This window comes from Gavia stellata, chromosome 30 (assembly GCF_030936135.1).
Source record: "Gavia stellata isolate bGavSte3 chromosome 30, bGavSte3.hap2, whole genome shotgun sequence".
NCBI classification, from domain to species: Eukaryota; Metazoa; Chordata; class Aves; order Gaviiformes; family Gaviidae; genus Gavia; species Gavia stellata.
Window position 1 is genome coordinate 5,181,079 of NC_082623.1, and position 67,496 is coordinate 5,248,574.

General features: G+C 53.0%; 6 protein-coding genes across 7 annotated transcripts in view; 1 reads left to right on the forward strand and 5 right to left on the reverse strand.

The window, feature by feature from the left end:
- Positions 1 to 7,421, reverse strand: part of PM20D1 (peptidase M20 domain containing 1) — an 11,912-nt gene extending 4,491 nt beyond the window's left edge. The window contains exons 1-9 of the mRNA XM_059831202.1: positions 7,217 to 7,421; positions 5,722 to 5,808; positions 4,865 to 5,097; positions 3,963 to 4,049; positions 3,014 to 3,147; positions 2,443 to 2,562; positions 1,588 to 1,663; positions 1,293 to 1,354; positions 965 to 1,043 (exon numbers count right to left, since the gene is read on the reverse strand). Of these exons, the coding sequence (XP_059687185.1) occupies positions 965 to 1,043; positions 1,293 to 1,354; positions 1,588 to 1,663; positions 2,443 to 2,562; positions 3,014 to 3,147; positions 3,963 to 4,049; positions 4,865 to 5,097; positions 5,722 to 5,808; positions 7,217 to 7,421 (1,083 nt within the window). The remainder of the gene's footprint in view (positions 1 to 964; positions 1,044 to 1,292; positions 1,355 to 1,587; positions 1,664 to 2,442; positions 2,563 to 3,013; positions 3,148 to 3,962; positions 4,050 to 4,864; positions 5,098 to 5,721; positions 5,809 to 7,216) is intronic.
- Positions 7,422 to 11,304: 3,883 nt separating this feature from the next.
- On the reverse strand, positions 11,305 to 24,817 carry SLC26A9 (solute carrier family 26 member 9). The gene is made up of 20 exons (XM_009818120.2): positions 24,693 to 24,817; positions 23,524 to 23,663; positions 23,087 to 23,197; positions 22,615 to 22,790; positions 22,000 to 22,164; positions 21,252 to 21,404; positions 20,773 to 20,855; positions 20,344 to 20,491; positions 19,495 to 19,608; positions 18,966 to 19,043; positions 18,529 to 18,624; positions 16,097 to 16,203; positions 15,452 to 15,521; positions 15,117 to 15,209; positions 14,545 to 14,661; positions 13,657 to 13,974; positions 13,372 to 13,426; positions 12,850 to 12,995; positions 11,982 to 12,059; positions 11,305 to 11,352 (listed from the first exon to the last, which is right to left on the reverse strand). The coding sequence occupies exons 1-20, from the start codon at positions 24,815 to 24,817 to the stop codon at positions 11,305 to 11,307; spliced, it is 2,421 nt and encodes an 806-aa protein (XP_009816422.1).
- An 18,677-nt stretch (positions 24,818 to 43,494) lies between these two features.
- RAB7B (RAB7B, member RAS oncogene family) lies at positions 43,495 to 45,446 on the reverse strand. 2 transcript variants are annotated; one of them, XM_059831292.1, is made up of 5 exons: positions 45,379 to 45,446; positions 45,101 to 45,227; positions 44,594 to 44,809; positions 44,070 to 44,195; positions 43,495 to 43,575 (listed from the first exon to the last, which is right to left on the reverse strand). In XM_059831292.1, exons 1-5 carry the CDS (start codon positions 45,429 to 45,431, stop codon positions 43,495 to 43,497), a joined length of 603 nt encoding a protein of 200 aa, XP_059687275.1. In that variant the 5' UTR covers positions 45,432 to 45,446. The 2 variants fall into 2 exon arrangements, with proteins under 2 accessions (XP_059687275.1, XP_059687274.1); XM_059831291.1 differs by lacking the exon at positions 44,070 to 44,195 and having other exon boundaries at positions 45,379 to 45,431.
- A 5,136-nt stretch (positions 45,447 to 50,582) lies between these two features.
- CTSE (cathepsin E) lies at positions 50,583 to 54,923 on the reverse strand. Its single transcript, XM_059831171.1, has 9 exons — positions 54,865 to 54,923; positions 54,023 to 54,179; positions 53,139 to 53,256; positions 52,084 to 52,202; positions 51,792 to 51,991; positions 51,412 to 51,534; positions 51,177 to 51,318; positions 50,971 to 51,069; positions 50,583 to 50,747 (listed from the first exon to the last, which is right to left on the reverse strand). The coding sequence occupies exons 1-9, from the start codon at positions 54,921 to 54,923 to the stop codon at positions 50,583 to 50,585; spliced, it is 1,182 nt and encodes a 393-aa protein (XP_059687154.1).
- Positions 54,924 to 60,313: 5,390 nt separating this feature from the next.
- RHEX (regulator of hemoglobinization and erythroid cell expansion) lies at positions 60,314 to 63,106 on the forward strand. The gene is made up of 5 exons (XM_059831038.1): positions 60,314 to 60,466; positions 61,066 to 61,174; positions 62,003 to 62,110; positions 62,488 to 62,568; positions 62,913 to 63,106. Exons 1-5 carry the CDS (start codon positions 60,314 to 60,316, stop codon positions 63,104 to 63,106), a joined length of 645 nt encoding a protein of 214 aa, XP_059687021.1.
- Positions 63,107 to 66,257: 3,151 nt separating this feature from the next.
- AVPR1B (arginine vasopressin receptor 1B) overlaps positions 66,258 to 67,496 on the reverse strand; it is a 2,228-nt gene continuing 989 nt past the window's right edge. Inside the window, exon 2 of the mRNA XM_059831293.1 lies at positions 66,258 to 66,565. Coding sequence (XP_059687276.1) covers positions 66,258 to 66,565 — 308 coding nt within the window. The remainder of the gene's footprint in view (positions 66,566 to 67,496) is intronic.

Sequence of the window (67,496 nt, forward strand, 5' to 3'; positions counted from 1 at the left end):
TTTTGTGTTAAAATACTGTAAATCTCATCTATAATGCAGATAACTACACAGAGATAATCATCAATTCAACAAAAATGAAGTTGGAACTTCTATATAGAAGTTTCCTCTTGAGATAAGCCCTCTCCCTTCAGAAACTTTATATTGAGAAGTTCGGAAAGTTTATGTTGGTTTCTTTTAAGCAGTATTTTTAGCTTATTGTCATATTACTTTTCCCCAAGTATGAAACATGTAAATCGCTTCACAAATGATGTTACTGAAGACACATAACTCTTCTTTTCTACAAAATGAATATTTATAATTTTGTTAAACAAAAAAGGTATAATCTTTAGAAAAGAAACAAGAAAACAGGGTGTCACTTCTCTCCTGGCCACTCAGTGTCACTGTTCAGCCACTGTATCTTGTTTTCTTGTCCAGTGACGCTTTTCAGTAACTGATTTTTTCAGGGACACACCGAACAGCCTGTTTATTTTCCAGAGCTACAGTATTTTTGGATAGCTACATCTCCTTATCAGGGCATGATCTGGCTGTATCAGCCAGAAGCCATTATCTCTCAGTCCAAGGTGCACACTAACCCTACTTGAATGAAGGTAAATGTGCTCACAAACACAAGATCCCATCTCGGCTAGGGAAGTGTTTATGACTGTGACAGTATTTGAAACTGTCATCAACATTTTGTATGATTACATAGTAAACACTCTTTCTTGTCCATCCTAAAATGTAAACAATCTTAACACTAGTATACAGAGATCTTTTTGTGACAGAGATCAGACACTTCTGAAAGAAGTGATTTTCAACTGTAGCTAAATCCAAGCCACATCTAAAGTAACAATGAGACTGGTGGTGACACCACACAGGGCCTAAGACCAGGGCCGGTACTGATCTTACAACTGGATAGAAATAGGTAGAAACCAAATGTCCTAATTGTCTCATCGTATTACATGGAGAAAAAACAAAATGAAGCTACCTTGATTCCTGCGTTAAACATCGTGACTGCTGTTGTAGTTCGAATCAGGGCATTGGTGGAAGGTTTCCAGGCAAGAACTCTTACAAAAAAGAAAAAAAAATATGTTTCAAAAAAGTTTATTATTGACAAAACATAAGCACCACAATTACATAGGCAATAAGCTGAATGACGGCCTATTCAATTAACAAAGTTGTTATTAACAGTAAAGCACTGACATTGTCTAAACTATGAAATGGTGTAACTGATTTCCTGGGAAGACTAAAAATGGCTCGTGGTCTTCATCTTTTAAGGGTGAGAGGCTGGGAATGTATAGGATGTATTTTCTTACCTGCTGACAATAGGTGAAAACAGCCATAGATTGCTCATGATGAGATTGAGAGGAAACCTGAACTAAGTGGAAGAAACAAAACCACAAATCAGAAAGCTTCTAGTTTTCAAGATGACTGCGTAGTCACTTGGCTATGGTTGAAACAATTCCAGCAGAAACAATTATCTGGGAGAAAGGCCAGCTTAAGTCTTCTCCTTTCCAGGAACTACGTAACTGTGCTATAAATTCATATGTGGGGTTACTCTTCACTTATTAATATGAAAATCTGAGAATGAAATCAGAGTTCTTTCCTCACCTCTGATGCAAGGTGCTCCATAGTCATGAGTTCTGGCCCATGGCCAAACAGATTGCGCAAGGGATTCTGCTCCAGTCTACGGCAAAGCAAATCAACATTTGAAATTTAAAAAAATCTCTGACTATTATTGCTCCAGAAGGTTGATAGGAATTTGATTTCTGAAATGTGTCCATGTATTTGAGATGCAATCACACTTTCCTCTCCTCGTAAGTAAATCTGCGAGCACAGCTCCACAACAGATTTCTGAGCGTTCCAGTCACAGGCAAAGACTTTCTTTCAAGAACAGCTGAAAAAATCCAGAAGCCTGACTCTTACAAAGAATGCATGGAAATCTAGAAAAATATAACACCAGATTCCATCATATCTGGACATTAAGTTTCTCTGAAATATGTATTTATTAGACAATTTGATATCTACACAGACACGTAATGAGATGATTACCCAGTCACGTTCTGACTTCACACCATGTTTATTGGCTTGGATAATTACCAGCTAGATGTAGCAGGTATGTGCAAGAATAAATTCCAGAGAAATTCTGCAACCCAAACAAAGCAATGTCTATCGCTACAGAGTAAATTATGGCAGCCATCACGATGCAGCAGTTGTCTTGGTTTTAAAGAATCAACTGACACTAGGAACAGCTGAAGCGAAAAGACACTCCACACACTTGGCAGCTGTCCCTTTGCTGGGGATTGCATTTCTGCCCTTCAAAGTGAGCTACAAATTTCAATTTCAAATATATAAAGGGAATTTGCAAAATACTCTAAATGCAAATATTAAAAAATAAATTCACATATCAGTGACTTAGGAGTCCGCTTGACTGTCTTTGACATTAGATGACAGGGAAGCTCTTACCTGGACATCGCTGCTGCAAGAATGCCAATACTTGTCTCCTTAGGAGGAATGGATGAATGTCCTGGCTCTTTTTCCACAGTGAAGTTCAGTGTTATCGAACCCTTTTCTGTGATAGCAATTCTGGTCAATGATAAACAAATAAAAGATTAATGCAACTCCAAACACACATGCACAGACTATAGGTAAAAAGAACTACTCCGCCTATTTTTAGTATCATAAAAAACACCAAAGAAGCAGCAACAACAACAAATCCTTAACACAATCTCTAAATGTTTGGAAGACTGATGTCTTGGCTGCTTCTCCAGTAAGCAGGCTCTACAGCATACAATTAACATGCTTGCACTAGCTAAGTGGAACTTTCTGCTTTTGTCAGCACAGCTGTGATGGACAGCAAGCAAACGCTGAAGGTCCTTTGCTTGCACTTTGTGCCACTGCTGTAGCTTTAGCAACACCAACACTGTTACATGCCTTGAAAATGTATTTTATTGACATTAGCAAGGTCATTCCTCACAAATTAATTATTGAAAAAGGATCACTTTTGTCATGGTCAATCGTATTCTCTCTTACTTACACAGCTACTGGCTTCTTCACGCCTGTGATGATGCCATCTAGTATTGCACTTCCCTCATCTAGTAAGAAGGAGAGTTTCACTCCTCTAGCTTCCAGAAGAGCTGCAATCTCCATTGCTCCTTTCCGACCAAACACCTGTGAGAATCCAGTCAGAGGAACTGGTCAGATTAAGCCACACTGTTGGGAAGAATACTGGAAAACATCTTGCTGTTGACAATGAGCAGTTCTACAATCCAAAGAATGCAAGAAATCCCCTGGTGAACAGCTCTAGAGCAACCTGCCGATAAAAGATTCTTCCTAGCAAACTTCATTGGAGATCGTTAACGGCCTAGTAGCAGATTAATTTATATCCACGCTGAGGAATGCTCTCATTCACGAGTCACTGAACATTGCTTTGAATCCTACTAGTTCTTGGACACAATGATATCTCAGAGCTATAAGCTCCACAGATTAATTAGCCATTTTAAAGAGGTATTCATTTTAACTATTAACAATTCTTTGCCTTTATATTTTAAAAGTGAATAAACAAAACCACCTCATCTGTCTCTTTGTACCATTTACTAGTGGGTATACTCACAACAAAAGTGGAACATTTTTGTTAGCTCTTCCTCATCATTTTGAACAGCCACGTAAATCTTAGGCCAGCTTTCTCATGTATTATACATACTCCAAAATGTGACTTATGCTGCACCTTCCATGCAGAAAAGAATTTGAAATAACACTCTACTGTGTTCCTGTCTCTTTGCTCATTACACCAAACCCTTTGTCAATGTCACTTAAAGCTGAACAATCACTATATAACCATGACCACGTGCCTGACACAATACCTACCCACATAACCAAGAAAAACAGGCAAGACTTTCTAGCTAAACAATGTTTTAAAATTAAACCTTGTTACATACATGAACAATGCAAACAACTAGTTGTTTTGATGAAATGAAAGAAAATACCTCTTCATCATGTCCAATGCCAACATAGAAAGATCTGCGGGGTCTGTAATTTCTTCTCAGTAAAAATTCTAGAGCTTGCAGAATACCCTGCAGAAAAAAAAGGCAGAATGTATTGTTCTATTCTCGTGTGTTGGTAAGGAAAATAAATGTAAAAGAATGCAACGTAACGTAAAAGAAATATGATGCATTCACAGCTCTTAAGGACACTTTGTCTTGTTCACAGTTGAGCTTTTATTTCTACAACTCCTACTGATGATATTCATATTTTTTGCAAAACACACTGCAATATTCTTGATCAATAATGCTTAAGACTTAGTGTGCAATACAGTGTCAGTGTACATACAGAAAATACAGTGTAGGCTTGTTCTTGGTACTGATGAAGTCAGTCACAAACCGCACAAGAAGCACGACAGAGTTATAATTACCCAAGGAATTCACTGTTCCTTTAAACTGCCTATCCTACAGTTTGGCTCTGACTTGAGCTACCAAATCCATTTATTTTAATGAGCAGTATATTTTGTACAAGTGCTAAGAAGACAGAAACAGAAGATCAAGAAACTTAATCTGAAGAATGAGAAATTAAAAATCTACCATTTGCTATATTATTCCATCTCACCTGTTTTTTTAATTTAAGCTAGTTATTTTTTTACATTTCAGAAGAAATTATATCGCCTCTATCTTGTCAGCACCCATTCTTGCCATGTTCACAGAAATTGTTGATTTTTATTGTTCATTTGTGGAGTTACTTGTGCAGCTCACAGTAGAAGGAAGCACCAAACCAAAGTTTTAAGTTGCAAGGCTTTGAAATTGATGATTAAACAACTTGAAGAAACTTTCTAGGAACATGGCCTATGCTGTAATAAGAAGCCACAGCATCTGTGATTATTACCAAGATGACGTACTATGGCAGAGTTTTTGTTGTCCAGCGTTCCTCGTCCATAGATGAAACCTTCATGCTCTGCAGCTGAGAAAGGAGGGAAATCCCAGCCCTCTGGGGGAGCAGGCACAACATCCATGTGTGCAAGCAGCATGTAGGGCATCATTTCAGGGTTAGAACCCTGAACAGTAAAGAGATGGCTGTATTTCCCAACAATTTCATGTTGAATGAACTTTGAAGAAAATACAGCCGGGAAGACTGTTAAGAAAAAAATTAAAACACACATGAAAAAGAAAAACTAACAATAATAATGTCCAATTTTACCATTATATACTCCATAGAGTAGTCATCTACTTAGCCTCAAGGGGAGCACTGTAAATAAGACTGACCACAAAAAATTTGCTTCAGGAAGCAGATGTGCAGCTTCGCTTTTGCACTTCTACCAGTCTATCTCACTTTGACTTTAAGACTCCCCTAAGCAAAACCAGGAACTGTTGTTCACCAGTGCTGCAGCTGTTTTGCAGGTAGCAATGATGGGACTGCCAAAAAAGTCGGCTGAAGCAGCGGTAGCCTTCCTCTTTTTCTTCCTTTTTGTTTGTTTGGGTTTCTTTTTAATGGCAAGGCCATTTAACCATCTCAAGGACCAAAACCCACCATTGCAAAAAGACATTTGAACCTTCTCTGTTCTAGCTTTGGCCATTGCTACACCAAAGTACACTGTTGCAGAGGTGACTTATGTATGCCATTTTTGCCAGTCCTTTCTAGAGGAAAAACAAAATAAAAATCTGTTCAATTATATTCAAGAACCATATATATGCTCTTCAATTGGTTTACGAAAATAAAATTGAGCAGCAGAGATTGCTAAGAATGAAAGTTTAGTACCTTTCTGAATGTAATTCCCAAATTCTGCCAAGGCAGTTGTATTCAAGTCCTCTGGAGATATGGAAACAGTTGGGATTTTAATAGCACCTTCAATGAAATACAAAATAGAAATCATTTGACTCTGAAATCAGTCAAACAATACTGGAATTGCATTTCAAAAGGGAAAGTAGTGTTTATGTTCCTGAATATTTTCCAGGCTTTACAGATTATTTCACAGGATAGTAAAAGCTGCCACTATCAAAAAAGACTGATGTACTTCAGCTGAGCTGTGCACATGCAGCACACTGGTATTTCCTTCCAGTTTCAGCCAAGGAATTTCTCTAGATACTTCAACTCCATTTTTCATCCTAAAGTGTTGAATGATATTGTTAGAAATGCTACTGTCCAGAAGCAGCTGCATTTTCCTAGGGTGAACTGATTCCTCACGGTCATAAACTATTCTGGCAGCTAAGCAGGCAGCTTAGTCGGCAGTTCAACGTTCTTTTTCAGTAGTGAGTCAGGATGTGATGGCAAGACTGTTATAGCACCTTCTTTCATACTGCTCCAACCCTTAAAGATACACAAACAGACTGGTCTTTTGTTGCTCCTTCTAGTCTGCTCTGTCATTTAAACAGGGTCAGACATGGCTGCTCTCCAACACTGAGTCACTGTCAAGCAAAATATGGGTATAATTTAGTCCCAATCACAGCTGCCCTTCCTAAGAGCATCTGTCAAGTGAGGTTACAGATTCTTTTAACAGCCACGTTATTCAAGAAGAAACACAGAAATACGTATCTCTTATATCCCTGCATTTTCCCATTAAGAAGTATGTAAACAGAATTTCCTAGGCAATAAATCTTCCAAACCAACAACACATGAGGTTTACAGAACCCAACCCCTACTTGACCAGTCAAGGACTATCGCTTCATGCCAGACTGTGGTTTCCTGCAAAGTGCCAACCCTCATGAGATCTAAACAGTCTCAAAGTCTTCTGCAGAAGACTGTGTCAGAGAGCAGAAACACACCCTGACTTATTACGGCCAGGCTGCCTGCAGCAAAGCAGCGTGCAAGGTTTCAGCCAGCAAGCAAGAAAAAAAACCCGACGATGATTTCTCCAGTGGACGGGGATGTCTAGCAAATGCAGTCACCGGGTGCCTGGAGCACTGTGCGTGTACGGGAGGGAAACACTGAAGAAAATCAACATGGGAGGAAAGCTGGCTTCAGGAGAATAAACAACCGGTTTCCTCCAAGGGGAAAGCACCTGAGGAAGTGTCCTTCACTGCTGCCCCGTTCCCACCCGTGCCCCACGGCCGGCCCTCGATGCCAGCCTGTCTCCCTGCGGAGAGGGCAGCCAGGGCGCCGGGGCGAGCCCGGGACGCCCCAGCCGCGACGCCGGGGAACCAGAGGGCCGGCAACACCCCCCGACCCGGGGGTGGAGGGGGGCACACAGGCTGCGGGCCCCCGGGGAGGCCCGGGAGGGTGGGGCCAGCCAGGGCGGCCCGCCGGGCCCCCTCACCTCGCAGCGCCTCCTTGAGCTCCAGCCTCTCGCCGGCAGTGAAGGCGGCGGTGCCGCCTCGCCGTGCCCACAGCCGCGGGATCGCCGGGGCGCGCAGGACGTAGGCGCGGAGCAGCACGGCGGCCACCAGCGCCACCAGCACCGCGCACAGCCCCAGACCCGCGGCCCACGCCGCCACCCGCCGCCGCCCGCTCCCGCCCGCCATCGCCGGTGGACTTCGCCCGCCGCTGCCGTCCGCCCCGCTGAGGAGCGGACAGGCGTGGCCGAACGCCAATCGTCACGCACCCGCCCGAGAGGGCAGCCAATGGGCGGTGTGGACCCGCCCCCTCCGCGAGTGCTCCTGGGAGTTGTAGTTCTGCGCCGCGACACATTTGAAATGGCGGCGGGCGGGGTGGGCAGGGCGCCTTGGTTCCCTCTCCCCTCCGTGAAATCGCATGTTTCTTATCTCGAGGGGACGTTTAGGAGACGTGGCGAACGGAGTCTGGTACCCACAGCAGCAAGCAGTAATGGGAATGTCCCTTCATCCTGGCGTGGGCCGAGCCCGCAGCCCTCTGGGAGGCCGAGAGCGCTGGGGCTCAGGATGCTGCTCCCAAGCTGACAGGGTGCTTGAGGGTAAACGGGTGCCCGTGGGGCAGTGGGCCCAGGTTCAGTGGGGCCACAGGTTAGGCAGGAGGACGATGGTCAGTCAGGACCAGGCCGAGGACGGGCCCGAGGCAGGCATGGTGGTGTGCCCTGGGGTGTGCCAGCCCCGCTCCCGGCAGGGTTTAAATCCGCCTGGTTTTCAAAACAGGTTACTTCTTGCCTGGTTTCACCAGGGAGCATGGCGGAAAAATTGTTCTTCTCTTCTTTACAGTTGTCTTGTACTGAATTTGGAGATTTATCCCACCTTCCCATGGCATAAACTGTCCTGAGGTGCTTAATACTGGATGGGAGCTGCTATGGAAAGCCTGTTCTCGAATCAGCAGAAGCAGATGATTGTTCACACATTCTTTATTATCAAAAAAGAACGAAAACAATATTAAATTAAATAAATTACAAACATTTCCGAGCTGGTTATACATCATGCATTTATCAAGTAAGGCTTCAGAGCCATTACACGTCAACATCACTGTTACTTTAAGAGCAATAAAGGGACACTGGAAATCAAAATTTTTCTACCCTAGCGTGTATTTGAGCTTCCCTAATACTCTTACCCAGGCACTTGGAATTAAGACTTTGAACCGGCCACATTGTGCCTCCAGCAATGCCGTTTGCCCACTGATGTTACATTTATTGCCAGAATTGGCCTATGGCTACAGGAATGAGGTATCCTTCTTCCTGGGTCATCAGAATCGCAGAGCTTATAGTCACTGCTGCTACTTTCAAGCCGTGTTTCTTGACATCCCATCCATTATGCTCGTAGGAACTTCAGGGAATACAATCTATTTTTTATACATGGTCTGTTGGTCTGAGGTTTCCTGCATTTGGCCTGTCAGGCCCCGAGACTGTGAAATCAGCCTCCTGTAATTAACCCTGCATGAAGAACTGGAAATTGGCATTTTCCTCATTTAATGTGATGCTACCTCAGAGATACAGAAATATTGATTAGCTACTGTGGGACAGTTTTTTGTTCCATTGCACCAATTTCTTTGTTGCTTTTTTCAAACAAGCAGGTAAAAGGAGCACTCAGGCAGTAACAAAAGACCATGAGTAATCACCCTCAAAGATAATTTAAGAGAATTAATCTCTTGATTTTACTTTATAGAACAAGCTATACATGGTTCTGGAAAAATCACTGCTGTCTAAGATTAAAATAAGTAATAACCATTAGTTAGCGGTGTTTTCCTTTTGGAAACTAATGTCCTTTGGTTTTTATTACTCTCTGCTGCACCACATAATCAGAAACTGAGGTAGAGAAATGGTGAGTTAGTTAATGAGGTGTTACATAAAACCGAACTGGCAGGGTCCTGATGTTGTTTCCTTTAATGGTTGTCTAGCTGTGATGGTTCACGAAGCTCTATTTTCCTTAAAAATGAGACATCTGGGAGCTGTAGGAAAGCCCCACTTTCTCTCCCCAGAAAGCCTTCTAGCAATCTGCTGGTGAATCAGCTCAATAATGTATATATACTTCAAAACTGTACATTAAAGCTTGCTAATATTTTTAATATCTTAGAGTAATAAAATAGAAATAACTTTTTAAAATATAATTTACTTTCATTATTAAGGCCCCTCTTTATTTTTTGCATTCATGGAAAGATAACAGACTGTCCAGTTTTACTTCTATTACTGTTCAGTTTTTCTTGTCGACTCTTGCATTTTATCCCAGTGCTGGACATATTGGTAGGAAGATTTGATATTCAAACAAAAGAAATTGTTTTCATTGTAATTGAAGACATAGCAGTATGTGTCTTTATCTTAAATTTTTTATAACCTTATTTTCATAAAAGCCATTTTTGAGTTGAAATGCACTGAAGAAAGAAGGGTCCCTTTAACCCTTCTTTTACGCTTAGATTTTTCAGGCTTTATATTGTAGTCTTGTCATTACTGTCACAACATCAGCACTGGGTAAGAAGGGAAGGCATCAGAAAAGGAAACTAAAATAGCAGTTGTTATTAGCATCACTCAAATATAAAAGAATGTCAGATTGTTAGAAACGATTGAGATCTCAGCTGTCTGTCTCTGGGTTAGTGAGGCAGGCTCGTATGCCTGAGAGGTAGATGGTCCTGGTAGCATCAGTCTGTGTGAATTTTAGTGAAAATCATCAAACATGTAGTAGAGAATAGTTATGGAAATATCACATACTGTACAAGAGTTGTCTCTTGCTGCACAAGTGACCATTTGAGAGCTTGTCACCAGAAGCCCTGCATAGCACAGGATGTCACTTGCGCTGTTCCCTCATTGCAGACACAAAATACACTCAAATTTCAGTTTTACTGCTCTGGATCGATGGTGTCATGAAAAGTGTGCGGAAGGGGCTTCCTTCCTTGTCCCTGGATCTGCTACTTGTGATCAAAACGATTTGGGAAAACCGTATCTCCCCAAAGCACTCATCCATGTTCTTGGACTAAATCTTTTAGTTGTTCCAGTCAACAGGAGGATGGGAAGAGAGTCAGAACACCCTTGGGATGAATGCTTTCATGCCATTCACAGTCTAAGAGCCTCATCTGAAGCGCCGTTCAGTCAGTAGAAAGATCCCTAAAAAACTTCAGAGGGGATTTGAACTGGACCCTGGGTCTTTTGAACTCATACTCAACCTACTGGGCAGGCAGGACAATATGTGCATATAACACACAGTAACAAGGAATTCTTATTTCTGATTACAAGCTAGTCCTACTAGTAAGAAAAAAAAAAAGTCATCCAGAAGTAGCCCTACTGAGACAGAGTACCAAGGTCTTCAGGGTATCAGAAGTACAGCACTGGACTGAGGCAGTGGTTTCTGGGACGCTGGGTCACAGAGCGAGCGGTGCAGGGGGTCGTAGAAGGGGGCCACAGGAAAGGCGGAGGTGGTGCTACACAGAGATGCGGGGAAATTCAGGGGCTTGCACTTACCCTGCAGACACTCCGAAGGTCAGTGCACGTTTTAGAACGACATTGCCTTACAAAGCTGCCTTGCCCCACCTTGCACGAGTTGCTTTTGCTTGTGAATCAAACCTGTGAAAGGCTCTTAATATTTGCTTGTATTTCATTTCATCAGGAAAAGAGGGAGGAGGGAAAAGAACGAAGGGGGATGCCCAAATTATGTAATGCCTATGCGGGCAGAAGAGTTCGATTGTGTGAGACAAAGGAGAGCACTTGGCAATAATGATTAATCGTCCGGTGTGTTAAGGCACCTGCCTTCAAATGAACTCCCTTCTCTTTGGTAATTAATGAGGTGGCATTTCCTGAGTTCCTGCTTCCGTAGATTTTTCTTGCCTGCTCCAGAGTCCATTGCTCTGAATACCAGAAGCAGAGCAGGAAGGAGGGAGGAATTTATCAGTTCAAGAGGTGTGATGGCCTCTTGCTTTGCAAAGTTATTGTATCCCCAGGTGGAAGTGCAGCTCTTCACGAAGGGATGGGAGAGAGGAGTCTGTTCGGGAGGGTTTGCCCGCACGCTGACGCTCCCTGTGCGCTCACAGAGCTGTCTGGGTCTCTGAGTGGAACATGCTTCCAAACATCTCCTAAAGGGCACACAAGGCACGCTGGGTTAGGGCTGATGCCATGGCACAAGCCCAGCAACGCAGCTCAGCAGTCATTCAGTCACACAGAGAAACGCCACCAGAAACTCCAACCCTTCCCAGCCCTCCTCCACAAGGCAAAGCTGGCGGTGGGGAGGTTGCTCTGCTTCCAGCTGTGCACGGATAGCATGGGCAGGTCAGCATTGGAACGTATCTCCTCCCAGGGACCTGGGTTCAGTGGGCACAGATCACTTCAGCATTAACAAAGTCTGTGCTGAAAACTTGGCCGCTGACCCTTCTTTTGGGCTTGAGCTAAATCTGGTTCTCCCAAGTTCACCCCAGTGCATGGAGGCCATGGGTCTGACTGTGAACCTGGGCTATGTGGCCCAGAATGGGTTAAAGGATTCCCCTGTGGGGTAGCCTAGCTGCTCCTTCATCCAGGTCCCTGCTAAAGCTCCTCACGGAAGGGATTTTAAATTATTTTTGCAGCTAACTTTTCAAAGCGTTACTGTTGCTAGCAGTTTGCCCGGCAATGGCGCAGGGGACTTCCCATCTAATCAATCCCAACCATGACTTCTGATTTCCGCCTTACGTCCACAGCTGAAGAAGTGACCCCTGGCACTAGGACTAACCTCCTCCAGGTTCTTGAACTCTGCACTGCTTTCATCCACAGACTCGTCACAGATGGAGAGCTCTGTCTGATTCGGCCTCTGTGCAGGAAAGAATCAAATCCACAAATTAGCAGACTGCAGGGTGGAAAGGAATGAAAAAAAATAACTCACCCAGGCTTAAAACTTCGTATGTGCTCAAAGGGAGATGCCCAGGAAGAAGGGGCACAGAAGGAATCCTGTTTCAGTTGTTGATCTCCTCTGACTGAGGAGGCATTTTCATCTCTCTCTGCCGGGACACAAGATAACTTAACTTATTCTCATGAGATAACTGGCTAACACTGCCCTGGTTCCAGCTCCAGTTGTCATGCAATAAACCAACTAATCTTTTGGGAAATAGCATGTCTCACCCTGTGTTGTCAGCATGTGCCACGTATTTGCCTCGGCCTTCTCTCCTCCCACCAAGGGAAGCATTCATGGTTGCTAGGGCTATTCAAGGACAGGAGCATGTGCTTTGCCTTCATTTCTGAGGGCCACATTCTGCCTTTGTGTGCAGCTGCACGTTCCAGCCAACACCAAACTGAGGGCATAGTGCTGGAAGCTCTTTTGCCTTCTCCAGGCTGGGACAACATTCATCTCCCAGCTAGAGGCTTGCAGAAGATGTTTACACTTCTGAATTCCCTTTGAAATCAATTGAATCAGTAGGTACTTGGCCCATACATGAGAATTAGGAGATAAATATTTTGTTGGGTTTAGACTTTTACCACTTGAGATAAATAAGAAACTTTATTAGGTGCAGTATTGAGTTGTTATTTTTCCTTCGTGCTGGTGCAGCGTGTAAACCTAATAGTACAGTACTGTGAGCTGGAGGAAGACTGGGGAGCAAATTTACCTCTTCTAAAATGGGCGGGTGGACAACTTCTTTGATATTTGCCAGTGCAAACAAAACAGCATCATGGATCGTCAAGAAGATGTGACTTCGGTCCAGACCTCCTTCCTCAAAGACTCCACCTGTGCTAATGTCATTGTACACCTGGGCTGAAGAAAGGAAAAGCACATGAGCAAGAAGGAAACCAAGGAAAGAAGCCTTTGAAAGTGCGCATGGCTGACAGGGGCCCTCTGGGCTAAAGCAAGGCTAGGATGCATAGGGAAGAAGCAGGTTTTTCTGCAGAAATGAGAGTGTAGGGATCTATTTTTCTACATGCTAAATGTGGAGATGCGCCAGTCATATCACTTCCCAAATGAAAGGACCTATTTCACCCACAGAGAACAGCGTTTCTCTTTCCTTTCTTCTGTTCTCTTCTTTCATCTCTTCTGGTTTGGTCCAACAAAAAGCTGACAGCTCGCACAGTTTGCATAAAGAACACAAAAAGATCTCCTGTCTGTCAGGAGCACATAAATGGGGGGTTCTTACCATGCACGTTTGCCAAAAACACTTTAATCCCAATCTTCTGATAACTGGAACACAGCTAGAAGGGATGAGAGGGGAGAGAGAGGATTAATAACACTGCTGCTCCATTTTTGTGTTTAGACGTAAAGTCTTTTATCCAGGGCTTTACACGTGTCCTGGGGATGCTGAAGGAGACAGCAACACAAACATTCTATTGAGGAGGGTAAATATCTTTACCCGAGCTGCCCAAGAGAGCAGAAGGTACCTGGGTGATAGGTTGTTTGGCTACGTTTTTAGTACAGAACTAACCTTGCCCAGTGCTTTTGTGCCCATGAGGTCAACAAAACACACTCCACTCATGTCCAGGATGATGGTGTGAAAGCTGATATAGGGCGGTGCTGTCATCATAGGGTCAACATCTGCTGTAGGCATGACACTGAAAGTACTTCCTTGCAGAGTAGTGGTGCTGCCCAGCTCACTGGAGGTGTGCACTTGCCCAGCACCATTGGCAGGTGGACGGAACGTGACGTAGGAGATGCTGGCACCATTAGCAGTCGTCTGGTTGTTATTGGTATCTGTTGGAGAGGTGCTTTCAAAGTCTTTCTGGAGCTCTTGCAAAGACAAGGTCTACAGCAAAGCAGAAATGCGTGGTTAGGGCAGGGCACAACTATCAGCACAAGCTGAGATCCTGACATCTGAATGCACCTAAAGTATTCAGTGGCATGAAGTGTTTTAATCTGGACTAACTCCAGCCTGGTGCTAGACTGAATGTCCCTTTGGGCTGGAGTATGTTAGGTTAATTTTAAATGATTCCTGTTCACATGCTTCAGGACTGCTCAGCAAGGCAAACCGAATAAAGCTGGGATGACTGGGAAATGTGCTTCAAAAGGGCACTTTTGAACCAAAATGCTGACACAGATGCATCTTTAGAGAAAGAGCGCAAGCCCAGTTTCTAGCACATTGTTCACCATGTTTCCATTCTAGCCATCTCTATGGCTTTCTTGCTCCCAGCCATTTCCAGTTCTCCTGCATCTTAAGGTTTTAGCTATTGGGAGGAATGGAGTTGTGGGTGGGAAGGAAAGGAGGCAAGAGGTAAATGTGGCTAGGAAGACAGTGCAGAAAAACCTATGTCAAGAGGAGCTGTTTGATGGGTACTTGGGGTCTTATTCATCAACACAGGAACCCAAACTGAGTTACCTTGTTCTGCCTCAATAAGAATTTCGGTAGCTTTGTTGGTGGTTGTGCTGTCCCCTTCTCCTGCCGTTTCATATATTTCTTCCTGGCTAAGTACACTTTACCAGGATCCACCCCAGTCTGTGGAAAAGAGAGAAAAAAGGCTTGAAAAGGTCTTTTCAACCTCATAGTCAGGGGCTGCTATTTCTTCCCTGCTATTTCCCAGCCTGTGGCACGTGGCGCAAGAGGACGGTGCCAGCTGTACAGTGGAATGAGGTGAACCGGATGGCAACCAAAAAATATCTTCAGTAACTCAGGGTACCTGCACATGCAGGGAGGAGAGACTTGCAGTAGCAGGATGACTCTGCTTTGGCAGAGCTTGGAGGAGGATACCTGCCAGGATTCAGGCATAACCTCTAAAATGAGGTCTACAAACAGTCCTGAAGATCAGGGAGAAAAGGATGGAAGAGTAGAGGATGGATGAGACCATCTTTCCTGATCATCGTAGGCTTAATTATCTCCACGTAGCAATACAGGAGAGAGCAAGGTCCATTTGGGATTGGCTGCAAGCAGAAATTTGTTAGGGCGTTGCTCACCTTGGCTATAATCTTCTCATGGAATATCTGTGAGTTGGCAAAATACAGCGGCGAGCAGTAGGTCACAATTTTAATCCCATTAAGTTCATGTACCTGCAACAGAGACAAGAGCTCAAACCAGACCTGACGGGGTGCGTGGGGGGGCGCAGGGTGGCTGGGAATTTGGGCAGCAGGTATCTGGGAAGGTCAAACTGAACAGTGGCTCTCTGCTACCCCTGAAAGAAGCAGCAAACAACCTTGCTGAGACAGAAACATGGACTTGAGTTTCCTGATCACATTGGGTACCAGTGTCAAAGAACAGCATTTTCTCTGAGGATGCTTTAGCTTCTGCTTACCTTGTTGTAGGCTTTAGGGTTCTTGTAGATGTCAGTGGAAGTTACTTGGCCCAGGGAAGAGCCGTTACGGCTAGGAGAAAAGAGGCAACCAGAATTAGAGTAAATGTTGCAGGGGAAGAAAACTGCTTCGCTTCACATTCCATACCAGGATTTGAAAATTTGCTTTATGAAAATACTTAGATTTCATCCCTGCAGAGTCCACAGGGCAAAAGAAGAGTCAGCAGTTTGAGATCCCAGACTGGGAAATATTAATTAAGGGCTTTGATGGATTAAAAATGGTGTGTAAACTTCACGCCAGTCTCTGCACATATACGGGGCTCTTTCTTTTTATAAGCAGGATTTTCTGCTGGGAACTATGCGGGTAGCTTTTCGTGCCGAAGTAAATACCTTCAGACTTCCCCCTGCCTTGGGATGTGCACATGGCTAACTGTGCGCAGGAGTGGGAATGCAGGCAGTAAATTAGCGCCTGCCATTCCTGTTTGCACATTCCAGGGGCTGGGGAGGACACCTGCACTCCCCCAGGCTCCTGCCACACGTTCCTTCGAAACATGGGCCAGAGGTCGGTTATAAAAATAGTCTGGCGTTTCTTCTGCAACTGGGAGACTTTCCTTCTCTTTTGGTTTTTGTAGCTATGCTGGTACTTACAACTGGGTATGGAAAACCACGACCAGCGCGGAAAATCCCACGCCCACAGCGACTCCGTAGGGAAGGCTTAGGAAGAAAGCGGACAGGAAGCTCACCAGCCAGACCAGCTGCAGAAAGAGAAGAGCATGGCACGTCATCTTACTCTACCACGGGCTGGAGCACAGGGATGGATGGAAAACGGCTCTGTGCTGATATTCTGGACCCAAAGAACTACACAGCTGAGGATCAAAAGACCAAGGCCTGAATTCTGCAGCTATTCTAATGATACAGCTTATTGCATGCTTTCGTGTGAAACGTCATTGCTGGCAAGCTTGCCAGAAGCCCCTGTTTTTCAGCGTAAAAGCAGCCAGTGCGTTTCTTCACAGCTGCATGAACACCGGCACCACTCATTCAGTTCAAAAAGTATCAGCCTAACTAGTCAAGGAAAGGCTCCTACAGATCAGACCATCTGCTGCTCAGTAACTGCTCCCAGCCCCAAGAAAGCTCCTGCTGTCAGTTGGAGCATTTCCGAAGGAATGAGCATCTATCTGAAAACCGTCTGAGCACCTACTATAAATGACCTGAACACAAAGCAGATTTGATGACAAAGTATGACAGAGCATACCAAAACCTGCTCCACCTCTCAGCTCAGAGCTCTGTCATTTGTCATTTTTATATATCGGCACTCGAGCATCTCCCTCCATATGAAATCAGTCCTGCCTCAGCACATGAACATGCCCTCTGAGAATTGTTATCAGGTTATTGAAATCCCATCCTCAAAACTGATAAAACCTAACTTTGACCTTGGACAAATCAGGGTAACTTTGATGACTTCAGCATCTTATTTTATATGCATGGTGCATATAAATAGCAAATAAGGGCTTCCCTCCATCCAGACTTCACACGGGGCTGTATCTGTGAAGCGATCCCTGCAGTTAGCGCTGAAACACAACCAGATTTGAGGTAATGAACACCGATGGTCTGACACCACCCAGGAACGGTGTTCCCCAGTTTGGGACAGGACACTGAATCTAGTTCAGATTCCAGGGAGATTAAGGTCAGGGGAATGCAGTTCACTCCGTTGGCATCTGCCTGGTCCCCACGCTCCCTGCACCCGTAGGCTGTCCGTGGTTGCTGGTAGCAAGAGCTTTGTTCCAGCAGCTCAGTGGAAACACAGCACAGTCAGGGCAATGGGTCTGGCTGTGCCATGGAGGGCAGATGATTCACACAGGGAAAACCAAAGAGGTTTCTGACAGCCGTTCACCTCTGTTGTGGGGACCACATCTGGCAGAGACACGCTGGCAGGGTGTTCCCCAGCCAGTGCCATGCATCTCTGCTTCGTCCACTGTCTGCTCAGGTGTCTGCCCGGACTTTGGGCTGGGGGCTGTGGAGGCTGTGGGGGCCAGTCTGTGCTCCCTCCGTGAGCTCTGATAAAGGGCAATAATTCCACCTGCCCTCACATGAACTGCCAGAGCCGACCCAGACCTTCCATCCTACCCACCAGGCATCAGCAGAACCCATTCAGAGATGTGCTTAAATTGGCATAAACGATTCCCAACAGAGAATCGCATCTTCCCGTCAGCGACTTTCCCGCTCTGCCGGTTCTCGCCTGCATAACCGTGTCAGCTCAGACCTCGCGTGTCCCTGCTCTGGACAGTCTGCCGGGCTCACTCATGAGCATGAACCATTTTTTTATAGCTCATGCCCTGTGCTGGAGTGTGCATCCACGTCATGATCACACCCCTGTGAAATCTCTGCCTGGACTGCTAACCCATCTCTTCTCCAGCACCTGTTTGAACAGTATTTTGGGAAAGCTCTTGATGACTCAGGTCAGCCCCTTTGGACTCCTGATTTCTCTGATAAGGCGGTTTGTCGGGACCTGACAGGATATTGGCTCAGTGTCCACACACACCACTCAGCCGTGGGAGTCCTGTTCAAACACTGTCTTTTTATGTCAGACATTTCCAAATTCCGTTCTCACTCCCCCGCACCCCCTGCCTGGGTTTATACATCAACCAGTGCCTGGAGTCCTTATCGCTGTGAAGGGCTCTCCTCACCCTGGAGGGCTATTGTGTGAGTTTTTAAGTCATGACTCCTAGATATTGAGCAGGGCCGGTTTGGCTAGTTCTGGGCAAACAGGCTCCCGCAGTTGATTGGCATTTAGACAGAGCAGGTAATAGTTCAGTCCTCTCTGATATGTGCGCTAAGCATGAGAGTGCTCAGCTGGGCAGGACAGGCTCCGCCGCTGCTCGGGACCTCATTGGCGAGGGGTTGGAAGCACAACCACACCGAGAGAGCGAAATCCGCCTTCTGCAGGGGACTCATACCACCCTCCTGCCCCCAAAAGCCTGCCGCGGGGCTAGCCTGCTCGCCCTGCCTCTGCCTTGCACAGCCGTGGGCTGAGCTGCCCGCCTGGGCAGGCGAATGCCTCCCACCCATCCCCAGGCACTCACGCAGTCCAGCTTGCTCTTCTTCCACAGGTAGAAGGGATCAGCCAGCTGCTTGAGGGAGTTTTTCAGGTTCACCGCGATGAGGGCTCCCAGGACAGACTGCGGAAGAGAAGGGATCGTATCAGCTAGGATGTGCATGTGCAGCGTGGATGTGCAACGTTTTGCAGCAGATGCTTTCTGCAGTGTCTGCCTTCCTTGGTCCAGTTACCACAAGGGAATGGGAAAGGGTGATGCTCACAAAGATCTCCCTTGGATCTCAGCACGATAATTTAGACCATTCTTGCTTCCAGAGGCTCAATGCAGACAGGACCCCAGGCCAGGAACAAACCGTGCTGTGCAGCAGTTTGCATCAGGGTTTTTTGAGCAAGGCTGTGCCTTCGCTTGGGTGTGTAGAGTGTGTGATGCAATGGCCGTGCTGTTTGCACAGATGTTTGTGTTACCTTTGGAAGAGGTTCCAGGTAGATCCCCAGAGCCAGCATGGTCACCATAACCACCAAGGCCACAAAGAGACTTGCCACCTGCAAAAAAGAAAGAAATTCCTTCAGCAAACTTCAGGGTCTTCCTAAACCCCCCCTGGGTCTTTCCTCTTCTGCTGCTTCAGCCAACGGCACAACTGGTCACTGAAGTATTTTATGTGAGCAGTTGCCTCTGAGGAATAGGCTAGGATTTTGCAGATCTCACAGATAACCCCAAACTTCCCTCACGTGGTAGCTCTGCTCAATCAGGGGAGCCAGACTGGGAATGCAGATGTACAGCCCTACATCTGTGACCGATCTAAAGCACCATCCAGGGAACAAAATGGGGTTGGGGAGGGAGAAAATTCTGCTTTAACGACAGCAACATGAAGCACTAGTGATTGGAGCTTCTCCAGACCTGCAGCAGTGATGTCAGGCTGGCAACATGCAGCAGCTACAGGGGTTTGTGGTCAAGTAGGGTCACGTAGGGAAGAGAGGAGGAGGAGGTACTAACTTGTGATTTTCCTCCTGCCCCATCGACGGCGAGAGTGACGGAGAGAGCACAGCAGATCACGTGGATTTTGAAGAAGGATCCAAAGAAGTTGCTGCAGCCCAGGGCCAGCATTTCCTGTGGAGATGGGGGAACGTGGTCGTCAGAAAGGAGAGCTGCCCGTCCTGCCCTGCCAACGCGTGTGAGCTGCCAGGCAGGAGAGCAGGTGCCCGAGTCTGGGGTTTGCGTGGCCAGGGAAGGGACCTGGGTTCCCTGCAGTGTGTCCCAGACCCTTTCCTTCCAGTAAGAGCTGGGATGGACTCTGGTATAGCAGGGAAACCTGGAAGCACAATTCCACATAAACACGTTGTCATCTGTTGACACACTAAGGGCAGGGCTTCATGTGGTATGCGTGGCTGTTATTGAAAGCTGCCACTGTGCCAGTGATGATGAAAGAGGATTATTTAATGTCCTGCCTCTCACAGTATCTAGGTGACACACCAGGAATCCAGGTCTTTCTCTGCTCAATGAGAAATGCATGTGCCTCGTTGTGCTCCAGCAACCTGCAAAAATGCCGTCTATGCCAGCACTCAGGGCTGAAGCCTCAGCTCTGGAGGGAGAGCAAAGCAGAGAGCTCAACCTACAGCTTTCTTCCCTTTTGCAGACTCTCTCCAGTCCATGGGAGATGGATCTGCTATGTCCTTTCAACCCACCCATGGCAAGCTGCCACGTGAGCCTGCATGCATGGGAGCAGCACGTCTGTTTTAAGCAGAGCACATCTGAAAGCTTCCCATTCATGCAGCAAGGTTTTCCTTTCACGCCTGAGAGCAAGGGGAACGGTCCTTGACTCCGTCCGTCCAGACCAAGCATTACCTGGTTGGGGTCCACGTCATAGCCATGCTTGGCTGCCAGCGTTCTCCCCATGGCTAAGTTGATCACGTAGCCCACGATGGCGAGTGAGAAAGCTGTGCCGATCATGTCTTTCCACTTGTTCACCAGGGGCAGGGTTGGCGCTGGGAACCTGCACTCAGAGCGGGGGCAAGAAGCAGTTGTGACACTAGTGTCCGGAGGCCGGTGAAGTGGGTGAGGAGCTTGTGTGTTCAGGAATGACATAATCCGTGTCCACACCGTGGAGAGCGTGAGTGGATGGTGGCAGTTGTGTAACCGGGCGCAGCAGTGCTGCCTGACAGTCCTGGAAGGGGACTGTCATACAGCAAGGAAGAGTGAGGTGTTTTCCAGGCTGCAGGAGGAGGAGGAAGGAAAATTATCTGGAAGTTGAGTCAGACCTGCACATGCACTTACCCCATGTTGATCTTCCCAACTACTGGCATGCCGTACTTCTCGGGCATGTTAAAGCTGCCAGAGACTGCAGTTGCAACGATCACCTGAAAGTACAGAGAATAAAAGAGCGGTAAGCAGAAAGAGCGTGAGCTCGCTCAGGAGCATGAAACTTGCTGTGCTCTTGGGGCTGACAGTAGAGAATTAGCACCAAATTTGGGCTAGGAAAGGAGAGAACCTCCCCAGAATGAGTTATAGTCCTTATCCTCAGCATCACCAGGATGCGGGTACAGTCTAACAGGGACCAGCTGGGCGTCAGAGGATTCCTCCATGAGGGTGGCCCCGTTTCTGACCCCAAGCTGTGTGGATGTCACGTCATATTCACTGTATAGATGCTCTACATGATGGGCCCTCTGTGAGCAGAAGTGGGTGTCCCAGGGCTGTAAGGTGAGGGGAGGGACTGTCTCCTGGAAGGTCCGAGGGACAGCTCGTGCATCACTTACGATGATGATCTCCATGGGGATGGGCATCCGGATCTTTTTCATGTACTTTAGGTTGAGCTCCTTGACAATGATCAGGAGCACAGCACTGACCAAGGCATAGACCAGGGAGGCCATGTTGGTCTTGGGCAGACCTTTACAAATATCAATGAACGTCTAAAGGAGAGAGAAGAGGAGAAGGTGTCATGGGGCACTAGAGACTCTGGGCAACATGGACAGCACAATGGAGAACACTTGTACCATAATTGACTGCAGACACCCTGAGCTGTGATGAGGGCTCTATGGGGTGAGAGGAGTGCTAGAAACCCTGCTGCTGAGAGATCAGCAACCAGCCCTGGGGCTGTACTGTTTGGTTAGATGCATCAGTGGAGGATGCAACCGTGGAAGATGCAGGAAAGCTCAGGAATGGGTAAACCTGCTCATAGGAAAAGTTTCTGTTGCTAACAATTGTGCAAGACTCCTGCTGTAAAGCAACACAGTTCATATTCTCCCCAAATCCTAGACCCTTTTCATTATTTCTAATTAGAAATTAGCAGATGAGGGCTCAGATAATACTGTATAGGAAATACAACGGCAGCAGCATAGGTGTGCTGGGCTGGGAGTGGTGCAGACAGCCGTATTCCCCCTCCCTCCACCCTTTCCTTCTCTCCGAGCCCCCCCTTTCCCTTGCATGGGTGGCAGTGATGCCTGTGGTGTGGTGGTCACTGGGGGAGGAGGTGCAGGAAGGCCCCTGCCCAGAGCACCCACTTACATAGACGATAGCTAAGGGCCCGGTGTAAGATGGGACTGTCAAGCCGAAGACGTACTTGAGCACGGAGATGAGGATCTGCAACCCTGCTGCTGTCATGAAGCCCCTGATGAAAGACTCTGAGAGGTAGATAGCAACAAAGCCAAACTGCACGAATCCCAGGCACAGCTAGGGTAGGACAGACAAGGTGTTATTAGAAGCATGCCAGCCTGAAAGGGCGAGGTGCAGAGCCTGAGCGTGCCCGTGTCGGGCAGGCTGCTCCGCCGGGAGAGAGGGCGCATCCCTCCTGCGCAGCCACGGCACAGGCTGGGCTGAGCAGACTGTCCCGGAGCAGGGATGGGGAGAGGAGAGCTGCAGGGTGCTGGGGTGTCATCACTGGCTGTGATCCTACCCCAGGGGCTGGCCTCACCCTTGGCGAGTTTGGAGAATTTCACAGCAAGACTGCAGCTGGGGTGGGATCCCCCCAAAAGCTCTATGCTGAGGCATCATCCACTTAGAAGTGGGGCCTCTTCTAGCATCTGCTACCACCATCTCTGCTCCAGGGAGAGAGCTCGGCTGACTCCGTGTGGGTCAGCTCTGGCCAGAGGACACAGCACAGGCCCTGCAGCGAGCCCTTACTTGTATGATGGCTGTCAGGCAGGCTAACGTGGCAGAGATCTCCAGCCTGGCCGCTTCCAGGGCTGTGGTATTCACTCTGGTCTCATTGGTAGTATGGTTGAAGTACTGGAAGTCCGACTCTGGAGCCAGCTCATTGCAGACGTTGCCAACAATAATGCTGATGACTGCAAAAGTACCTACAGCACAACACAGTGATGTCAGTAGTTTTCTCTAGAGAGCATCCTGTCCTGGAAGGCACTTGGACAGGTTTGGCTGTCCAGACCGTGACACCCAGCCCATCACCTCAGCCAGCCCCATGGCCCGATGCGGCAGCAGTTCATTGGGGTGAGATCCTGCTGTGCAGCCAGAATCAGGGAACCCGTAAACCCCTGACGAACCAAACACGCCCAAGCATCTCTATTTTGGGACACACCGTGTCTTCCCATCCAGTATTTAAGTGCCTTGTGCAGACAATTGCTTTGCAGACTCTTACCTGGGACCATCTGATGGATACCACCAAGGAAGAGGTATGTTAGCAAGGGGAAGAAGGAGGAGTAGAGCCCGTTGACGGGAGGCAGATTGGCCAGCAGTGCGAAGGCCATCCCTGGAAAACACAAGGGAAACGGGGAGGTCACCCAGGTCTGCGTGGCTGGCGTCAGCCCCCTGCCCTGATGACACTCACATCAGCTCCGAGAAGGTGCTGCGACCAGCACAGACTGCTGCTTTCTGGGCAAGAGCGGCCAAAGAGGGCAGGGAAGGGCACCGCAGAGAAACAGAGGGATAGTTGGAGGTAGAGCTTGGGTTTATACATGTCAGCAGTAAAGGTGGCTGACCCCCCCAGACTGGACACCAGCCATCATCTGCAGACCTTTACCTCAAGTGGCAAAGTGCTATACCCTCTCCGTGACCCAGAAAGTCATTGCGTCTCACCTTGTGGCACTTGAATCGTCCCCGCACTGAGCCCACCAAGAACATCAGACAAAATGTAGTCCTTAATTTTATACTTGGGAAGCCACATGAGTATTGGGAACAGGCTAAAGAGGATGAGTTTGAATCTGGAAGCTGAACATCTAGAAGAGACAAAAAAAAATGCCAATAAGTAAAGAAGAAAGGAAGCAAGCGAGCTGGGAAGTGAGCAAGCAAGGAAGCAAGGGAGGATCTCCCCAGGAGTGTCTCAACCTTTCTCCCACACCAAATCCTGAGCCCAGTTTTTGGTGCACAGCCCTTCCCTGTGAGTGCAAGTCTGTGCAGTTAACCAGCTGGACATGCTGTGGAGGATTATTATGGGGACGTTCCTGACTCGGTGTGAGGCCCCCAGTGCTGCCACAGCTGGAAGGAGAACTTGTACAGAGCGAAGGATTTAGCTCCCCGGTGTCTTGAGTCTTTGTTTCTAATACCCTTCAGATGGGGGGTAGGTGAGCTGTAGAGAGGAAACACAGCTCAGAGACTCATGGGGCAGTCACACAGAGCCAAAGATGAACTTTTTCAGGTGCTTGGTCAACAAAACCCCAAGTGTGTCTGAAAGAAGAAGATTGCTTCTGGGTTGACGCATGCAACATCTCACATCTCTGCCTGCTAACGTGTATGTTCTCTCTTCCCTCTATTACTGCCTTCGTTTTTCCAAGGAATGGAGCTAGATTTCCAAGACAGGGATCAACAGGTTTACTCATCTTTATTTGCACTATTATTAATCTTTCTTTAAGGAAAGCCAGTACTGTTTTTAATCAGTAAGCTGGTAAAAGGAAATCCCAGCTGGAAAGCTTAAAGAAATAATCCACACCCCCATACCTAAATCAGCAATTATACCTTTTTCATTATTAAAAAAATTTGGAAAACAGAGCCCCAAATCCCAAATGCGCTTAAACTTAAAACTTATTTGCCTTACAGCGTAACAGCTGAGGCAGTGAAAAGAGTAACCAGTTTCACATGCTTCAGTACAATTTGCATCTCTCCTGTGCCTTTCATCCATCAAAGCCCTGAAGATCATGGAGAAAGTTTCCCAGGATGAAGATGGGACCTATATCCCCAGGACCAAATTATATTCCAATTTCAGACCAAATCTGGTTTACATTTGCCCCAGCTATAGCATTCTATGTTACCTGAAAAGGTTTTTCAATTTTTCCCCAACAGGGTAACTTCTGCTTTTCTTCTCAAACTCTTCGTCGAAGAGGCTGACCGAATATGCAGGACGTTCGATGACATAGCGAGGCCTGGCGTGGTTCATCTCTGGATCATTTAAATTTTTCCCAGAAAAAAGAAAAAGCAAAGCCAAGAATGTGACTGGAGCTGGCCCCACCTGCAGTATAACAGACCGGACACCTCCAGCGTCTGGGAGCCCTCCCCGAACATCTCCACCCTAAATAGTTTCCCCGTGGCGCAGAGGCAGGTCCTGGGAGTGGCTTCTCCCAGCACTGGGGGCTGCTGCTCCCTGGCACAGGGAGTTTTTACCAGCTATTTTGAGGTGATGCTAATGAGCGATGCCGTGTGAAGGGGACCGGCGCGCGTCCTGGATTGTCTGGCAGATGAGCATGGGTGTTAATCTTAGCTCTGCCAGTGACTGCCTTTTTGCCTCGGGCAAGTCACTCGACCTTTCTCATGCCTCAGTTTCGCCATCTGCCAGTGGGGTTGGCAAGACTTTGCAACGCTGGGCAGCCCTGACGCAGTTTGCAATGGTAGATACTGGCACTGTGATTAAAGGCAGTTTCCATCCGAGGTGTTCCTGCTGCACTGCTGAGTGGTCTCATTTGCATGCAGCAGCCTTCCGATTTCTCACTTGCCATGAGAGGCTGTGGATGAGTCCTTGGTTTATTCTAGGAAGCGATGTGCAGAAAGATAACTGTTGCTAATTCATTTCAGTGATGAAGATGCCAAAACATCCGGATGGACTAGTCCTGCCCAGCATCTGGGTCTCACCAAAGAAAGGTGATGAACTTCAGAGAGCCCTTGTTTTACTGTGACCAACGATGCCTGGGAAGAGGGGAGAATTATTACGAACTGGAGGGGCTGGGGGTGGAGGGAGGAAGTGGTCAGATATAAAACAAGGATCTTGGTAATTATTTGTGGTATGGCGTGTATCTAAGTGGGTCATTGCCCAACACAGGAGTAGAAGAGGGGGTGGAAAAAGCTGGTGATTCAGGCAGGAGAACGTATCAAGAAACAACATCCAGGTTGCTTAGAGCTTGTGGAGCGATTTGAACGTACCAGATCCTTCCCTCTCCTCTTTCGGCACTGTGAGTGCTGCTGGTCAGTGCACACCTTGACACGGAGTTCAGTGGAACCAGGATGAGCAAAACGTCCGTCCGTAGGACTAATGTCAGTCCTCGCTGATAAGCAGTTACCTTCTGAGTGGGGGCTGGAAGACATGAGTAATGTGTAGCAGAGTGGCCCAGAAGTCCAGGGCAGGAAGGAAAGTATGATGCAGGCAGCTGAAACTTTTGGGAGAATTTAGGTCAACAGAATCATTACGCAAATAGGAGCTAATGGGTTTAGAAAGGGAGGTCATCAACCCCACTCTTGCAGTGGATGCTTTAGTGATCACAGGGGCAATCAAGTGCAGTTTGCTGTAAAACAGCTCCAGCAATGGTGTGTTTCTGATTCCAGGCTCTGATCTGCACCCACGCTGCCTCGGGAGGGACCCCAGCCCACGTCTTTGGCAGGCCAGCTAGGTGCCAGCTGGCTGGAAGAGGAGACGTGCCCCTCTTCCTGCAGTACCAGTGCTGAATCCAGTGCCCTCTGGAGGCACGCACAGACTGGCAGCCCTGCTGCTCCTTTTCACCTAGAGATACCCTTCCAAGAGCAATTACAAGCTTTACCTTTTGGAGGGTTGGTGCAGGCCGAGACTAAGCAGTGTTCTAGGCTCTTTCCCAGTCCCTACGCTCATGCCAGATGCCCATCTGTTAAACGGTCATTCCCTCGTTTTCCCACGTCAGTGTGCGCAAGTCTTGTCCCTGCCTTATAGCCTTGCTCCAGATCCTGTTGCTGAGCAGGTTCTCAGCGTGCCCAGCCTTTCTCTGGGTCCCAGCCCCAGACCTCTGCTCTAGATTTCCAGTTCTCCCTGACGAATATTTTGTAGCCCAGGTCCAGGCTTAGCAACAAGCTTCTAAGGGGTGATAAACCCAGCCGAGTTTCTGGTGCAAGAGGTCTCTCTCAGCTTTATTTCTCGGCTCCATCGCTTGCCGAGCAGCGTGCCTGCCGTCTGACAGACTGAATCAGCCAATTAGATCACAGCTCTTTAATGAATTTCCCCTGCTGAGCGAAAGTGTTGGCAATCAGGAAAAATAATAAACAAGGCAAGTATAGAGGGAAAAATATCCCCATGATTAAATTCCATCTTAAACAAACAGGCTAATGATGTCAGCGTCTCGGACAGAGTCAAGTTCTTGACTTGGCTTATCACTGGCCTTGCCCTTGATCAAACAGCAGGTTAAACCTTTGAGATTTCGGAATTAAAGAGAACGAGCTGTGTGACTGCTCCTCGAACAAAAGGCAAAACCAACTGTCCTGGTGTCGTTGGGATAAGGCCACAGCAAGCTGCAGAGCTGGTTTCAATCCTGCAGCTGGGGCAGGACACTGAAGCAATGCAATGTGTCCGGAGAGAAAAGCAAAGTGCCAGTAAATTGCTGCATCACAGGGACCAGGTTTTTCAAGAGCCCTGTTCCCATATGGGCATGGAAATAAAGGACGAGGTCTGGGGGGAAGAGCTCCAAGTGCAGAGCCCCTGTTACAAGCTTTTCAGGAAGCCAGTTCCTCCAACGTGTTGGCTGGAGTGGATGATGCTGAGAAATGTGAAGTTTGGCCTCACTGATAAGTCTACTGATCCTCGGGTCTTGGAGAAATTGTGACACACTGAATACATAACGATGATGTGACACTTGGAGCAAGCAACAAATGAAGGCAGAACTGCTTCACTCCAAGAATATGATGTGGGTGAAAGATATTGTCCCAGCAGGTCATCAGCTAAGAGTCCCATCAATTCATACCTGGCTGATCCCTGCCCTGCCAGTCTAAAACCAGCCTGCGCATGCCAAGCACAGACCTTTTTTCCCAGTGTTCATCTTGCAAATACATTTACTAAGCTCTTATCTTCTGTCCCTGTGCTGGTGATAGCTGTGTTTGGGAAGAGGAAAGTCACATTGAGGTTTCTGGCAAGTGTTGATCGGAGCCATTGGCATAAAGCCACTTTCCTGTGCTGGCATATGCACAGAAAAGGGACTCTAGTCCAAAGAGTGAGTCAAAATTTAGTGGAAAGCAATCTGATCCCTGCATTATGTGTGATATAAGGGCCTGGATTAGTCCCAGTGCAAGAGCTGGACATTCAGGGAATGCCAGTGAGAAAAAAATCAGTGCTCTGGAAAGAATGTTTCCTCCTTTGTCTGACCCCTCTCCATCCCCCCTTCTCCTTGCACAAGGCGATGCACACGCAGATCTCCTTGCTGATTGCTTCTCAGCTGATGGAGTTCAGAGGTTTGGTCTCTTCCAAATCCTGGGTGAATCTTCATCAAAACCATCTCTCTCCCAGCTCCATTGCCCAAGAAAGGGTTATAAAAAGCAGCTCTCCCCTACCCCAGGAGACGAGGTCTGCCTGGAGAAGGCAAGCACAGGTGCAAGGGTTTGGTTGCGACACCAGGACAAGGTCTTGACTCCTGTTCCCCTGAATCAGTGCCTTCAGCACCGTGTCCACCGCGACTCCCAGCCTCCCGCTCCCGGCTCTGGCTGCAGGTGCCGTGGGAGCCCTGGGGCAGCATGACGAAAGGGCCCAAGTCTCCCAAGATCAGGCAAGGAAGCCGTCACCTCCTCCCCTGAAACCTGTGCTGTGCTTCCTTGCGGAGGCACGGCATGGGGAAGGACAGGGTGGCTGCAGTGCCGGGTGCTGCGGTGCCGGGTGCTGCAGTGCTGGGTGCTGTGGTGCTGGGTGCTGGGGTGCCGGGTGCCGCAGTGCTGGGTGCTGCGGTGCCGGGGGCTCCTCCAGACTGAACTCTGCCTCACCCTCCTGCCGCACACCCGCTTCTTTTTCCCTTTCACGCCTCTGGTGTCGAGCTGGGCTCGCAAAGCACACAAGCAGGAGGAAAAGGAGGTTTCTGCTGTCAGTCAGGTTAGGTATTTCAAAAGGATGTTGTATAATTCACCTCCGCTATCGGGCGCCAATCAGCCGAGCGGATCTGCCCCTGCGCTCCCGGGTTGTTCACTCTCCCGGACCTCTTGGCATCAGGGACAGGCCAGGACCGAGTCCGGCTGATGGGCCACACTGGCAGCTCATCACCAAGGGCCCCCCGGCACATTCATTCAGGTTGGCGTCTTCAGCTTGGCCGTTTGACTGGGCACACCTTTTTGCTCGCAGTTAAAATTGCTTTGATCCAATTTAGTTTTGTTTTACCTTTGGCTCTGAATTGCCGTAGGGTTCATCTGCAGATGATTCAGGAAGAAAGCACCTTGCGGTGGTAAAGCCAGATCTATAGTCTCACATTTCTGGCACAAGTATATTGGTAAAAACACCTTTCCTAGTAATCCGGGGAAGGGAAAGAGGCAGAAGCAGGGAAGCGGTGCTTGTATTTCAAGGGCTGAGCAGTTGGCTGCACGCACGGTGCCGTGCACTGAGTACACACTACATTTGGCCATGGGGTTTAACTTCTTAACCTCTGCCCCTTGGAAACAGAAGAGGCTGATGCGAGGAGAGCATATAGGTCAGTTATGAAAAATATCCTATCTCCAAAACGGTTTTTAGCCTCAGAAAAGGCAAAATGCCAGAGTCCATAAAGTTCAGTCAAAACTTAGCTGTTTCAATCAATTTTCCGCAAGCAGCATGCAGGAACCGTCGTGATGGCTGGTGGAATACAAGCCAGAGAGAGAGGGAGAGGGCAAAGGAGGGAGAGAGGTGCCGGGAGGTGCTAACTGGCTCTGCCTGACTGTGGTGAGGCTCAGAGGCAGCCGTATGCCACGGGTGCAGGGGCAGGGAGGAGACATCTTCGCTTCCCTCCAGCTCCCACCTTCCCATCTCGTTGCACCGTGCCGCAGCCTCGGCTTTAACATCCCCCTCGGGAGCAGCCGTCCCGTTCCTCCACTCCTGCACTTTTGCCACGGAGCAGCCAGGCATTAAATCAATGTTTTCTTTTTGTTTAGATTAAATATTTTGAGTGTTAAATAGGTGATTTCCATAAGGCAGATGGCCCTTTTCTTGTTTTAAGCGACTCAGCCCAGCGCAGGCACCGGGCAGGAGCGCTGCACTGAGCTCTTGTTCTGCCGTCGCTGGGCCGGTGCCAATGTTTGATGTACCACTTCACACGAGTTTCTAACCAAACTAGCTCTGCACTTGGTAACCAGAATAATAAGATCTGCAGACATCTGCCAGCTACTGAAGGTGAAGCCAAAGTGTTTGGCTCAAAGGGTGTTTATTAAGTAAAATGCTTATATTCAGCAGCTCGGCTTCTGCTCTTTTTAATGCTGTTGTAAATGCAGCAAATGTCGTGGGCTCGGGGGATCTGCTCTGCACTGACACCAGGGTAAACGAGCCCAGATTTGGCCCGCTCTTTCTGTGATTTGTTTGATTAACCCACTTGTTCTCAACCCCACCCTCACTCTCCATTATTTTTGTAGTTGCATCCAGCGCCGTACCTCGCCGAGGGAGGGCTGGGCTGGGGTGAGGCAGCGGGCGCATGGCCTGGGGTGCTGCGGTCCGGGATGCAGATATGGCCCCACCATAGTGCTCCGAAAGCCACCAGCTTCCCTGCCCTGCAGTTCCCTGGAGGTGTCACCTTGCTGAGCGTGGCACAGCGGTGCTGGGACCAGGCTGCCAGCTCCTTGGCAGGCAGAGAGCAGTGCCTGACCTTAATGGCATCTGAGTCTGTCCCCTGGAAGGTGGTGTGTCCATCCTCCCCATCCCCTTGCTGCGCCCTTGGCATACAGAGCCATTGGGATGGGAGGAGGGAAGGTTGGAAAGTGCACTTAAAAGAAGGAGAGGTGAAACTTCGGCGTCCCTTGCTGCCATGAGCCTCTGCTCTCCACAAGCCTCTGACACAGACCTTGCCCTCCGCCTTTGAAGAGCAGGTGGGTAATGCAAATCCCAAGGAATTAAAAAGTTTGCAGACTGCAGCATTCTTGCACTGCCTGCGAACACTTGTCCGGGATGCCTGCTGAGAGCTCACTCCTGCATACGCTCCCTGCCTCTGTGGATTCGCTCTTGGAGAAGGAAAAACACCTCTGGGGTCACCCAGTCCATCCTTCCCTAGAGGTAGAGGATGGGAGAGCATTTCTCTACTGGAAATCTCTGACCTGGGGCAGAAATACTGTGTGGCCAGCAACAAATCTCACTTCAAGGATTTATCTTCAAGGGAAGGAAGGACAGGTCCCTAGAATAAGTTTTCAGCTTGCTTACAAATGAGGTGTGGACAAATTTTATCAGGGCAGAGCAGAAAGCATCCTAGCTGCCTGAACAGCAGTTTACCGCAATGGGGCAGGCTTATGGGGATATTTTCTCTTGTGTATATATGAGGGAGTCTGTCCAAACTGGACCTAAACATCCCATGAAATGGCACTGGGAGGAGCTGGAGACCCTGCACCCAGTCTGACAGGTCCCAGTCTGGGAGCACTTCTCATTCCCAGCTTTAAAATTCCCTCCTAATCTGATTGCGTGCCCACAGCTATGCGTCTGTGCACCAGCATGTCCCGTGCAGCACAGACCCCTTGCCTAGGTTAGATTCCTCTGCACAACCAGTGCTCCTCAACCATTGCCTACAGGCATTGGTCTCCACGTCCTTCCTCGCTATGCCTGTATGTGCAAAGTCTAATTTGGGCTGCAACATCCTCGGGGCAGGGACCGCTTTACATAGTCCCATGCACAGAAAGTTCTGCTCATACCAAGGATGCAGAAACAGAGGGTCTCTCATCAGTATTGCCTCTCCTATAGCAGGCAAATCCCCCTACAGATCTGAGCAGGAGCCAGCCAGGATAAGATGGCAGGATTTATTCTAGCAATAATTAATTCACATATTTGGCTCTTCCAGCCTCTCTTCATAAATCAAGCTCTTGGATTGTCGGTGTTGCTAATTCCTGAGTAAATCTGCTGCTGTAAATCCCCTTTGCAAAAGGAGGGAGAAAAAGAGAAGGGGGGGGGGGGGGGAAGAAGTACCAGTTCTCCAAATACTGAAACTCACACCCAGTGGCTGTGCAACCGGAGTGTAAATCCCCCACGCCCACCCAGACAAAGAGCACGATTGTTGGAGCTGGGTTACCTGCGCCTCGCCGGGCGGAGAAAGGGCCGATTCTGCGAGGGGAGCTGCAGATGTGGCAAGAAAGCCCAGGCAGAGAGGTGCTCCCAAGGAGGTGTGCAGAGGTCTGTGCTCAAATAAGCCAGTGAGTCATTTATAAATCACCTCAGTCAAGGGGACCGAGGGCTGTGCTCGGCGCCTGATTGGCTTGGAGGAGGTAATTGCAAGCAAGTACACCCAGGCTAAGCCCAGGAGATAGCCAGGGGAGATAAGGAGAGATCTGAAGAGGGACAAGGGCTTTTTTGGATGTCCCCCCTCACCCCACCCCTTCCCGCTCAGGCCTGGGCCGTTTGATCACCTTTGCAGGTCCCTCCATGCTCTCGGTGACAATAGCTCATATTCACCGTCACCCCGGGCCCCCTCCCTCGCCTGCTTCGGACTCGGGGAGGGAGAAGATGCTTTTGTTGGCCTGGGCGAGCTTCCCGGCGCAGTGGGTAGCGTCTCCCCGGCCTTTGTGCTCTGGCCGACTCTCCGCCTCCGGACGGGACAATGGTGCGCTTTGTGCCAGCGCCGGACCCCGCCGCTCGGGCTTTGAAGATGGGATTGGCAGGGGAAAGCAGTTGCTTTCTTATTTCCAGGTTCAAAGGGATGAGAGGAGTGGGACAGAGAGGCGAAGCCCCCGCTGCCTGCCCAGGAGAGAGGGCACGGGCTCCCTTCCCCTGCGTGGGGAAGAGGTCGAAGCCCTCAGCGGCGCGGGGATGTGCCGGTGCGGATCAGGTTGGGCTATCTGTCATCAGCCTTGCAGGCACGGTCCCCAGGCAGGGCCAGGCAGGAGCCACACCTGCGCCACGTGCTCGTCCGGAGGAGAGTTTGACAAGTTCTTCGGATGCCCCTGGCAGTGGACAGGGATGGAGTGGGGAGGTGCCGGGATGGGCCGTCCCGGAGCTGCAGACGTGGGGGCCACCCCCCAGAGGTATCAGTCAACCTCCTGGCCTGGGAATTTGCCGATGTCTCGGGAAATGCGATGTTTGGAGCTAAAAAAAGGCACTGGTGTGACGTGCGTGTTGGCAGGGAGCAGCCAGCTCAAACTAGGGGGAAGGGCTCGTCCCCTCCTGCCACCATGTCCCCAACCCACGCTGGCACCACTGTGCCGAGCTGTGTCCAGGCTCGTGGTCTCCTCTCCTTCCAGAGGGATTCGAGAGTGCAGGAGCCGGGTACCGGTCAGGATGTCAGAGATGATGAGATGGATAGGGACATCAGCAGGGGACACCACCGAAGGAATAGGCCACTAGAAGGAAGCTGTAGGTGGTTATTTGCTGCAGAAGGAATTGATCTTTCAATTCCAGTTGTTCCCAAGGACAGCTCGACATGAGCTGTTTATAGCAGATGGCTCCGCTGCCCTCCCTGCTCTGCGTGTGAGCCCAAAGCACAGGTGCAGGGTGGATGGGATGTGCTGCCACCTCTGAGCATTTGTTGGCCTGTGTGTGGGGAAAACGATGGGAAAAGGGAGAGGGGAGAGAGAAGGCAGGACACCGAGAGAGGAGGGAGAAGGAGGGAGACGTGGCTGGTGTGGGAGGAAGGGAGAAGGTGATGATGTGGCCTTTGCTTGCTCCCAGAGGCTGTCAGAGTGAAAATCTCTGGTACCTTGTGCATGCGCAAGGCATCAGCGTTTACTGCCAAGAAATCTCATCTTATGGGAATCAATCATTGTGTCCGGAGCATGCCAAAGGAACACCCTGCTGGAGGGTGCCAGAGGAAAGGGGGCTGATTCATTGCCGTCTGACAGACAGAGGTAATAATTGCCAAGCAGTTATCCTGTAAATATCATTAATAACCCGTATCAAGTGTTTTTTTTAAAGGGCAGCCTGATATGCGTGGAGCCCTTTGAAACGGAAACGCGTGACACGGCAGGAGAATCAGCCCACAAAGTGTGCGCAGTGGTCCCTGCCACGGGGCAAATCCAGGGAACCCAGAGCACCAGCACCCAACGGTCCCAGCCACAGGGGTCCTGCTCGCAGGGCACCACGGAAAGAGAGGAAACAGCATCTCTGCTGCAGAGGCGATGCTGGCATTGCTAAACTGCCTGGACAATCAACTAATGCTAAAAGGGACTTTTTTTGCCATCATTGAACTGGCACTTTTCCTAGCAGAGCTCCGCCAATGAAAGGTTTTTTCCCCTCACTTCCCGAAATGACATCCCAGTGTGGGCAGAGCTGTGGAGCTGGAGAAGTGGCCATGGGCACGGGGGGTAAATGACTTGTTTGAGATCAGTATCTGAGCTTGGAATAGGACCACAGAGCCCCAAATTTAAGCTTCCACTCTAATCACAGCCATCTGCCTTTGAAAAAGAGAAGCTGCCAAAGCAGAGAGGCTTGTGCAGCCAGTCTGCGCATCCAGAGCTCCAGCAAGGCTGGCACATGTGTGCCCTGAGCAAGGCGGGCGGCAGAGGGGACAGGTCTCACCTTGGGGACCAGCCCCGCTTTGAGCTTTAGGAGCAACGTCATCTTCATTTCAATCTAGCTGGTATGAAAAGTAAAATGCCAAAGCTGGCTCACTGCATGAGTGAAACAGGACCAGCTCCAGGCGGGGAGGCTGCTGGTGCTCCTCATCCTCCGAGCTGTCTGCTCTTTGCATCAGACCCAGCAAGGACAGCAGTGGGGATGCCCGCTCCAAGGGAATGTCACTGATCCCCGGCAGACAGACAGTAAAATGCAGTTACACTGGGATGCAAAACCAAACCAGCCAAAGGGACCTAGTGGTGCAGTTGCTTGGGGCTTGGGCTGGGACATCGGCAGGGCAGAAGTCCGACTGGTTGGGTTTCTTGCCCACCCAGCACTGTCAAATCCTGAGGAATTTCTCAGTCCTGTGCAAGGTAATTTGCCCACAAGGCGTGACTTACATGAGACCTTCAGGCTTGCTCTGTCCCTTTCAAATCCAGATGTCCTTCCCACACAGCCTCACCACGGTTCCCGCTGCGCAGGGACAGGCGAGCTTGCGGGGAGGGCTGGAAGCTCCCCATTGCAAAAGCTGCTATTCCAAAGTCCCGATGGGTGTGATCAGGGAACTGCAAGGTCTTGCCCTATGGACAAACCAGCCTCGTACAGCCACCGATGGTCCTTTGGCATCTCTTGCAACAGGAGGTACAGTCCTGGTCAAATTCCAGTTTCAGTAACTATAAATATAATGCCGATTCTGCCTCTTTCTACTTCGGCCAAACTCACTGTCTGTGGCCCAAGCCACTCTGCTGGCATGTGCCCACCAGCGAACTGGCCAGGATGATGTGCGGGGCACAGACGAGTGTCCGGGGAGCACCGGAGCTGCCCAGGAAGCCGGGAGGCACTGGGAGATGGAAAGACACCACAGTGACTTCCTTGAGTTAAATATGGAGCCCTGAGTGCATGGACTGCTGAGCTGTTTATCTTGTGGTCCGATAACAACATACCAAGTGCTGGAATGTGTGTATTTATTTGCAGATGATTAATATTAGCAGATATATTGCACTTAATGAGGGTAATAATTCAGTGGGAATTTACTGCTGGAAATTATGACTAAGGTTCCATGGAGCCCCAAGGTTAGGCTCAGTGGGGAAAGGCAGCGCGTCCCCCGGGGTGGAAGGGGCTCGTTCCTGGGAGTTCTGCTGGTGGTGGGACCTGCAGGCAGCCTCCCTCCCTCCCTCCGACCTGCAGCCAGAGCTGGTTCTTGCTTTCGGACAGTTTCACCGAGGAAACGGGGCTTGTGCAGCCCCAGGCGTGGGTAGGAGCCAGGGCCTGGGATGGAGATGCTGCAGGTGGGGCAGGGCAGCCTTTGAGGTCAGTGGGGAGAAACTGGTGCTTCCAGGTGGATCTGGGAGGTCCTGAAGGGCTGTTGCTTCATGTGGCTGATGTGTTGCTCAGGCTGTGACACCTGCACTGGGGATATCTGAAGTTAGGTGGGGTGTCCTGCCTCCCTGTCTGTCCCTTTGGGAGCTTTTGAAATCAGAAGCGTACCTCAGCCAGATGGGAAAGCAGAGATTTGGGCTGCCAAATTCCTACAGGAATGAGGTGGCTGTTCCTGGAGCAGGGCGTTGGATGTGCCCAGTGCTGTAGGATGCTCTGGTCTGCCGGCTGCGAGCAGAGGTCAGGCAGGGCTTGGTACCCGCCGGGTACCTGCAGCGTAGCGAGCAGTGTCAGCCGCGGGGGCCGTGTGTCACCGCACAGAGCCTGGCTGGAGTGCTGATGTTCCCAGGGCTGGTTATCGTTGTTTCCTTCTTGCCCAGGAATGCAGCTCCTGGGCCTGGGCTGGACGCCACGCAGACGTGGCCAAGCCGCCGGCTCTGTGGTGCCAGGCGATGGAGACACAGGTCTCTCTTGAAAGGGAACCGCCAACTTTTAACGCTTCCCAGGCTTCCCCCTTCGTTGCAGGGACACGCGGTTGGTCTCACCAGCTGGCACAGGGGTCAACGGCTTTATCCAGGGAGGAATGAGGAACACAATGTCCTAGAGGGAGACAGCAGGATTATTTACAGCACCCAAATAAAGGGTGGAATGCAGAAAGGCTTTGGGAGGTTCAAAGCTGCCCCTATGGCTCAGCACCAGGTGGATGTTTCATGCAATTTATTTCATGGTGTGAACTTAGAGCCCGGGAGAGGCACTACAGCTTTCGGGTTATCTACCAAAGGGAACTGTTGAGTCTCATCTGCTCATGGCCTTTATGACCTGCCTTAGCCCTGCAGGAACATCTCCAAAGGCAGGGGAAGGGGTAGCCTCCGGATGAGACCGTGTCCCCTGCCTGTGTCTATCGAATAAGCCCTATCATAGAATCATAGAATCATAGAATCATTTAAGTTGGAAAAGACTTTTAAGATATCACATGGGTGCTGGCCCTTGTTTTCAGAGAGAAACCTCCTCATGGGAGAGCAGGGCTGGCACGCGCGCATCGTGCAAGCACATCCCCAGATTGAAGGCTTTGCAGCGTAAGACATCCTGGCTCGGGGAGCAGAGCGCGTTCTGTTGGTTAGAGTCAACCCCACCGACTCTGATCTCCCTCAGGAGCACAGCAAGGGCCTCCACAGCAAGCATCACCCCCGAGAAGACCCTGCCCAGCACAGGAGAGCATCGTGGAGCCGGCGTGGGCTGTGCGTGGCAGGCACTGGGCTGTTTGTCCTCAGCGAAGTGCTGAGGCTGGACGGTGCTCTCCTGACAGCCCTCTTCCCAGCTCTGCCTCCAGTGACCTTGAGCAAGGGCTGTTATCTTATTTGTAAAATAGGTGCAAGATAGCTGCCTTCTCCGGGAGAACACACAAGTGCTCTGCAAGGTCTGCCCAAGGCCCAGAAACAAGAGCAGTGCTCAGCAGCGGGGCGACCTGCTCCCAGGGGCTGGGTGGGGAGCAGCCCCAGCCCACACCTTCAGTCAAAAATGCATGGCGTTGCAGCAGCTCCGCGCCGGGGGGGCCGCACCGGCGGCAGGATCGGCCCCAGCCCGCAGGCTGCCGTGCGGAGATCCCGCTCGCCTGGAATCCGGGCTCGGGGCTGGCTCCGGGCTCTGCCTCCCCCCACCACTTATTGCTTCCCCCCTCGAGGCTTTCTGCCCACTCTGTGAATTAGGAGAGTCAACTGAAATGAGGTTTTTTCGCACAAACAATTGAATTCCAGTAAAGGGAGGTTTTCCAATTTAAAAAAAAAAAAAAAGAGGACTCTCTCGCCCCAAAAATGCGGGGAGGTGTGTGGAGGAGTTCGGGAGAAGCTCAGCAATGCGCAGCTGCTCCCTCCTTTACGCCAGCGTTGGTGCACGGCGGTGCCAAGCCGGGGAAGCCGCAGGAGCAGGGAGGGTGAGGGTGAAAAGCGAACGTGGTCCCAGCGGGGCAGGAGCCATCGCGTTTGCACATCGCTGCCTGCTATGTGGCCTTGGGCAACTCATTAAGGCCAAAATGCTCAAACCTCAGTGATGGGAGATAAGCCGAAAAATAAAACGTCTCATTGTTCAGGGCTCTGAGGTCAATATCTTCAGAAGTACTCAGGTGTTTAAAGTGAGGATGGCTGCCATGGAGGTCCTGTTGCCCCTGGTTAGAGAGATCAGGATCCAGCTTTTAGATGAAAGAGCCGGCAGCCCGCTTTGCCTTTTTCAAAAGTTTTAGGCAGGGTGTTGCTGTGCTGCACCGACGGCCGGGCGCCGGTGGCAGGAGGAGCCGGCTGGGGCTGCCAGTCTGCCTCGAAAGAGTCGGTGGGCAGCGGGCATTTAAAACTGAATAAATCATTTTGGGCCAGAGGGATGCGATGCCTGGGCAAAATCTGGCGGGAGCGCAGTTCCCTGCCCTGCATCTCGCCCAGGGCTCGGAGGGAGGCTGCAGCCCTGGTCCATGTCTGCCCTGGCTCCTGGTCTGGTCTGGCCACGTCCCCAGGGATGCTGGTGGCCTCGTGCAGGCTGTGCTTTGCGAGACCCGGTGGTGCTCAGCCAGGACAGCAGGAAGGAGTATGTCTGCATTTTCCCTTCGGTCGGCGTGACGGGAAGGTTGCAAGTCACCATGGTTCGCATCTGTCCACGCTCTGAGGAGCTGCTTGGTCATGCAGGACAGAGTCTGGCCCATCTCAAGCCAAAAGCAGGGGAATTTGGGGGTGGTGAGCACCTCATGGGGCAGCAGGTACACGTCAGCGGGAGGCTGAAGCTGCTCCCGCTCTCCAGGTGCGGATAGCACCGAAACTCCTTAGTGAAGACGATGTCCACCCCTGCGCAAAGGGTGACATCCACCCCGCCGTGAGCACCACTCTGTGCTTGGCCCTGTCTCGGTCACCGCCGAGCTGCCCACCACCACGGCCCGGGGCCAGCGAGCCCGTGCCTGGCCTTGGGCTGGCCCTTTGCACAGGGACCAGTCCCACCCCAGTGAAACCAGTCCTTCCTGGATTTCTCCGAGTTGCTTTTGCTGCTGTTACTCCTGCCCTCGCCCTGCCCGTGGGTCTGGCCCGTGCACAGGACACTCTCCACAGCACTCGGCATTTCTGGAGGGCTTTGCAAAATGCACATCAACTGCAATGAGAGGTGGAAAACCCTCCAAGGAGAACACTGCGCTAACTAGTGCCCCACGGGACCACAGTGCAGCCCTGTGCCAGGCTGGCTGATGCAAACCTGCCCGTCCCACAGACGGCTGGCAGCAGATTGCACTTTGCTGCTGTCCTGCATGCGGCGGGAAGGACGCCTGAGGCTCAGGCTCGCTGCTGACTTCAGCATGTACCTTAGCTGACTGGGGGACTGGCCACAGCCCCTAATCCTCTCTACGTGCCGGCTTGCAGACCTGCCGCGTCCCCCAGCCCCACCGCTCGCAGCCCCCAGGGCTGGGCAGAGCCCCACGGCCCCACACGGCCCCGCACGACCCCGCACGTGGATGCTCGCCGCAGCTGGGACGTGGTAACAAAAGCTCCCGTGTGATGGGTTTGAAGGAGAAGCATCAATATTTGCCGTGAATAGGCAGACAATGAAGCAGAGGGTGAGGGGACAGCATCCGCTCCCACCTGACTGTGCTTCAAGGAGGGGCTAACTGCACGTCCCTGGCAGTTTTGGGGGAGACAGTGACACAAATCCCATTAGCGTCACTCGCAACGGGCTCACTGCTGGTCAGCTGAGGTAGAATAATGGGGCAGTGATCAAGGAAACAAAGAGTAGTCATGCAAATAATTAATAGCATCGGCAGTGCTCGTGTAAAGAGGTGCCAACGTGCCACGGGATGCTCCGGCGCTGCTCCCTGCCCAGCCACGTGCCACGCCACGACGCCAAACCCTTCGCTAATGAGCAAGAGGTGCCCGGCATGGGGCTGGTGCTGCCACACACGAGAGGGACCAGGCACAGCCAAGGACGGCACATGTAGCCTGCAAAAACATGCGCTGACACGCTCTAGGTGCAGTTGCATACCTGCTGCCCGGTGGCACTAGAGGGCAGAGGTAAGGATTTGCTTGATGCCATGATTTTATTTTTCATGTTTGAAGCTCTTGAAAGGTTACCTGTAACTTTGAACCTCTGGGGTTTATCACGTTTCCTTTTAAGACTAACATCTGGAAGTGGCTGAAGCGGCTGCGTTACTCAATCCCAGCTCCAGGTTGACGGGGCTTCTCCTTTAGAACAGGAAAACTTGATTTTTTAAAATCTGCTTTGCAGATTTGGAGCTGCTTTATTTTAACCATCACAGGTTGAGTAAGAGCATTTAATTCCACCCAGCGCCAGGTGCCGCAGGCTGGGGCGGAGGGACACTGCTGCCTGTCCCCGGACCGCTGGGACGTGTCGGCAGGCGGGGAGCTGCAGAGGAGCCGCTATCTGTCAGCCCTGCAAAGAGGCAGCTTGCAATGCGAATCCACAGGCTCTAACCAGACTCCCACCCCTGGAACCAGTCAGAACTCGACCAGTCTGGTTACACGAGATAAAATGGAGCGCACGCTGCATTTTTAGAGCACATGGGATGGCGGAGGGTGGAAGAGCTGTTAGGAGTAATTAAACCTCAGAAGCACTGAAGCAAACTGCAGCTGGGAGTCAAGGATTTAGGGTGAGTGTCAGGCACTGATTCTGCAAATACCGAGGGCAGCACTCTCCTCTGTGTGTGCCAACAGGGTAGGGATGGCTTCTGTTCGGTGATCAGCATCCTCAGGCTGGGGTTTTATCAATTTCTGTGCGTAGTGTCAATCAGTGAATGAAAACCTGTAAAGGCAGAGGTGCAGCCGGGCTGTGCTGGCCAAGCTGAGTGAAGCGCAGAGCCCAGCATCACGGCTGGAAAGTATCTTTGACTTATTAAATACGGCAGAGTGGGGTAGGACAGCGGGAGGGCGAGAGCTCAGGTTGATTTGGTTTCTTGACTGTCGCCGTGGGCCAGCCCCTCCGCCGGGGTGAGCTGGTGCTGCTGGCTCAGGAACTCACTGAGTCACACAAGGCAAATATTTTTCCCTTTGATTTTCACCCTGAGAAAATCTTGAGCTGACCTTGTTAATCCCACGCGTTGCAAACCTCCCCCCCTGTCCTTTATCACGTTTCGGCCGCAGGATAGTGTTACCAGCTTAGCACCTCTGGCCGCTCCTGCCAGCATCCTGCCTGGCGCGGTGCCACCCCATTCAGTCGCCCAGTCTTCCTGGAGGGAGAATTCCTGGGGTGACCCCAACTATCGCAGGGCTGCCGGGCCGGCAGGATCGTGCCGGTGCTCCTACCTGGGAGGGATGGAGGGAGAAGAAAAGCTGGATCGCTGCGACCGGCTCCAGCATGGTGCTGCACATCTGCAAGGTGCATTAGCCGGGGTCTCTCTAGGGTGGTGATGCCATTAGAGATCCTGCTAGCTCCCAAGGTTGCAATCTCTTAGGCAGTCTTAATTCCTGTGTCTGGAATGATGCTCCATGGCCACACAAAGTGCTCAGACCCTGCTGTTCTCCATCCCCCTCAGTTCGAGCCCAGTGTCTCAGAGCCTCAACAAGGGCTCTGGAGCGAGCTGTCCCTGCAGTCGAAGGCCTGACCCCAGCTTGACCGGGTGCCGCGACACAGTCCTGGCCGTGCCTCGCCGGGGGAGCCCAGTCTGCAGGCGGACCCCGAGCCAAGCCTGCAACTCCCGCCTGGCTCCAGCTCCTGCCGCTCACGGGCTTCGGCACCGGCGGCAGCCCTGGGCACGTGCCAGCGGCTGCTCAGCCCCGGCCGAGGGAGCACCCACTCTGCTGAGTGCATTTGTTTGACCTGCTCAGCTCTGGGTGTCCAAATTGCTGCTTGCTGGAATAAAACAGATCAAGTTTGCACCCACCTCCAGCACCGAGAGCTGCTAAAGAAAGGGTGTAATTAGAAACAATATCACTATTGACATGGACGGTGCTTAACACCCGCTGTCTAAACAGACCTGGGCGAGCACGCTGGCTGATGCTCAGGCCAGAGCTGTGCCAGGATGGGGGCTGCATCCCGGGGGCGATGCCGGGCACGAGGTGGACTCCGGTCAGGCTGTGGAGCCTGGCCGGGGCTGGGGCTGCCCCAGCCGGCAGTGGGGAGGTGCCGTTGTCCAGCTGCCTTGGGGATACAGGGGGAAAGGACGTGCGGAGCTCGGGGAGGAAATAGTTAATGCCCCTCTCCTCCCAATATTAAGGGACAAATCCTCTCCCCGGCTTGGTGCCCAAATAAATAATCAGAGTGTTGCATAAGGAGGGTGGGAACATCTCTACGTGCCTCTCCTGAGACTGGCAGGCTAATTACGGCACTGTGGCCCCCGTGCCCCCGTGCCGAGCCCTCGCTCAGGTTTCACCCTGTCTGCACGCACCTGCCAGCTTCGTGCCCTGCCACTGCCACAGATGGGTGCTGTCCCCAGCTGGTGGCACAGCTTGGTGGTCCTGGGTGGGGAACAGCCACGATGGGGCTGCTGCTCGTGGAAAGGTCTGGGCGATGCTGGAGCAGAGCCCCCGCAGCCCCTGGGAAGCTCTGCGGGACCACTGCGATTGGTGTGGATGGGTCTCGAGGGGGTGACAAGAGGGCAGGAGGTCCCATGGAGACCTATGGGGCAGGGTGCCCGGCTGGGGGGTCTTCCCAGGTCGATACAGCCCTACGGCTCTGCAGCAAGTGGGGTGCTGCAGCCCCAGGGATGCGGCTTCCACAGAGGTGGGGATGGTGGCATGGGGTGGCCACAGCCACCTCGCTGGCCAGCCCCAGCCTGTGCCTCAGCACAGCTTTGCCAAGGTGCCAGAGCCGGAGCTGGATGGATGCAAGAAGGGAAGCGGGTGCTTGGCTCGGCTCCCAGCAGGCTCCCTCTGCCGACAGCCGCCCCGGCCAGGCCCCCACGCCACCACCGCACACCCACTTTGCACGATGTCCCAGATGCCTCCTCTCTCCCCTGACCCAAAATGTGCACCGGAAAAAAAATCCAGCCCCAAAATTCATCCTCCTGCCCCGAGAAGATGGCATGGGCTGAGAGCTGCTGGCCTTGCTGGAGGAAAGTCTGGAGCACGGCCCATGGGACAGCGCAAGCGTCCGGATGCCCCCACCCCATCCTCCTGCTGCCGGACCACAGGAGCATTTTGCGATACACATATATAAATAAAAATGAAATATTTAATTTCCTTTTTTTAAAAAAAGAATCCCTGACAAAGTGCTTTACTGAGGATCCTCACCAGTGAGGCAGGGGGTGGAAGGTGTTTGACAGGGGGTGTGCATGAGAGCAGGGGAAACTGAGGCATGGAATGGTTACACCCACAGCAGCTGACCCTGGGAGGGGACCCGGCTGCTCTCAGACCTGTGCCGTGGCCACCAGCTCCACTCCTCCCCCAGGACAGCCCGTACGCACCGTGAGTACCGTGAGTGCCGCGGGGCCACCAGTCCACGTGCCGGGAAGGGTCACCCGTGGGACCATGGCCATGGTCTCTGGAAAGGCATCAGGAGCGCTGCCCAGCTCCCTGGCACCGTCACCGCAGGGGGATCGCCCGCTCGGGTGCCAGACGGCAGCAGATCGAGGGGGACGGGGCCACCGTGACGCAGCGGCGATTTGGGAGGCTGCTGGTTTGGGAGAGCAGCTTCGGAGATGTAGGAAGCAGCAAGCCCCGGGATGCACAGCCAGCTGGCCCCGGCGCGTTGAGCGGCGGCTGTCCTGTGCCCTGGCTTGGCCAGGCTCTGCCGCCGGGCTGGGGCGGGCGCGGGGCATGGACCCCCCGGGCAGGGCTCCAACCTTGGGCATCGTGGGGTGCAGCGCGCCTGGGCTGTGCTCACGCAGCTGGAGCGCGGCAGCGTGCCCGGGGTCAGCAGCAGCTCTTCTTGGGCTTGTCGTTGGGAGTGAGTTTGATGGAGTCGGTTAAATAGCTCTCAAAAATCCCTTTATACTGGAAAAAACAGAGAAGGGAAAGGGTGAGTGATGCCAGCTCAGAGCCAGCCTGAGTGGACTGAAGGACTGGGGAGCACAGGTTCAGTCCCAATGCGTGATTAAAGACAAAATCCATGGAAAAGCCGCCCAGCTCAGCCGAGGAGCCGGGCCACCCCGCTTGCTTGGCGTGGGGACACGAAGGTCCCCGTGGGATGGCCGCTAGAGGACAGTGCTGGCGCGCTGTGCGGTGCCACACGCCCTGTTCCCGTCACCATGCGCAAAGAGAAATAGCAATTCTTACTCTTTTCTAACTGGTTTAAGATCTCTTTTAAGAAATCAAACACTGATGCATTTCTCTTTCCTGGGGCTCTCCTACACGTTATAAATAGAAGCTATTCTGCATCAGAGGGTGGGCTGGGAGGGTCTGTTGGATCGGCTCCGGGGGGCGGCTGAGCCCGGCTCACACCCAAATTCCTGCTGCTGGCACAGGCTTGGTACTGGAGCGATGCTCACCGTTGTTAACGCCTGCTTTGCGAGGGTCTCGAAAGCCTCAGCAACGTTGATGTTGTTCTTGGCGCTGACTTCAAAATACGGGATGTCTTTCTCCTTGCACCAGGCTGAGGCAATCTCTTTGGGTACCTGCGGGAAAGGAGGATGGAGCCACAGCACAGCCCTGCGCAGGACTGCCCGTAGCCGCTGGAGAGTTGGCAGAGGGGACCCTCCTCGCCCGTCCAGGCACTGCTGGGTGAGGGCAGGGTGCTGGCAGTGCAGGCAGCTATCTGAGAAGCTTAATTCCTGCTGCCTTCAGTGGGGACAATCTCTGCTGCGAAGGGCAGTGAGGTGATGCTGCTTATGCCCTCCAAGAGGCATGAGGGAGGGAGCAGCACTGGGTGCCCAGCAGCTCCTCGCCCGGGAGCCCTGGTTTTCATGTGAGCATCGGAAGAAGGCTGGGTCTGCAGAAGGATCAGCACTTGTAAGCCTTTGGGACACTAAGGTGTCCCAATCCATGTACCGCACTCTCTCTCCTCCAGCCTTACCTGGCGATCGCAGATGTCTATTTTGTTCCCCAGCACGACCATGGGGAAATCATGCTCTCTTGGAATGACCTTCTCCAGAAAGTCATGTCTCCAGTTGTCCAGGGACTCAAAGGACTCCCTGTCCGTCACGTCGAAGGCCAGCATGCAGCCGTCCGAGCCTTTGTAAAAGGTCGACACCATGGATCGGAATCGCTCCTGTCCCCCTGTGTCCCAGATCTAGGGCAGAGAGGGGCACGGGTACAGACACACGACAGGAGCGGTGTGGGTGTTTGCAGCCCTGTGCTCTGTTAAGCTCAGGGGACCAGCTTCAGGGAGTGCCGAGCCCCCAAAACTCATGTGGGATTTCAGTATCATCCATGGATGCTCAGGGCTGCTGAAAATCAGGCCCTGCAAATCCAGCCCCACACCTCATGACACCAGTGAGCACTTGGGGACAGCAGGACACGGCGGGACACACGTGCCCGTGGGTTTGGGACGGGCACCCCAGGCAGTCCCAGCCCCGCTCACCTGCAGTTTCAGGGGGGTGTTGTCCACCGCGAGGACTTTGGTCAGGATGCTGGCGCCCAGCGTGGTGCGGTAGTCTTCGTAAAACGTCTTGTGCACGTACTGGTGCAGGAGGGAGGTTTTGCCCACGCTGGCGGGAGGGAAGGGACGCGGGTGAGGATTTGTACTGCAAAGCCAGGCTCAAGGGGTCGGTCGCAGCAAGGACGGGGGCTGCACACCCACAGGCTCCCGGGCCAGCGCACACGTGGGGCTTCCTTCCCATCGCCGGCGCCGCTCCTTACCCCAGAGCTCCTATGATAATTATCTTCAGATCCACCTTCTTGCTGGCATCCATGGACGGGCCCTGCGGGACGAGAGGGGGTCACCTGGCTGTGGGGATGGCACTGGTTCCTGGCAAGCCCTGCGGCGCTGGCGGAGGTGTGGGAGCAGCCGCTGCTCCCCACAGCCTCTCCCCGCTCCCACCCCGGCTGTCCTAGGGCCCTGGATGCTGCCGTGTCCGCACCGTGCCAGCACCGTGTCTGTGCCGTGCCAGCACCCTGCTGCACTCGTGTCCCGGCGGTGGTGGGGGCAGAAACCCCCGTGCCGAGCCTGAGCCACGTCACCGCCCAGGACCGGCTCCCGAGGTGCTGGTGCACGTCCAGACACGCTACCATGCTGCACCAAATCATCACCATTAATAGCTGCTGTGAGCAACTTCCCTGCCTCTCCCTCTAAAACGCAGTCCCTCCCCCTAAACCTGGCTCACACCGGAGGTCCTGGGGGAAAATTACATTTATTAAAGAAGACCACGGCCAGCTGGACTTTCCTGGGTGCCCCAAGCACAGCCCAGGGATGCCACCCAGCCCAGGAGCACCCCGGAAGGCTCCCCGCAGGCTGCATCCCCAACATGTCCTGGTGTTCCCACGTGCTCTGTGCCTGGCCATCCCGAGGCAGGAGCCCTGAGCACCCGCAGCAAACCCCCTCCCTCCGGCGGTCTCAGCAGCCCCGTCCGCATGTCAGCGTCAGGCACGGCACCGGCCAAAGCGCAGATGGAAACACTTACTGACAGCCTCTTCTCTGCATTTTTCCCCGATGCGTTGGCCAGCCCTGCGCCGTTCCCCCTTGGCACATCGCCCCTGCCAGGGTGGCTCTCGGCCGTGGGGTCTGGGCTCTCCCGCACCCCCTCTGCCACCCCAGCCCAGCCGCGGGCAGCATCCTTGGCACAGGCAGAGCCTCGTGTCTCAGCATGCACAAACTTTCCAGTCCTTTTGCCAGCACCAGACAGTATTCTCCGAGGCCAGGCGGTTTTGAACTCAAAATGGAGTTTCCCAACCTTTTTGCCCGCCGCCTTGTTGCGCCGGGGGTCCCCTGCTCAGCCCCGGTGGCCGGAGGGGCCGGAGGGCAGTGCACTCACCTTCCGGGGCATCTGTCTGCGGGGCGTCCTGGGGAGAGAAGAGGCGAGAGAGGAGAATCCAGGAAAGGGCGGCCGGCTCCGGCACTGATTCCCGCCTGCCTGCCGCCCGGGGAAGGCGGCTGCGGGGCCCCGTGCCGTGACATCAGCAGAAAGGGGCCGAGATCCTGCCGGAGCCGGCGGAGGAGCCGTGGGTGGGTGCTGGGATGTCACAGTGTTTCCCTCGGCTCCGGGGCTCTGCCAGGCGCTCCGCGGCTCGGGGTCTGATAGTGGAAAGAGAACAAAGTCCCCCCATCTGCTGGGGTTTGGGATTGACTTTTGGCCTCTTCTCTTGCTCAGGATCCCCTGGTACCTTTCACCCACCTCCCCGGGACCCCTTATCTGCGTTCCTGCCAGGGGTTATTTAGGGCTGAGAACAAAACCCCGGTGGGGCTATCAGCAGCATCCCTGGAGCCAGCGGGAGCCACCCCGGACTTTGCTCAGGCAGCTCCGATAGCGTGGGGTGGGATAAGCCACTTTGGGAGCCGGGGACGGCGGGGGGACGGTGGCAGGCAAGGTGGGGCTGAGGGCTCGGTCCAGCAGTGAGCGGGGAGCGGAGGGGCAGGGGTCCCTTTGAGGGGGCTGTGGGCTCTGTGCGGCTTCATCTCCTTTTGCAGGCAGGAGGAGAGGGGCACAGTGAGAAGCAGGAGCATTTGCAGCCCCTCGGTACACTGTACTGCATCCCTGCAACCCCCAGTCCTTAGGGGCTCCCGCCCAGCACCCACGGCCAATGCCAGCATCCCACAAGCACCCCAAAAGGAGGGGACCACGTCAGGATGGGAGCCCCAGTAACCAGAGCTGGTGTCATCTCCTGGAGGAGGATGTGTTCAACTGGCAAGTGGGATTTGGGGGATCTCAGCTGCCACCATGGAGCAACCGAGGAAGCCTCTTGCCATCTCTCCGAGCATCAAGCTGGTGGACACAGCTCTTTGGCATGGGAAATCCCGCTCAGCTGTGGCTGCAGAGTCAGAGCTGTGCTCCCCGGCGTGCAAGGGCAGGTCCTGAGCCACTGCCAAGCATTTGATAGGATTTGGGGTTTGCACCTGGAGCGGGGTGTCCCCCCCATCTGTGAACCCTCCTGGCTCCCTCACCCCGAACAACAACCACCGGTGGCCTCAGAGGGACCCCCGTCTGGGGAGGCAGGGGGACCTCTAGGTCCCTCTAGGTCCCCCCGCCTCCCCGGGCGCAGGATCCTTCCGAGGCTGCCAGCTTTTGCTTTTCCACTGGTTGCCCTCATTTTTGTAGAATTTTTTTTTTTTTTTTTTTTTTTTTTTTTTTTGCTGTAGACATCCTTTATGGGATCTCAGGGAAGATCGCTGCACTCAGCAGGACAAATCCTCCTCCTCCTCCTTCCCAGGTGTAATTTTAGGACCTGTCTGGCCAGAAAAATCTGGTTTTTCCCCCCACAGGGCAAGCACAGGGAGGAGCTGGGATGAGGTAGGAGAAGCACTTGAGCCAGTTCTCACCAGCGGTGGGTAAAAGGCTGATGTTTCCCCGGAGCAAGTCTCTCCTGATCCCTGTTTTCAGCCTATTTTCATCGCGCTGCTTCACCTTTGCCCTTGCAGTGAGACTTCATTGTCCAACCTCCCCCCCCCGACTACTTCTGCCCCCGTTCCCCTCCACGTGTCCCTCCCAGCCTGGTGGGATGGAGGTTGCTCACCCAGTCAGATGATCAATGCCCCTCCACGCTGGTGGAGATGGGGCTTGTGGTTGAGTTGCTACAGCCGATGCCTGCAGCAACTTCTGCTTTTGGGCAGGAGGGGCCAAACCCATCAGGGTGCCCAGCCCGGGCTCAGCACCGGCTCCAGCTTTTGTTTGATTTCACAAGAAAAGGGATTTTCCCAAAGCTCCTGCTCTTCTTACCACTCCTGGTGTGAGCTTCGCCCTGGATGAAGGCAGTGGGAGCGGTGGCGTAGAGGTGATGGCCAAGACGTTGCTCAGCAGCTCCTGCAAGCACAGCTACAATCTTGTCCTGATTGCTTCACCAAGTCAGCAATTCTGAGGAAAAAAGCGTGTTTTTTGTGCCCTGTGACTATGAGGAAGGTCTTGCAGCTAGGATACGATGAAACACAGGCTGGGGACCGCCACGTCCAGAGGAAAGCAGCTCGTGTGGACAAGGAGAGGACAAGCTGTTCCCTGCGGCAAGGCTCGCCGGGCAGTGAGAGTGAGGGAAGGGGAAGAAAGCAAAAGGCACCCAAGTGACTAAACTGTTCCCTACGACTGTTTAGCCACCTCCGCTCCCCGGGGGACAGCGGGAGCCCGGTTGCTCCCTATTGGGATGGTCAGTATTTGCTGGAGCAACATCCCCTGAGCACCCCCCGTGCTCTTGGAGAAGGGCTGGAGAGGACCCCCCTGAAACCTGCTGAGAAGACACGGGATGCTCTGGGATCTCAAGAGCACATGGCACCAGAGCAGTCCTGGTCGAGTCCAGGCTGGGCCACCTCTTGCTGCCGGCCAGTGTTCGGGGACACCAGGCGGTCCCTCGTCGTGCTGGGCAAGCGGGATGCTCCCCCAGTGCCTACAGCCGCGGTGATGGGCTGGTCCCCAGCAGCACTTCGGCGTGCTAAGAGTTAAGCTGGAGGAGGGAGAGGAGACCTTTGTCCAGCTGTCCCTGCACCTTATCTTCCCAGTGCCTGGGGAAAGCTCAGCTGAGGTGAAGTCAATACAGGAACCGGTTACAGAAACCATATGTCGGTCAGTGGCACAATCAATGTTTCCGAGTAAGGCAGATATTTTCTTTTATTGCAAATGACAAGGCCGAGCCGCAAAGTTTACAACCAGATCTGAATTTTCCAGCCCTCTCAGACCCAACCCTGAAGTCTGCTCCGGTCTGGGAAAGATGCAGCAGGCGCAAAGCCTGGCCCCGGCTGTGGGGACCCCGGCACCTCGGCCTCGCCGCCAGCCCACTGCAGGGTCCGGCTTCAGCGTCGGCCAGGAAAACCGAGCAAAGGCACGAGTAAAAATAACCCTTCTCCGTGCTTCCCTTTCTCACTGCCTTCCACGCGTGTTTCAGGATGTGTCATGCATGAGCCACGATTGCTCATGCTTTCTCCCGCACCTCTTGCACTGTCAGCAAGTCACATGCGCCGCAGTGACTCACGGGGAGCCTCGCAGCCCCCCGCAACCCCCGGACCCCCCACCCTCCGAGCCAGCCCAGCCCGCGGCCGCTGGCTGCAGAGCTTGGCAGCACGCCGCTGGTTTGCCCTCTCTTGCTTCATGCACCCACCAACCACGTCTTTGCAAGCGCCTGGGGGATCAAGGCAAAACTCGCTGGAAATCACCGGTTGTTCCTGGAGTTTTGTGGCACAGAAAGAGCCCCAGGGTCTCTCCAGTCTCATCACCACCTTCTTGTTTACTGGCATCAGCTCAACCTGCTGAAGCAACACATTTTCCTGGTGAACTCGCTGGTCCCGCAGCCCCCGCCCTGCCCCTGCCCGCCGCCGTCGCCTCGGACTCGGCGGGGAGCTCCGGGATGTCCAGAGCCGCCTCCAGGGACTTTCTGCTCCACCGGGGCAAAGTATCCTCTTCTGCCAGTGTGGAAATCCCAGCTAAGGACCACGGAGGACGACCTTTCCGATCCAGTGCCTCCTGCACTGCCAAGGCTCCCTCCAGAGCAGGGAAACTCCAGTAACTCCGGGCACACAGCCCTGGCAGTGCCGTGGGTGCACCGAGGATTTTAGCTCGCTGGGGAGAAGGGCAGGGTCCGGGGAAGGAGGATTTAACACTCTGGTGCATCCCAGCTGAGATCTGTGGGGTCGCTGCTGTGCTGATCACAACATGAGCATGGCAGGTTTTGTTTTATTAAAGCCTTTATTGACCCGTATTTAAAAAAAGAGAATCTGCGAAACAGATCACAGAGCTGCTCAAGACGTTTTTATATTCATTATGAAATGGCTTCCTGGCGTGGACCGAACTTCTGCCGGGCTCTTCAGCCGCGGTCCCCGGGTGTCTTCATCACCTCCGGGGATACTGATGCAGCGGTGAAATCCCCTGCCCTGCCCGAGGGCAGCAGCCCGGTGGCTCCGTTCCTCTCCTGCCCCACGGGATGCTCCAGCCCTAAGGGACGGCGGGGGCCAACCCCACCCTGTTATTTCCACGGTCAAAGACGGAGTAAAACTGACGGATGAAAACGTCGCCCAAAATCCAGAGGGGTCCAGCGGGAGGGGCGATGTCCATCCCCTGGAAGCCGCTGATGCAGAAGGCCATGCCGTCGCTGTTCTCCTGGGGAAGGAGAAGTGCAAGGCTGGGGACGAACCCGAGAGCCTCGTGCACATGGAAGCATGCAGGAATGGTGACTGCAGGTGCTGTGCACGAAGCAGTGGGCTCGTCACCTGCCACGACACATGGCTCAGCTCCCGGGGTGGCTCGGGGCCACCTTTGTCTCCAGAGCCACTTTTCCAACCCAGCGGATGGGAACTGGGAGCTGGCACCGATGGAGCCATACCGTGAGGGTGTAGGCCTGGGCGCTGAGTGTGTAGGGGAGCCCGTTGATGGTGAAGGTCACGTCAGGCATCACGCTGAGGTTACTGCACTCCACGGCGTACTGCGAAACAGCCGAGTGGCTCAGCGGTGCTGCTCCACGGGAGGTCCCTCCCGGCGGGGTGGGGGTCCCAGGTCTTTGCACCCTCCTCTCCCCACCCTCGCCCTCACCTCTCCGTCCACAGGTGTGGCACCAATATAGCTTTGCAATTCTTTTATATCTTTGGTGGGACCTGTGATGAGTGATGTCCCGGTGTCCACGATGGCCTGGCAGCCGTTCACGCAGAAAGCCACTGTCCCATCCAACTGGATGCTGGAGGAGGAGGAAACAGAGAAGGACCAGGAGGGACTTGTCCTGCTCCCCTGCCCCAGCCCAACCCTTCCCGCCCTGCCCAGCACCACTCACTTGTCCAGCTGGATCTGCCAGTACCCTTGCTGGGTGACTGGCACCCAGTTCAGGGTCCCCGTGAAGCGAGAGGGGTCAAAGCCACCAAAGAGCAGCTCTCCTCCCAAGGAGGATTCAGGGTTCCTGGAGGGAGGAGGAGGAGACGTGAAGGATTTTCTCTCTTTTACATCACATTTTAAACAGGTGGATTTATACCCACTCTCTTCCCACAAATGCTTAGGGTCATTCACTTTATTCCTGTCAGGCCTCAGGTCTGTGATGCTCGACATGGTACCAAAAAACCCCTTTACTATCTCAATAAAACATCCTTATTTTAGCAGCCCCCCCTAAAAGCAATGCCTGAGTCTAAGCAACAGCCCTGAGCAAAGCCATGTCCATACGTGCTCATGTAGACAGAGAACATGGGCAGCTCCACCAGGTTTTGTGCCATCATGTTGTCGAAGACGGGGGTGACCCCGTCCACGGCCAGTGAGGGGTAAGCCAGCCCCAGGATCCCATCAAACTCAGCGTCCAGGAAGGTTTTTCCCGGCTCACTGACGCTCTCTGCAAACTGCTGGTTGCTCACGGTGAGACCCTCGACCTGCGGGGAGGAGGAGGCTTGATGGTGATGCTGAGCCTGTAGGCAAGTCCCAGGCACGTTGTTCAGAGCGGGAGAAACCAAAGATGACTCACGACTACTTGGTCAGATCCGATGACCCCCATCAAACTGCCGGTCCCGTACTGGATGGAGAAGGGGGTCCCTATCGCCTGGTACGTGCTGGACTCTGATGGCTGAAACTTGGTGTGCTTAGCTGGGGAAGGAGATGGGAGCTATCACCAGAAATGCTATTTACCTGCACGGCCATGGGTGCTGGGAGCCCCCGCCATGGCCAGCAGCAGCAACCGGCCTCGGAGCAAAACAGTGGGGCAACGTGGCATCGCTGAAATGCCTCTGCCACGGGCACGCTGCTGAGGGACAGAGCTGCTCTGGAGACACCGGGGCATGCTGGCGTTTTGAGGAGGGATAAAACTTACCCCATTTCAGTCTGCCTGAAAGGTGCGAGGTTTGTTAAGGGGAGCGGGATTAGCTCATGCGATATTTTTATGAGACCTGAAGATCAGCACTGCTGTTCCTGTTTTACAGACAGAAGCAGCTCCACGGGCACTGCTGTATCCAGCTATTTTCCCCTTGGGCTCTGTTGGAAGCACCCGAGGAGCCCTGGGGCTGCTCGGAGCTGCTCCATGTCCCGGGGCAGCAGGGCTGGACTCGGCTCATTGCTGACAGCCCGAACAAGCCCAGTGCTTGTCACCCGCCGAGCCCCCGGGCAGCCAGCCCGGAGCCACGCCGCGCTCTCTGTGCCCGCCTTGTTCCTGCCACCCAGCCCCTTGCTGACAAGCTGTATTATGTGCTATCATCTTTGCTTGTTTGTTTAAAGGCTCTCCCATAAGAATGGCCTAAAGAGCACCGCTGATATCTCCTGCGAGCTGATGGTGCTGGGTGCTGGTGGTGTGATCGCCGCCTGCCCCTGAGCAAACAAACCCGCTGAGGCTCCCCCAGCTTCCCCCCCGAATTTCTGTTACCTGTGTGTGCCTTGGAGGGCTCGGCTGGGTGGGGAGGTCCCCCCAAGGTCTCTGGGCTGTGTGTGCTGGTGACCCCATAGTCTTTCTGGGGCCACCCCAGGGGTGTCACCCAGGGTCCGACTGCAGCGGGCTGGGGGGGGATGGCTGGTCGGGGAGCCCCTACTCACCGCAGGCTTTGCTGACGCAGTAGACGGACGGCACCCAGAGGTTGGAGGAGCCCGTGTCGAATACCACCGTGAAGTTCTGGGGGGGTGTCCCGATGGAGATCTGCCCGAAATACTCCATCTAGCAAAGACCAGAGCCGTTAGCCGTCGGCATGCCAAGAAATCCTGGGAAAGGGGAGCCTGTGCCGGGGCATCTGCAGGGAACTGATGGGGTTCGGCGCAGGGGATGGCTGGCGCCGGGACAATGTTTGATCTGTCACAGCCGCATCGTGCCAGGTGAAATAAAGGAGCTAAATATTTAAGGAACAACAAGGCAAGGCGAGAACAAAAGGCAGGACGGCGGGTGCAGGCGCCATTCTCTTCCTGCTGGATTCAGCCGGAAGGCCGGGCCCCGAGGGAACCCTCCTCAGCGGGGTGCAGGCAGCGGCAGGGTCTCTGGGGACAGGACCCTCACACTGCTGGGGAATGGGAAGATCCTGGGGAACACCCTCCACCGCTGGCTCTGGGTCCTTTGTGGTGGGGTCTTCTCTGATGCGTGTGATATGTGTTAGTTTTGGAGAAAATGTGTCTCCCCGCCGCGTGCCCGAGAGCACTGCGGGCTCGGGGAGTGCAGCAGGGAGAGGGCTGGCAGCGCCTGCCATGAATGCGCTCCCTTGTCCCCTCTCATCATCACATTCCCGGGAACAAAGGACCAGGCAGGAGCGGGCAGGCAGCGAGCCCTGGCACGCTGGGGCACTGGCTGCAGGCGTGCTCCGTTAGCAGGCATGGGCTTTATGGGAAGCAGTTGGGCATTGGGGACCGCTCAGGCAAACTTATGTGCTTTCGGGGTGTCTGCGGCACGCTGCTGGGACTCAGTACCCCCCAGCCCTCGGTGCCGCCACGCTTACGTCCAGGTAGGTGATGAGAGGCTCGTTGGTCTCCGTGAAGGCAGTGCAGTCCTCGCTGTACTGGACCATGTCAAGCTTGTGGGCTTTCCAGAAGTGGGAGAGCTGCCCACGGTCCCGCAGCAACTTCCGCAGGGAGCGGTGCCGCGTCAGGGTCACCCTGAGGGAGGAAGGGTCCTGGTCGCTTGCATGGGGCCGCAGATGCTGCCGGTGTCGTGCAGCCCCCACGTCTGCCCTGAGGGTCCCAGTGCCACCGGGATGCAGGTCCAGAGCCTGCTTCCCCGCATCCCTCACTGCAATGCTTTCTAGCCGAGGCACAGCGAAACGGGGGACTTGGTCTGCTTTAGGAGACAGCAAATCAAGGGCAAAGCTGGCAGGAGAGCCCACATGCCCCAGCGCAGGCCTGCTCGCAGCGATGGGACTGGCAGGAGCTCAATGTGACTGATGGAAAAGGACCCTCAGGCTGGGTGAGGGGACTTCATGCCGGCATTTTCATCCTCATCTGTTTGCACAGCCCTTGGCTGCAGCCGGCAGCTCATCCTGCAGACCTCTCCGCAGCCCACTGCTGCTGGTGGGGTCTGCCCGGAGGGATGGAGATGGCCACAGAGCCGACGGTCTGATGGGAGCAAACCAGCAAAGCCCTGTGTGGTCCCTGCGTGGTCCCCGTGTGGTCCCTGCATGGTCCCCGCGAGGTCCCTACGCTCCCATGCAGCTGCAGGGAGTCCGTGCTGGCAGAGGTCAACTCTGTCCATTCATCACTGCCTTGCTGGGCGCTGGCAGGACCCTGGGAGAGAAGCCCCTCCGAGAGCCCAGGGAGCTGGGGTGCGCCCTGGGGACCCCCTTACCTTTTCAAGCCGCTGGCCAGGGAGAGGCAGAGCATGGTGAGGAGGAGGAGGCCCTTCATGTCGGCAGCTCAGCAGCAGCGCTGGCCTCGGCCGGGCTCTGCGGGTGCGGGCAGCGCTGCAGCGTTGTTCTTATACCAACAGGTACACCCTCGCCCCAGTGTACCGGGGTGATAACGCCCCTTTCAATGTCAACACGGGGCTTTGGCAGTGGGAATGAATCACTGGCCACGTCCCAGGCGAGGCAGAGCGAGAGCACCGGGGTCAAGTTTGTTTTTGTGGGCGAGGGGCTGGCAGCGGCAGAGCAGGACGGCGCGCGGGGACCTGCCGGGCGCTGGGCAGGGGCTTGTGTCGGGGGGCAGTGAAGGTCCCGCAGCAGGAGCAGAACAGGGTCTCCATCCCGCCGCCAGCCCCTTATCCGTTGGAAACCACACGGGCTGAGCAGGTGGAAACCCCCCCAAATGCTCCGGGGGAGTGTTGCCCCTTTCCTTTGCCCCACAGCCACCCCCGGGGACCTGCCCGTGGCCATGGGGTGCCCCACACCCCAACAACTGCGGGGGGGTGTGCAGGAAAGGGACGTGTTCATGGTGTTGGGCGGCTGCTGAACAAACTTTAAAAGGCAAAGACTAATTAGCAGTGATGAACTGCTCAGGATTCTGCAACTTTCCCTTTTAAACAGCAGTCAGTGCCATCAAAGCAGGTCAGGAAGAAGCGGCTTTGCGTGGGTGACAGTGACATGTTGCCTTACAGCCACTAATGGGCTCTTCCCCAGTGGCTGATTTTTGTTTAACACAGGATGGCCGTCTCATTAAGCCTCTGTGAATGCAAATCAAAAATGCAAATGAACAAACAAAGCCTTCAGATACGGAGGGGAGGCAAGTGGGGGGAGGCGAGGATTTTCTTGCTGCCACATCTCTCAGACACGCGGCTGAAGGCTTGTGATGATGCTGTGTTGTCCTTGAGGATTTTTTCCATGTTTATGGCACTGTAATAACTGGTCACGGGTGCCACAAAGAGGGGTGTTTTACCCAGTGAGCACCGTTCATGTAATTAACAGGGTTTCTACCGTTGGCACCGTGCTAATCAATTTTCCGTTTATCCCAGTTAGTCCGTTTTATCTAATTAAAGTCCTCGCCTGTGAGGCACAGGTCCCGGCGGGGCCGTGAGCCCACCTGAAACCCCGGCTAATGGGGGTGGCCTGAGAAAGAGCCGACTCGTGCCTCCTGTTCTGGGGGTCCCGTCTCTCCATCCCTGGGAGCTGCTGCCGGGCTCCTCCTCTCCGCGGCTTCGCAGGGAGCTCGGGCTTCAAAAAATCTCATCAAAGGTTTCTTCGGCGTGAGCGTGGAGACGCAGGGCACGGCAGAGTCGATGCTGATGGCAGATGCAGCCATTTATTTCCAAGTCAAGTGCAAACTCCCTGCATTTCCCCATGCCCGGGTTGGTGGCTGCAGTATTTTTTACTGAGTAGCTTTTATACAAAGTTATTATCTATTTCCCTTTTCAGATGCAGTTTAATGTACCGGCCTCCCTTCGCATTCTAATCATATATATTTATAGATGGGATTTAAAAAAAAACCTCCCTAAACCAAAACCAATTGCAGCAAGTGGCAGATGAGCTGAAAGCAGCAAGTCGGACATGGTTTATAACCTGAAAATCCTGTAAGAAAATCCAGCCTGAAGGGTCACTGGGCTTCTGAGATAAACGTGAGTACGAGCTGTAGCACAGACAAGCCGAATACTTTAAGCGAAATAGTTTATTTAGCGGAAAAGATCCCCAATTGGATCATCATAATCTGCAAACTCGTGACAGTAGATTTAGCGTTAAAATATGAAAATTAAAGAAATAAAGAGGCCAAACCTTTCATTTAGAAATTTTTGAGGTTAAGCATATCTATTTCTACTTTTTTGTAGTTATTTTAAGAGTAGTTTTAAAACCCAAACTCTTAAAGGCAAATCAAAAGTTTATTTTAAGGCAAAATGGGGGTTTTCTCTTTCTTTTGGGAGCCCGTACAAGGCTCGGCTGTATCTGTCCAGAAAATTGGGAAAAAAGGCAGACCGGGGGCCTTTAAATCCACCTTGTTAATGAAACAGCAGAAAAAGCGCTTACGTTCAGTAGAAATGTGATGAAACGTGACTGCCAGCTACTGGAACATCCCAGGTCTTGTAAGTAATACGTGGCCTAGATACAGTCCCGTGCTGCTTCCAGGCAGTAGCTGTCATAAAGTGTATCTTACCCACCCAGCTGTACGTACCTGCCCTCAGATACATTAGAAAGAGGTTATGCACCTTGTGGGGAAAACATGCCTCTTGCCGGCTCAGCACACGGCGCTTTACTCATTTTAAGAAACCTGCTTTCAGGCTAAAAATACGTTATCTGTGTTCTTTTTTTATATTTCCTTTAGTTCAGCCACTTCCACGATTAGCTTTGATTCAAATCGCACCCAGGTAGCATCTTCTGAAAAGCCTTTTTTCTCTGTTTCTCAAATACTTCTTCCACCTGTTAATCTCTTTATACATCACTGAGCACTTGAAAGAGTGAAGCCCTGCAATAGCAAACACTCACTTTAAAAAAAAATAAAAACAAGCACACTTCAGTTAAATATTTACCTGTGGCACAAAAGCTGGGGGTAAAGCAGGACTAAAATCCCCCCGTGACGGAGCTGATGGACGGCGTGGGGAAATGTGGGCAGCGACTGACCCACGGCGGGGACCTGGCAGGGGACCCCAACTCGCGACGTGGCTCCTGGGGGCGAACCCCGATGTCTCCTGGCAGCTGAGGGTACGTAGAGTTTCTCAGGAGCCGGTCTTCTCTTTGCCTTTAGAAAGTCTGGGGGGATTCACTGAGATGCTGGGCTGTTATCTCCCCGGGAGAGGATTGCTATGGGAGCGTGGGGGTGATGGAGATGCTTAAACACCAGCGGGCACCGTCCCCAGGAGTCAGGGACCCCGCGAGAAGGGGGGTCCCTCGCTCCCTGCCCGTCTCCTGCCAGGGAAGAAGCACAAGAGAGGTCAGGCTGCCGCAGGGCATCTCCAGCACCAAAATGCTGTCTCAGCGCGAGAGCTGCAAAATCAGTTGCTATGAAGCAGCGGCCCAGCGCTCCCCAAATCTGCGGCAAACCGTCGAGAGTGGGTCTGCCAGTCTGCTGTTTGCACCCCACTGTTATTACATGATACCGCAAGTTACTACTGACCGGAAAATTTTTCCGGAAAACGGGAGGGTGGAGGCCCTTTCACCCCCCAGCAGACACCAAGCCATGCCAGGCTCTGGGACCACGTCCCTTATGATTTAAAATGCTTTACCCCTATAGAAGACTTTTGCTTGGAAGCACCCAGAGCACTTTTTGGGTGGCAGCTGAATTGCTTGGGGCTGAGCCAGCTCCACTGCTGCTGGGCAGAGCTCTCTGCCCTCGGGGACCGCTTTGCTCCAACGAAGCTCAGCTGCATTTTAGCACAAAACTGCTGGAAGACGGAGCAAGAGGAGGGACACCTCCAAGGGCAACCATCTAGGGGGATACAGCATCCCCAGCCCTGGAGCAGAAGCGGCCGCAGAACAGCAGAGAAACACCCAAATATATTTAAATGAGCCAGTTGACAGAGGGGAAGCGTCATGGAACCTCATGTGGGCTCGTTCCCGCCATCGCCATCGGGGTAGAGTGAGACCGCATCCGGCACCGAGCCGGCGAGTGCTTCTGCACCGCTGGACCCCTGCGGCTGCACGGCCTCCGAAAATGCTGCTGAAACGTCCTTAACTCCTGCTCCCTCCAAGGCCCCGGCTGCCCTGGTCCTGCGGGAAAGGGAAGCTGCGGAAAGCTCTGGTCCGCCAGGTAAAACACCGCTGGGTATCGCACTCCACCGGCCGTTGCACGCGATGCCTCGGAAAGCGGAGGGGTCATACATCAGGATGAGAGCTGGGTTTGGTGTCCGGGTCTGAGGAGTGCCTGCAGGCGTGCGCCGCTGCCAGCCTGAGCTTTAGCTTAACCTCGGGCAGCAAGACCTGGCTCAAACGGGATTAAAATAATGGGAGGCATTCCCATGATTTTGCTTACCTTTAGATTCAGCCTAGACGTCTTGAATTTACTAATCGGTCACCAGCCGAGTAGGAGCTCTTTACAAGCCTTGATTGCAATAGGGCATCTTGCTTGAGAAAGGGTTAATATCTTGGGGGCTGGAGGGAGGGAGGCTCGCAGCAAGTTACCTGATACACTAAAAAAGTACACGTGCTGCCAGCATCTTACTAGCTGTTATCTTCAAAATATTTCAATACGCATATGCGTATCACCTCTGCAATCTCGCCATACCCCATCTTAGCAAAGAAGCTGCCTGCTACTGATATTTGGATTTGGGTGTTATTTTGCAATTTCCTTTTGAACAGCTCATTTTTCAGATTGTTATCTGCTGCAGCAGCACCTCCTGCCCCACAGTAGGAAATGAGCCATTTGAGAATGACAGCCATTTGAGAAGGATATTTGGGGAGAGATCGGTTCAATAAGGGAGGGGGAAAATTCCAGCAAGAAATGGCCTTTTAGCTTGGCAGTTGCCAAACTGTTTGGGTAAGTGGAATTTCACAGGAGATATTGGTGAGGATATTGGAAAAGCTTTTGATGAATTACTCTTAGAAATGTGTCATAGAGGAGATTATAGAATCTGATCCATAGGGTGGATAATGCCTTTGCTTTAACTATCAATCTATCTATCAATCATATTATTATGGCTCCTTTAATCATCATATCAAAGCTTTAGTTGAAGATAGCCTCCCTATGTTAGCCATTTATAAACAGTAAGCATATAGGCACTGACTGAAAATTTAAAGTGTTTTTCTGCAAGTGAAAGCCCACAAAATGAATGCCCCTGATTGCCGTCCTTTATTATAAATCTCCTGAATATTATGGCCAACAGTCCCAAGCCAAGGGGTCCAGCTCAGGCGTATGCGTTTTCTAATTCTGTGCCTTAAGTCCCCTTAACTTAAATCCCCTTAACAGGATTTAAGCACTCCCCTAAAACTATATCCGAGGTGTTTCAAATGCAGAGGTGTTGAAGGGCTGCTGACCTTTCTGGCTGGATCTTCACCAATGCAAGAGCCCGACACCAAACCCGTGGCCTTCTTTTGGTCACTTTCTTCTATGGTTTTTTTCCCCAGATTATAGTTGTCAAATATTTTTTGTGGATTTAAAAAAAAAAAAAGAAACACAAGAGCGGATTAAAGCAAGAGGAATAAGTATATCAGCGCTGTGGTGGAGCCCCGAAGCTCCAGTCAAGTATCAGATATGACCAAGGCGGCAGCGTATAAAACCATTAAGCTCAATGATAACGGCAGGGAGAGTCTGTGGCCGTGTAAGGGGTGCGTACGAGGAGGAATCGCACCTACAGTAAGAGCCTCGCGCAGAGGGAGGGCTGGGTGCCTTTATTTTACGTCTGCAATGTCAGACCACTGCTTTCGAGTGGTCTTCAGTTGATGTGGAGCAGTGTGAAGCTCAACGGGACCACTTTGGTTGATCGCCACCAGGACAAGCTGCCTCTCTCTGTCCCCCCCGAGACCTCCAGCGCTTCACTGGGCATTGCGCCGACCGCCGAGACGCCTCACAGGGAGGATGAGCACTTGCGAGTGGTGAGTACCACACCCCGGGCTAAAGAGCCGCACGTAGCCCTTCGCAGCCCTCCTGCAGCGAGGGAGATGCTCTAAGATGGAAGGATAACCACTGCTACGGGGCAGCTTTCTACTCGGTTTCTCAGTCCTCGCTTGGCTGCAGGGACGCTGTGCCGTGGGTCCGGGAGCAGCGGCGGAGCACGGGGACGCTGCAGCCCCCATCGCTGTTGACGCTGCGCCTGCTTTTTGCTGCGCTGGGGGCAACGACGCGTTGTCGCTGGGTGGCCGCATTTGGCGGACACACAGGCATGAGTCTCAGAAAGGGCTTGTGATTTTGGTGGGAGCCGTATTTGTAACTTCTCTCTTCCAGCGAGCACTGCACACCCCCCCACCGGCAGTGAGGCTTTCGAAAACCCTTCTTGAGACGGGCACCCAAAAAAGAAGTGCAAGGAGCACTAGTTATTTTTGAAAATGAAGCTCCAGATTTTTGGGCACATCACCTTAAAAACAAAAAGCAAACCCAAAAACTCTACCAGCAAACCTTGGTCTAAAACATGCTTCGAAGCAATGGCAGCCAATCAGTACCCGACAGATTGATTTGGTTATTTCTTTCACTTTAGAGTACTTTTCTCTTGTTCAGGTGGGTGCCTGTTGCCATCTCAGCTGTCACCTTGATCCCATACGCTCTCCTCTTGCTGACACTTTACATCATGCTCAGCAGGAAAATAGGTAATGTACTGTATTGTCGGCATTACCTGTTGTGTTCCTCATTCTCGCTCGCAGTTGTCCAGTTCAGAGAGTGAAAGTTGTTTGCCCAAAGCTTCAACATCCCCCGGTTTGTAAATCACAACCAAATCCTTGTTCTGGGTCTGGATCTCGGGGACTGACCGGCGCCGCTGCGGAGCCCACGCAGGGCGAGCGCGGCAGCCGGGATGCCCCAGGGACCCGCCGGACCCCCCGGGTGGGGACGGGAGCGGGTCAGGGCAGGGACTGACCACCAGCATCCCTGCGCTGTGCCGGGGTCCAGGCTGCGGCCGGGGGAGGCTGCCCCGAGAGCCACTGTGTGAGCAGCTCTGAGTGGTGCGGGCAGTATCGGGTAGGGTTATACAGCAGTATAGCTGTATACCACAGGAAGGTGGTGGAAAAATACCATTAGAATCCATTTGCAAAATATTAATTCAGATGAAGCTACAATTTCCAGCAGGAAAATCCTTCACGCAGAACTGCTGCCCACATTTGTACATAAACAAGCTCTGCTTGGCCCTGTGGGTCAAATTAATTCCAAACTTGCACGGGAAGAGGCCCTGGTGCCGTGATTTAACACTGGAGTCTTTCATTGCGGGAGAAGAGGGCACTTAATCATCTCAGCAATTGAATTGATAGATATTTGTCTGCTCCAATAAGTAATAATAATTATTGCCATGCCAGAGGCTTTTGCTGACCTGGCTTTGCTGGGGGGCGGTGCTGGGGGGTCCGTACAGCATGGTGTGTGGGGTGCGTGGAACACAGCCGGTGTCTCGGGCTGGAGCAGGGTGCTAACTCGCCTCTCGGTTGCAGCCATCCATTCCTGCAGCAAGCAGGCGAGCAGCAGCCCTGCGGCACAGCCCCAGCAGCCTCCGACCTCTTCAGCGGGAGGGGAAGGGGTGCAAAGACCGACCTACGCGGGTAAGGGGGGATCCTGCAGCAATGGGGTTTTGTCCTGGCACATGAATAGAAATGTATGGTATTGCGCTTGAGCAATACTCTCTTCCTGAAGCAGCTGTGAAGACCTTCACCCGCTGGCCTTGGGGTGGAAGAGGGCGCAAGCGGCCGGGCGAAGGGCAGGCACAACAGCCGCTCGCAATTCCAGTTGCCTCCTGCCTCTGGGCTTTCCCTGCCCGGTTCCGCACGGGCAGGGGGATGAAAAGGGGATGAAAAGCATCACTGATGCTTTTTGGATTTTCAGTTTTCACTCTCGAGTGCGTTTGCTGTTTCTCCCCGATTGTTTTTTTTCTTTAACCCCCCAAGTAGTGATGGAGGTGGTAATGTTTCCTGTTTTTAAGGGAGCAGCGACACGTCTTCAGAGACCTCGGAGGACTCGGACAGCAGCCCTTCCTGCCCGCAGGTACAGCGGTGGGCACAGAGCCTTTGCCAAAAGCAACCACAGCCGCAGCCGTGGAGGTGCCGGCGCCGTGTCCGTGCGGCTCCTGCCCAGCTCGAGACCCACAGAGTAGCAACGAGGGGGGCAAATGCATCAAATCGTATTGAAATACCGGCAGTGAGGCTGGGCTGATGGTTGTCACCTGCCATACGCCGCGTCCCCCATTTTAGAGGGAAGCACTCCCAGGGGCCAGGGAGATCCCTGGGCACAGCCTGGGCACTTGGAACGGCTGCACGCCTTCGTGTGGGTCCAAGGGCAAAGCCGCCCCGGGTGGATGCTGGTGCCTGACCTGGGCTTCGTGTCTGCTTCTGCAGGGCCCTTGCTCAGAAGAAAACCTCAACTACACGTCCCTGGTCTTCCCAGGGCAAGGCTGTGGGCCAGGCTCCGCCAGGGACTACGAGAACATGAAGACTGGGGCGGACTACGTCAACGTGGACCCAAAGAAGAGGAAAGCGGATTTCTGGACCTGCTCCAGCCCTGTGGCATCCAAGTCCATCGAGTACACCGAGGTGAAGCTGTGACTCCCGGGATGCTGCTGGCGGGGTTTCGGGTCGGAACGCTGCCGGGACGGGGAGATGGCTGAAGCCCCCAGCAGCCGCGCGACCAGGGCTTCCCCTTCCCCTCGCCTCGGTCAGCGCCTGGCACGGGCTGACGCCTGCCAGCTTTTATTCCTTGTAACACTCTAACCCGCCGATACAATTTGCTTGGTATTTTACTTAAATGCATCACTGTTCCTGAAGGCTGCTGAGCGTGGGATGGTGCAGGGAAGTGTTCCTCCTACCCAGGCTGAAATGTCCTTTCCAGTTTTGTGTGACGGCCCTTTTTCTCATTTCATGAAAGCAAATGAAACATCCCCCACTGCCCCTCAAAATGGGATGTAGTTCAGGGAGGGAAATACAGTGGTCTTCAAAATATCCACCCAAACTGGCTGGCATCTCCTCTGAATGATGCTTTCTTTGCTCATCGCTGTCATAAAATACTTTTAAATACAGTTCCTCCACTGGCTTTGCCCTCGCTGCCCGACAAGCCCTGATTCATTGCCCTCCCCTGCACCCCTTCTTCTCCGGTGCTCAAAATCTTTCCAAGTCCCCGTCGCCCTCAGAGCTGTCGCTGGGGCTGGGGTGGCCGCACAGGCAGCCTGACCCCCCCGGCCAGGCATTGGGGGGCTGCCAGGGCGGGGGAAGGAGGGTGTCCCTCCGGGGAATTTTCCTCCCCCAGCTGGCAGCCGTAGTCATGGACCCAGCTGGCGAACGGTGGCTTCCCATGGGATTTATATCCCCCGTCCTCAGGTGGAGGATCTGGGCTGGCTGCTGGTCCCTCTGGGCTGTGAGGGGCACAGGACTGGACCACAGGTCTCCACGTGAGTGTAGGCAAGTCAAATCCCTCTGTCTCTTTTGGGGAGGGATGATATTCCCTGTCTCCCACCTTCCGCTTTTCCTGCTTTGTCCCTGCACCAGAGGCCCTGGGTGCAGGAGCTGGGCTCTCCCAGGCCAAGTGGTGCCGGCACCCAGCAGCGCTGCGGAGGGGGGGTCAGTGCCCTGGGCTGGGGCACACACCACTGTCCCCCCCGTGATCTGACACCACGTTCCACGTTTTCCTTAAGTGTTGGTTTAATTCCCAGGGGACTCGGAGTGCAGCACTGCAATTTTCTCTAACAAAACTGAGTCGGGGGCTCTCCAGCTTGCAGAGATAAGCCTGGGGTTGTGAACGGAGTATGCTGGGAAGGCTGTTATCTTCCCAGAGGTGCTGCTTCCCCTGCTCGTCAGCGATTACATTTGTCAGGTCACCTTCATGCTCCCGAGGTCTCAGCCAGTGCCCGGCCACCCTGCCCGCGGCTGGGGCTCGCTGTCCTCGCTCCGCTGCAGCAAATCGCTGCTGCACGTGGAGCTGGTTCCCTCCCGTCACTCCACATTTTGTTACTTGTGATTTTTTCAAGAAATAATCTCCAAAAGCGCTGGGGAAGGGGCACTGTGCGATAGCTGGGAGCTCTGCTAGGCTGGCGGAGCCGCTGCCCCCCGCCACAGCCCCCCTTCATCAAGCATAGAGCTGCCCCAGGTGCGTTTCAAATGGGCTCAGCAGTGATGTGCTTTAATGAAAGGTTGTGAGACGATTGATTTGGTATCGATCCTGGGAAGGACTCTGAGGTCAGGCACTCCCGGTTTTGTGACCTTGTCGTGCAGATCTGGCCCAACTTGAAGGGCACGTGAAGGAAAATGTTCAAAAACCCAAACAATCTCTGGGAAGCGTTGCTAAAGGCCAGGAGAGGTGGGTTTATGGAACTGGAGATGAGGTCAAAACCAGCTAGTGGGGGTTTCTGCAAAAATGGATTCAAATGTTTTGTGATTAAAAAGTGAAAGTACTTTGGTTTCAAAATACTTCAATCTTAATGTCTTATTTTTTACAGATTTAACCTGTAATAATAGAGGGAATAATGCACCTTGCTTGCAGGGAATTCGGTACCTTGCTCTATGGGACACTTGTACATCCCCCATCAGCAGCTCTCGAGCTCAACCCCCGGAGCAAAGGGATGCTCCTGCCTGCCTCACCCCGGCTTTCCTCTTAAACAAAACCGCTTTGGGGAGACCCACCACATGCAGGGAGGAGGGCTGGGGCTGGCACTGCAAGGCCATGGCTCGTTCATGGCTGCCAGCCGCCCCTCCTCTGTGCTCCCAAGTGCCCCAAAGCCATCTCCGAGCCCTGGGTGGTTTTGGCACTCTGATCTCTGCTAAATAAGACAAAAGCAGCAGCAATTTGAGAGCAGCTCTTTAATGGGCTGCAGCAGCTGTTGAACAGCGCGGAGCAGCCCTGCACAGCGGCTGGGGGCTGCGAGTAAACCCGATGGAAAGTGCCGGGGCACGGAGGGAGGCAGGATCTGCCTGGGCAACCTGGGGCTGGGCCAGGGTTCCTCCCAGCAGCTCTTTGGTGGCACCAGTGCTGCATTTGGGATGCTCACACCAGTGCGGTGCGATGCTGCTGTGCGGCAGCCGGATGGCTGTGCACAACAGGAGAGGACATTTCTGCCCCGTGACTTTTGCTCCAGCCCTGTCCCTGTCCCCGGGGAGGTGGGCAGGGGGTCCAGAGCTGCCTGTCAGCAGCGGGCAATGCTAGGCAGCGCAGGGGGGAGCGGGTGCTGTGCCCCAGGGCGTGGGAAAGCTGAGTCTGCGTTTGCCGCTCTGCCGGCAAAGCCCTGAGGATGGGAGAAGAGTAATTTGCTTGCAGGGAGCTCTCGAGCGTAGCCACGTTGCCTCCTGCTGTGCTCAGGCTGCTTTGCTGGCATCTCTTAAACACCCAAAGCTCCAGTCCCTCCAGGAAGACACACTGGTGCAGCATCCCTCGGCGGATACCTGGTTGTGAGGCGTTCCGGGAGGAGAGCAGTCAGGCAGCGAGAGGCTTCCTAACGTAGGAGGGAGGTGGATGCTGTGGTCAGGCAACGGCTGATGGGGCTCTGTCCGTCTCCCCCGATGCACACAGCAGATGCAGTGTGCACAGCAGCGAGTACACAAGGACAAGATGGACAGTGATGCTTTCCGGGTTAAGCACACAGCTTTCTGCAAAATGGGATGCTACCAGGTGGGGAGAGACATCTCTGCAGTGACAACGTTTGTGGTGTCACATCTGGTGGCAGCTGTCCTCAGTGGAGGGATGTGCCTGGGGACAAGCCACCGCTGTAGCCTAGAGCGTGGCCGACTCGGTCACCACCTCCTCGCAGGGCGGGTAGAAGTCCTTGGTGCTGCCCCCGTGCAGGGGGAGGCTGGCAGGGCTGGCGTGGTGGCTGTGGCTCAGGATGGTGGTTTTCCTGCTGCAGAGGCTCCCGGTGGAGGCCTGCCTCCGCAGCCCGGGCCGGGGGCCACCCCAGCAGGACAGGCAGCGTGCTGCGTCCTGGAGCAGGTGCCCGCTGAAGAACATGTAAATCCAGGGGTTGCAGCAGCTGCTGAGGCTGGCCAGCAGCATGGTGATGGTGAAAGCCACGTTGGTGGACTCTGGGAAGGCAAGGGAGAGAGCTGAAACATCCACCGGGCTGGGCACGGGCTGGGCAGGGTGCCGGTGTGCAATGGGCAGGACCTTGGGGGCTCTTTTTGGCTCGGGCACATGTCCTTTGTCCCATTCCCATCCCACCTGACTGGCATTTCTTTGAGTGGGAGAGTTTGCAGCGTGGCTGCAGCGTGGCAAACTCTTTGAGTGGGAGAGTTTGCAACCCTTGGCTGAAGGTTGCAGATGGGTGATGTACAGTAACAGGGACGTGCTGGAGCACGTCCTCAGGGAACGTGCTGGGAGATGAGACCCAACAGCTTTTGGGCCTTCCTTCAGCCCGTTTGCTGGCCAAAGCATCTCCCAGAGGCCTTTCAATCTTGGATAAAGTTCCTTCTACCCACAAACGGGCTAGGAGAGCTACCGAAAATTTCCAAGAAAAAGTCAACCCATGAAATCAGAAATCTACTTTTCAAACCTCTGCAGCTAGCTTGGCAAAAGCCTTAGGGGCACTTGACGCTACACACGAAGGACCTGCTCCAGCAGCACGGCTGCTCCGTGAGGCCGTCCCGGCAGAGGATGGGAGCAGCAGGCACAGCTAAAACCCTCCCTGCAGTCACACACCGAACACAGCGCTTCCTGAAGCAAATTCCCACATGAGGGAAGAAACGCACATGGCAAAGATGTTCCCACAACATCTTTACACGTCCCTACAGGTGATGGTCAGAAGCCATTGCTTTTCAACGGATTTTCTGGTGAAAGCAATGATTTGACTCTGCAAACAGTTTTCTATAAATACTACTGGGGAGCAGCCTTCCCCACGATTTTTAAAATTACAAAATAACAGGCAGCTCTTGTTTGTTAAAAATGCAACGGGCGTGCTGTGTGCCTCAGGTGCCCCGGGCTCTGCGCCTGCTCTGGGCTGCAGCCCAGCATCCCCAC

Bases quoted from the DNA above. Each gene is read 5' to 3' on its own strand.
- SLC26A9 (XM_009818120.2), bottom strand. From the start codon at position 24,817: ATGAACCACGCCAGGCCTCGCTATGTCATCGAACGTCCTGCATATTCG. The intron at 22,791-23,086 runs GTAAGAGTCTGC...GTTGTGCTGTAG, and splicing joins TATCCATCAGATGGTCCCAG to GTACTTTTGCAGTCATCAGC. The intron at 13,975-14,544 runs GTAACTCAGTTT...GCTTTGCTGTAG, and splicing joins TCTTATTGAGGCAGAACAAG to ACCTTGTCTTTGCAAGAGCT.
- RAB7B (XM_059831292.1), bottom strand. From the start codon at position 45,431: ATGGATGCCAGCAAGAAGGTGGATCTGAAGATAATTATCATAGGAGCT. The intron at 44,196-44,593 runs GTAAGGCTGGAG...CCTTTCCCGCAG, and splicing joins TAGACATCTGCGATCGCCAG to GTACCCAAAGAGATTGCCTC. The intron at 43,576-44,069 runs GTGAGCATCGCT...TGTTTTTTCCAG, and splicing joins CAAAGCAGGCGTTAACAACG to TATAAAGGGATTTTTGAGAG.
- CTSE (XM_059831171.1), bottom strand. From the start codon at position 54,923: ATGAAGGGCCTCCTCCTCCTCACCATGCTCTGCCTCTCCCTGGCCAGC. The intron at 51,992-52,083 runs GTGAGTCATCTT...TCCTCCCCGCAG, and splicing joins TCGGATCTGACCAAGTAGTC to GTCGAGGGTCTCACCGTGAG. The intron at 51,535-51,791 runs GTATGGACATGG...TCCTCCCTCCAG, and splicing joins TTCTCTGTCTACATGAGCAC to GAACCCTGAATCCTCCTTGG.
- RHEX (XM_059831038.1), top strand. From the start codon at position 60,314: ATGTGGAGCAGTGTGAAGCTCAACGGGACCACTTTGGTTGATCGCCAC. The intron at 61,175-62,002 runs GTAATGTACTGT...TCTCGGTTGCAG, and splicing joins CATGCTCAGCAGGAAAATAG to CCATCCATTCCTGCAGCAAG. The intron at 62,111-62,487 runs GTAAGGGGGGAT...CCTGTTTTTAAG, and splicing joins GCAAAGACCGACCTACGCGG to GGAGCAGCGACACGTCTTCA.